At 37.2% G+C, this 72,089-nt stretch overlaps 1 protein-coding gene across 1 annotated transcript; it reads left to right on the forward strand.

The window, feature by feature from the left end:
• Nucleotides 1-23,833: 23,833 nt before the first annotated feature.
• On the forward strand, nucleotides 23,834-24,401 carry LOC100337691 (small ribosomal subunit protein uS11). The gene has a single exon (XM_008256464.4). The coding sequence runs from the start codon at nucleotides 23,834-23,836 to the stop codon at nucleotides 24,338-24,340; it is 507 nt and encodes a 168-aa protein (XP_008254686.4). The 3' UTR covers nucleotides 24,341-24,401.
• The last annotated feature ends 47,688 nt before the right edge of the window (nucleotides 24,402-72,089 follow it).

The raw sequence follows: 72,089 nt of genomic DNA on the forward strand, positions 1-72,089 counted from the left end.
TTTCTCAAAGATTTTCAGCCTGACATTTGAAGAACAGAGTAATGATGTATATTTTTCAAGATTTCAATGCTGGTGGGGCCAGTATATTGTTCATCTGAAAAGTAGCAGAGTGCTTTATTGAAATAGTCACTGTTAGTAAATACATCCTGGAATATTTCCAACAAAAAATGAAGTTTTGAGTTAGGAAAATGTTTAATTCAGATAAATAGCTGTGCTGTTTTACAACGTTAAAGATGCATGATACGTAAGTGTAGTTTGAGATACTCTATAAAATATGAAAATCTGCTCATTATTCAAAAATATATTTAAATCATAACTGGCTAAAGACATGCAAATAAAGAAACAATCAGTTCACATGAGTCAGCTAATAATCATCTGTCTGTTTCTATGTGTCCAACTAGAGAAGTTGGGAACCAAATGAAAGCAGGATCTAAGAAAGCTGATTGTGCCCAACAGGATGAACAATCAGGGAACAGAAAACTTTCAGAGGACAGTGTATTCCTGATGTCCAATTAAGATCATCCCTCTAAATGTGTTTCTCCAACTGTGAATTTTTCCATAAGCTATTATGATCTCAACATTGAGATTTTTCATATCTTCTCAGCATAAACATCATGTAAGCCATATTTCAGATTCTGGATGGCAGATTTTCAAGTTGGGGTTGCCCAATCTGTAAGTGGTGAATAATTGAATGTGGAGGTTGACAGAGAAGTTGCAGAGAATGGCTTCAGATTCCTGACTTGGATGATGGCGCAGGTAGAAATGTTAACAGAAGAGAGTTTGCATATAGTGAATGATGAGGAAAGACTTCCAGAACAAGCCCCAATTTATTCACACTGCCTCTGATTGCTGATATGATGCCAGATGTGGAAAATGGCACATGATGAAATTTGTTTCATGCACAAAATTATTTAAAAATATTGTGCAAAAGTACATTCAGAGTATATGTATGAGATATATGTGAACATCCAAGACATACCCAAGATGTCTTATTCTGAATATGCAAATATTTCAAAATACTTTTAAAAAAATCAAAATCTGAGACACTCCCAGCATTGTAACTAAGTTAATGAGCCTGTATTAGCACCTTCAACTGCATCATCACTTTCATTCGTTTCCTCATCCAGAAGCTTCTGTTCTACCTAGTGGACTGTATCGGAAGCTTCTCTATTAGAGCAAGATGAACTCTTTTATCCATCCTTTTCCAACAATCCTTTGGTAAGCAAATCTGATCATATTGATTCCTTGTTTAAAGAATTTGCTGGCTCTTTTGCTCCACAAGCTAACATAAACTTTCTTTAGTTTTCCGTTTAAGGACACTGACATCTAGCCCAATCTGTAACTTTCACCTTGCCTCCCATCACTACCAATAGACTCAACCACACTCCTAAGGAAGTCCATATTTATCAGGATTTAGGATTTTTGTGACGTTTCCTCTGACATGAACATTCCTTCTTTTTTCTCTGCCTGGCAAAGCTTCCTTGGCCTCATTATCCTTTTCAAATATTGGTACCTTTTGAGGGTTTTTCTTGATCTCATTTGAGAAATGCTTTACAGTGAGAGGGGTAAAGGAGGCATGGAAAAAGCCCTTCATGGGAAAATTTTTCATGGGGAAAAATTTTAGAATCTTGGCAATTGTAAAGGAGAGAAAAAGTGTTGGTGATTTCTATTAGAAAACACTGAACCTACCTACAAAGGTAGATTTTTGAAGTTTATTAACTACATACTTTTTTTTTTTTTGACAGGCAGAGTGGACAGTGAGAGAGAGAGAGACAGAGAGAAAGGTCTTCCTTCAGTTGGTTCACCCCCCAAATGGCCACCGCGGCCAGCGCACTGTGGCCGGTGCACTGCGCTGATCCGAAGCCCGGACCCAGGTGCTTCTCCTGGTCTCCCATGGGGTGCAAGGCCCAAGGACCTGGGCCATAGCAGAGAGCTGGCCTGGAAGAGGGGCAACCGGGACAGAATCCGGTCCCCCGACCGGGACTAGAACCCAAGGTACCGGCGCCGTAGGCGGAGGATTAGCCTATTGAGCTGTGGCGCCGGCCCTAACTACATACTTTTTAAGATGTTTAGATTCAAAACTAGTCTACTTCAACTATGTACCTACCCCTCCACTGCAGTGGTTTGGTACACAGCAGATGCTTTAACACCTAGGTATTACATATATATTTGAAAAAATATGTTAAATAGCTATCTAATTCCTTGATAGAATTCCAAATGAATTACTGGAATTTAAGCCAAAGTCATTGAAATTCTTATTAATGCTTTTTCTTTACCAATTGTGGTCTTGAAGTTAATCAGAATCAATATTTTTTTCTGAATAATTATCCAAATAATACTTGAATACACATAGCTGAATCATAAGGTTCTGCCTCTGTGTTAGAGTAGGGCTCAGTATTTTTACTTAAAAATGTCATATCTGGCAAAGAAAAAATATATTTTATAGAAGAGTTCTTAAGAGGAGAGGAGACCTGGAGCTCTATTTTTTAACTCAAATATTTCGTCTACTCAGTACTGGGCAATTCCTATCCAATATCATTTTATTGGTCTTTCTTGTTACTCAAAGGCCCCCAAACATGTATGCCTTTGCAGTCAACCCTCCTTGTGCTGACACTTTTAGCACCTTGAAGTTGGGTGATGTCAAATATCCCATTTTAAGTCTTTTATGCTTTCATTATTTTTTATTGAGGATAGTTTAACCATCCTGTTACCCCTAATTTTCTATTTACATATCAGTCAGTTAATATAATCCTCATAATGCAACAGTATATGAAGATGGTTTTCAGTCAAAAGTTCTTCCCTAGATATCAGGATGAATTTGTAATATTTAAGGAAATATGAATATATATTATCTTCCTCTTTTCTTTTCAAACATAATATAGGAATTTAAAACATACTAGTTTAATGTGAATAAAGAATCAATATTTGATTTTTCCATTCCAAACTCTTTAGCTTTTGAAGCTTGAATATATATATATATATATATATACACACACAATATATATATTGTGTGTATATATATATATGTATATATATATATATATATACTTACTGTAACTATTAGAAAGTTCATGCTTCTCAGTCCTATTAAAGAAGGTCAATTATAAGCTAACAGAGAGGAGAGCAGTGAATCTTATTTTTTGCATGTTTTCAATATTGTTTCTTCTAAAAAAGATGTCTCAATTGAAGGATAGTCATAAGAAACAAAAGTGTCAGAGTTTGAACATGTATCTTTGAGAAGTAACTCTAAGGATTTTTCTTAAAAGGATTAAACTTGTGTATTATATACAGTCATAATCATTTCCTTCCATATACTTGTCAAAAGCTTTTTGCTGCTTTCTTTTTCTAAGGAAGAGTATTTTATAAGTTCCCATTAGAGTTTGCCAAATTGGGCTGAAGTGTGGTTGGCTTAGAAGAAATCGTAAAGACTCTAATTCAGCTCTGAAGCACATTTGAAGCAGATCTATGGGTTTTCTATTTGAATTAAGCCTCTTCATTGACCAATTCCAGCCAAAGATCACATCTTTTTCGCACTCTTCATCTCTACAGTGCAAATTTCCATGATAATAATTCTTCATTCTTAGAAAGTGGAGGGAACCAGCTTGCTTGTCACTTGGAAAATGCCCAATTATAAGACTATCTAGAAACCACTGCCCTCCTTCATTCCTAATCTTGTGTAGTTTGACAATGGCTCAGCATCAAGAAGGAAGTCATTTTAAGTCAGTATCAGCCTATGTTATGTAATGATTTCACTACACAATGGTTTACCTCTCTGATTTAGTCAGTTTGGTTTATTTTTATGTAGAACCAATTAAAATTAGTAAGCCTTGAAAACTGTGTCGTTCAGCATAGGACATTATCTCTTCAGAATATTATATTTCCTATGAACATATATGCTTTTGATCTTTTCTCCCCCTCTGGGTCTTAATTTTTTATTAATATTATACTCGGAAGAGTTAAGTTAAATACACAGACAGCTGATAATCTTACTGCCAAGTACTTTTTAAAAAGAATTTTATGTGTTTATTTTCATTTTATTTGAAAGATAAAGAAAGTGAGAGAGATGCAGATACAGAGGCAGAGTGAGATCTCTTACCCACTGGTTCACTCCCCAAATGCCCACAACAGCTGGAACTGAACCAGAAAAGGAACATGGTCATTCATCCAGGCCTCTCGTGTGGATTGCAGCGACCCGACTATCTGAGCCATCACCCCATCACCTGAATCCTCCCAGGGTATGCACTAGCAGAAATTTAGATTGGAAGCAGAATGACTGGCACTCCACTGACGCTTCAATCAGGCATTCCACTATGGGCTATTGGCATTCTAAATGGTGTCTTAACCACTGTGCCAAACACACTCCCCCTGAATGGTGTTGTGCTTCAGTGATCACCCTGTTTCTACTCTCTTTATCCAGGATAAACAGTACAACAAGGAAAAGAAAGCTTGTGTTGAGAGCTCTCTGTCTGGCAAGCACTGTGTTATGTGCTTTATATAGATCATTCATTTTTGAGAAAAAATTCTTATTTCTTGTTTTACATATGATGGAAAAAAAAGATGATGATAGATTATACTCACCCAAGGTGACAGAAATACCAAATGGTGATTTTAAAGTGTATGCATTTTTTCACTTGGCCATGAAAAACTATTTACACGTACGAACCTTTTTCTTCATAGAGCATTGCCTGAAGATATCATGCTTTTAAGTTCTAAGATACTGTATATTCTCCAATAAAAGTAGAAAAAGCATTTCTGAGTGTCTACTCTGTAGCCAGCATGATCCTGATTATATTACAATCAGTTAGGCAAATGCACTCCAATTACATGTTTTAGTCCATGTAACCTCGTTAGTCATTTTGATATCCTATGCTTTAACCATTGAGTCCTCAGACATATCCAAGACAGGAATTTTTCTCATCATTTTAGAGGTGAGGAAACTGATTGGAGATGCTAATTAAGTAACACAATTTCATTGTGCAGGTAAGTGGCAATGTCTGAGTTTACACTTAGATGTTAATCTCCACTGGAGCCCATGTTCTTTCTTTAATCCTAAGTGTTCTCAGAACAATTGAAGTCCATGCCCTCTCCTGGATGTGAATGAATATGATCCTCTTGCATGCTCCCAACAGAGCAAAAATTATTCATTGCATTGTTTTAAAATTTTCACCAGACATCCATCTGGATGTGAAAAGCTTATATTATATGTCTTTTTACTCTATGGACTCTTTCCTTTACCATAGATCCTGTGTCTGCAATACCAGTGAGTTTGAATGTTTCATGGGCAAGATTCTGTCTCTCACAAAGGCAACCTGAGCCTTAGTTTGAAGTTCTCTTTGTGCTTTAAGCTGAAGACAGTTCTTCTCTATCTGGGAAGACCATTCTCACCAATGCAGGCTGCACTAGGAATGTGGAAATCTGCGGCAATGGAGGAGCATGGAGAGACTCACTTAGGTAGCATAGGTGGTAGACAGTCCTAGGAAATGATAAATGAATACAGGTTCAACACATCTGTCTCACACCCAGGTTGAAGTCTCTAGAAATATTTCATCTCTTGGACTAAAATAGAGGAAGAAGTCAATGGTGTGAGGCAGTGAGAAATCAATGCAGAAGAGGGAGAGGCAATAGGGAAGTCTATCTCAAGTGCATGCAATGAAAAATTGCATTCTCTGTTGAAAGTTTACAAACAACAATCCACCTGATTTTAAGCCAGTCTGCATTTTATTCACCCTATACGAGCTACTCTATACAGTAGGAATGATAGGAAATCTCGCCACCACAACAGACCACTGCTATTCTTTACTTGCAAAGCTACTGGAGATGCAAACTTGCCTTTTCTTGAACACTGTTTCAAACACTATTCAAACCAAAGCTTTTCCACTGGCTTAGAGTGAAGGAGCCTCGCCTAGAATTTAATGAGCACTTCCTGTATGTATTTACTATGGTCTCCTTTGGACACCATATATCACTTAGATTATGCAAATATGTCTGGTACCAAACAGTCTGTGGTTAAAGGGACCTTAATGGTAATAAGCCACCCTCACTCCTCAAACTCATTGCCCCTTACAGTCACCTGGCACTTTATAGTACAGCTGTACTTTCATATTCATTATGTCATTTTGTCCTCACCACATCCCTGGTGACTCAGAAGTGCTATGAAGTTGATACAGCAACCAAGCAGGACACATGCAGGATAATCAGTAATTCTTTTCCCACATTTACCATTTGAACAAGCTCTTTGGGAGATGGTTCCTTTCTAGCCTCTGAATGAAACCTAAAGCATTTGCACGGATTTCTTTGTCACTCATAGATTTAAAGAAATCCAATTACTTTTAGTCATACCACAGTTTCACTTATGTGACATTCAATGTCATGAAAAAAATTTTTTCTCAAGTTAAGGCAGGAAATCAGTACTGGAAAAGGTGAAAATTGCTCATGTCTTCTCTGTTTCTCAACCTAGAGTTTACTCAGTTAGTTGGCTTGTGTCATCCATATTGTTTAAGAAAAAGAGTTAAGGAAGCAGAAAAGCTATATAGCTGATCGGTATCCACTTGGTGTTGGTTTTCCTTTGGCTACAGCTAATGCTGAAAATGTATTCTTTCTTCATAGAGCACTTTCACAGGCGATTTAGTCAAGGTTTTCCTGAGAAATAGACCAAAAGAATATATAGAGATAAATAACTATTTTTATGAGGATTGGCTCACAACAATTATGAAGGCTCAGAAGTCCAAAGATCTGCCGTCTTCAACTTAGAGAACCAGGAAAGCTAGTGAAATAACTCAGTCTTAGACTGTGAATTGGGGCAGGGGGATTAGGGGTTTTTGTGTAAACCCCATAGTTCAAAGGCCTAAGATCCAAGAATCCCAATGTCTAAGAACAAGAGAAATACAGATCTCTCTGCAAGAAGAGATAATTTGCTCTTATGCCTTGATTTTCAATTCAGGTCCTCAAAATAAGATGATGCCTGCCCACATAAAGGGGAAATCTTTTTTACTAGGTCCTCTGGTTCAAATGTTAAATTGTTTCTGGAAATATCTTATAGACATGTCCAAAAACAATGTGTTACTTATGTGGATATCCCTTAGCCTGGTCAAGTCGGCATGAAAAGTTAATAATCATACTCTTTAATTTGGGAAATTACCATCTGTGATTCATTTGAAGTAGATGAATACTTCAACTCCAGTTGGATGCATATCATTCCTCTCTTGTGTTAGTTATCCAGTGTATACACAGAAACATTTTCTACTCACTTGGGGAGTGAACCAGAAGATGGAAGATCTTTCTCTCTGACTCTCCCTCTCTCTGTCTGTCATACTACTTCTCAAAAAAATAAATAAATTTTGGCAAAAACTAAAAGCTACTTTCTTTGGTATGTTTATTTTGTAGTCCGCACTTTACTGAATTAGTTTATCAATTCTAACAGCTTTCTGGTGGAATGTTTAGATTTTTCCATGTATGTCATCATGTCTTCTTCAAACATGGATAATTTCACCTCCTCTTTTCCAATTTTGATGTTCAGTCTTTCTCTTGCTAAAACTTTCAGTACCATATTGAATAAGAGCAGTGAAAATAGACCTCCTTCTCTTGTTCCAGATATGAGGGGAAAGCTAGGTGTATAGATGATGGATCACAGATCTATTAGATTTAGATTAGATTTTTTAGAGTCACTGCATTATGGGTATTTAATTGACCACTTAATAAGGCTTTCTGAAATGGCTGATTTGTGGATGGAAACATACACTAAAAACAATCTACCAATTTGATGTTTTGCTATTCTCTTTTCAAAGTTGCCATAAAAAACGGCCATGGATTGTTTGCCCTGGACCTCATATTTTCGCTAGTGAGTGACCCATTCAATAAAGCCTTGTACTGAAACAAAACCAGCCAAGATAAAGCAGGATATGTAGGACTTTTTTTTTTTTTTGACAGGCAGAGTGGACAGTGAGAGAGAGAGACAGAGAGAAAGGTCTTCCTTTTGCTGTAGGACTCTTAAGACAAGATCCTCTTCTGTCTTCTTTAACAGAATGTTTTAAATACTTCCCAAGTTCTTGGATTTTTTACCTTATTGAGACAAGAAGAGAAAGAAAAAGAAAGGAAAAAGACTTTCTTTGGAAAAGCAAAGTTTAATTAAAAGAAATTGTAATAAAAAGAAATAAGCACAAAAACTAGAAAGTATAAAATGCAAATGCATTTTCTCATGCACATAGCTTTCTACTACTGTAGCATATTAAAATTAGTATTCAGATCTATGGGATAGAGATTCTATTATTAAAGCAACTGAAGAGTTTTAATATTATAAATATGTATGACTTTGTGAAACTGTAAGAAATATATTCTGCTCAAAGTTCTACTAATGCTGAATATTTTAATGAAACCTAATGCATTTTATACAAGTGGTATAAATTATCCACTTTAAAATTAGATAAAAACTATTTGAGAAATAATTATGAGTATGTGTTCATTAGATTGGAGTTGGAGGACTTCTGGATAAGGGCATTGGGTCAAATTCTTCATCTGCCTCCAGGCACTCAATTCCATGATAAAGCTCTAAGCATATTATGGCAATTGAATCTCAATATTTAGAGTATTCTAATTCATTTCCACTCCTCCTTCACAAAACTGAGTCATTCATAGATAGTACCTAAAAGAAGTATGAACTTGTTTTCCTTCTACTTGGCAAGTGATCAGCGCTAGTTTTCTACTAGGCTATAGGATTCACTTGATGCTCATACAGATATGATTTTGTCCTTGCTTTTAAGTCAATCAGAACAATCTCTTTCTCTTACCTACCAACAAGGCTTCTATGAATTGCCTGCAAATTGCCAGTAATTAATCTGCTGAGATCTTACACTAAACTGTTTACTATAAGCACAATTGCACACATACATACACACACACAGTCCAATTTATCTTTTGAATGATTTTTTCTTTCTCAGTCTATTTTTGTATACCTACTGTAGCTTCTCTTTGTCAAATTTTGATGCCAATGTTTGTGAAGGATGATCTCTATATACTGAAACAATATATATTTAATATAGGAAGAAGTGTGTAATTTTAATATATTTCCACCTAAGTAGATATCCATGACCTATCTATCTTTCTATCTATCTGTTATATTCTTTTATAAAGACATCTTTCTTCTTTTTCTTAAGTCTTACCTTTGGATTCCTTCTTTTTTTTTTTTATTTGACAGGTAGAGTCATAAACAGTGAGAGAGAGAGACAGAGAGAAAGGTATTCCTTCCGTTGGTTCATCCCCCAAATGGCCGCCACGGCTGGAACTGTGCCGATCCGAAGCCAGCAGCCAGGTGCTTCTCCTGGTCTCCCATGCGGGTGCAAGGGCCCAAGCACTTGGGCCATCTTCCACTGCCCTCTCGGGACACAGCAGAGAGCTGGATTGGAAGAGGAGCAACCAGGACAGAATCCGGTGCCCCGACTGGGACTAGAACCTGGGGTGCTGGCGCCGCAGGTGGAGGATTAGCCTAGTGAGCCGCAGTGCCAGCCAGAAGTATTTGTCTTTTTCTATCATCCAAGTGGCAAGTGTAATGATAGTAAATGGTATAATACTGTGTTTGTATAGTGCTTTATTGTTGGCAACATGCATTCACATACATGATCTGTTTACTCCTCATAACAGACTTGCACAGAATGCTTCTTTATTCCCATTTTTTAGCTAGGAAAGCTAAGGTTCAGATGGTTTAGAGTTGGTGCAAGATATTCCTTTAGCGGGTGGCAAAGAAGATCTTTTGACATAAAACAATAACCTTAGTTATAGTTGAAATATTTTAACTGTGTTTTATGAATTTACAATGTAATTGTGTATTATGTAATCTTAGTACTTGTCAACAGTCTCTCTTTTATCTCATTGTTCTTTGGGAACATTAGGCACATATTCTCCCATTTTCCATCTCCATCCGTGTTTTTCAGTCTCTTTTCTTGGGTTACTGGATATCATTAGAAGTTACCTGTATTTCACATAATTTTAATATCTTAGTACTATTGCAAAGAAATTAGTTGATAAGAATGTCTTATTTTCAATTCCAGTGAATATGTTTAGTTACACATTTCATTCTAATTTAAATAGAAAAATTTATGCAATAACCTAATGAAAATGTGCACAAAACTGCTGCAAAAATTCTATTGACAGCTGCAATGATTCAACTATTCAGCTAACTTTTGTTTCTTTCTCAACTATGTCTTATAAAAGACGTCAAGATCTCTTGTAGTCCAAGTATGCTGCTCACTAAATTTAAACATCACCCCGTAAATCATAAAGATCTCAAAGGAAATCCAGGTTGCTAAAGAGACATAAATTTCCTTTATTTCAACCATTTCAGCAATAATCAGGTTCACACTTGAGCAATGGCCTATTCAAGAGAAAAGAGATGTGATGAAAGATCATATGATTTGACAATGAGGTGCTAAGAGCTTCCAGTTACTTTTGTGGTATGTTCTCTATTGCTATAAAGATCCTGTCCAGACCTCGGAATCAGCTGCATGTTCAAGCTGCAGCCTACGGAAAGCAAATTCTATGCCTGGCCTAACCATGTGGTTGTTAAAAACAGAGCTGAGAACTGTCTCAGAAATCCATGGCTTTACTACTTAAAGAGAAGTTGTTCATTTTAGAAAAAACTTCTTGGAGGTACAGCCTAACTCTTCAAAATAGAGTCTTCAACCACGGGAATTTAGAAGAAGATAAGACTTTTGGGCTTTATTACAGACCCATTTAATATGAATCTCTAAAGACATGAAGGATATGAAGAATAGAATGTGAAATTTTAACAAGGCCTCCAGTTGATTCTGAGCACTTTGAAGTTTGAGAAACAATCGTCTAGATCAGCCTTCATTTTAGAAAGAAGAAATCAGAGAATCATGTTCCTGGAAAAAATTCTTTCCCAAAGGAATATATACATAAACACAATCTGAGGGGCACAGTTCATCCAGTTTTATTCAAATGAATAAATGTTGTTTTCTCTTCTTTTATACCTTCCAGACTGAGCAAGAGAAATTAATTAAAAATTAAATGTCACAGTTCAAGGAGCTAGATTTCATTTGTTTATTATTCTGAAATTATTATTCATGGTTTCATAGACTTTTAGAGTTCCATATAAAACAAATCATAAAAAATTTTCAGCAAAATTCTATGAAGTTTTTACTATTGAGACACAAATTAGAATTCCTCAATTTCTCAATAATTTATGTGTAAATAACTTGTGTATGTACAAAGCTCAAAAGGCTGAGGAATGCAAGCCAAATGTATACAGAGGTAAGAGGCTACTTTTATAAGCTGTGTGCTTTTCTTTTAGAAACTGTTGCCAGTTGGTCCAGGCCCTTTAAATGAAGACCTGAAATAAGACTGAAAATTAAAAGGCAACAGGATCCAATATATAAGTAGGATAGTCATCCCATAGAGCAGACATTTGAAGTGAGTTCAGGTGTATTGAGATTTACTTGGACAGCAAGACTGCAATTGGATTGGGGTGATACCACCCTAGTAAAGGGCAGATAGATAGATAGATAGATAGAACATAGAGTTCCAAGATTTCTGATTGGTTGCTAGAGTGCAAACTTTTGCTACCAGAGTGATCTATATGTCTATTTCTATCACTCTATTCTATCATAATTATTAGGCCTTGAAAACTCAGATTCACATGAATGTGGCACTTGGGCAATCATAGATATATCCTAGTGTTTTGAAAGTAGACATATCAAGATGGCAGTATATGGAAAGGTGATTTATTGTCACTACTATCATCTACGCTAGTTCCTTGAGTGACCAAATTCCAGTTTGCTTGTATTCAAACTGACTTCTCCCTATTTGACTTTGTGCTACTGTATCTACAATAATTCATGAATACATGTGTAACCGCAATTGGTACAACTGAATATGAGAAACAATGACTTGATCAGCCCTTGTGCTGACTGTCGATGAACAAGTTACTGCTTTATTCCTTTTAGTATTTTTTTTTGTTTTATTTAATACCATTGATTGAACTCTTTAATTAACACACAATTTCAGTTAAATGTTTGTATTTAACTGAAAAGTGATCCCCGTTAAATATAAGAGTGGGAATAAGAGAGGAAGGAGATGTACAGTTCAGCATATGCTCAATTAGACTTACCACTATTGGTAGAGTTAGAAACGTGCCAGGGGATTCCAATTCAATCCCATCAAGGTGGCGTGTACCAATGCCATCTCACTAGTCCAAGTGATCAGTTTCAGTTCATAACTGATCATACTGATAGGATTAAGAGTCAAAGATATCACATAGACAAGACTAGTGTCTGCTAATACTAACTGATAGAATTAAAAAGGAGAGAGGGATCTGCAGGATACACAGCAGACTCATAGAATGGCAGATGTCCTAAATAGCACTCTGGCTTCAGAATCAGCCCTTAAGGCATTCGGATCCGGCTGAGGAGCCCATGAGAGTATTTTAGGCATGGAAAGCCAAGACACTCTGGCAAAAAAAAAAAAAAAAAAAAAAAAAAAAAAAACAAAAAAAAAAACAACACCACACAAAAAACACAACAACAATAAAACACAACACCTAAATGAAAGATCTCTGCGAGTGAGATCCCAGTGGAAAGAATGGGCCATCAAAGAATGAGGTTCCTTTCTCTGAAGAGAGGAGAGAACTTCCACTTTGACTATGACCTTGTCTAAATAAGATCGGATTTGGCGAACTCAAGAGGCTTCCATAGCCTTGGCAACTCATGACAAGTACGTTGGGTGATTACTGACGCCATAAATAAGAGTGTCAATTGTTCAATCAACAACAGGAGTCACTGTGCACTTACTCCCCATGTAGGATCTCTGTCCTTAATGTGTTGTTCAATGTGAATTAACAGTATAACTAGTACTCAAATAGTACTTTATACTTTGCGTTTCTGTGTGGGTGCAAACTGTTGAAATCTTTACTTAATATATACTAAATTGATCTTCTGTATATAAAGATAATTGAAAATGAAACTTGATGTGAATGGGATGGGAGAGGGAGTGGGAGATGGGATGGTTTTGGGTGGGAGGGAGGTTATAGGGGGGAAAAGCCGCTATAATCCAAAAGTTGTACTTTGGAAATTTATATTTATTAAATAAAAGTTAAAAAAATCTTTTGTGTCTCACCAAATGTTCCTCTGTGAAAATCTTTGGTTGTGTTTTATGTTGTAAAAGATGAGAATTCATATTTACATAAGAGCTTGAATGGAACAATTCTAAGTTTTAACATCAAGGAAACAAATCCATGTGAAACACTTTCAAAGAGGCTTTCTTCAGATACAAGTAGATGAAATAACTTATTATTAGATATAGACAACTAAAAACATAGATACTGAGAAGTTGAACTTTTATGGTCTTACTTGATGAAGACATGCATGGAGAATGTATTACAAAAAATTGCATGAAAAAGAACACCTAGTGTGAAGAGTTCTGTTAAACTTTGGCTTGCCATTTTCCATCATTTTTTTTAAATCATGGTTAAAAACTTTCTATATTGAATTTTATACACTAACAATAAAGCATATTTTTCCTGAATTTATTTTTATGATTGTCTTGATTTTTTAAGAATTTCTGAATCTATTTTTCACTTCTGGGATGCATTATTTAAGAACATGGAACAGAATGCCAGGATGAAATTCTTTTGCTCTTCATAAGAACAGGAAACTCAGGTACTAAGACTAAGAAACCATGGTCAAAATGTTTTTCTCTTGTTTTTCCATTATTGGAACATGGCCAAGACCAGAAGCAGCAATGTTGAAATGCTGTGAAAAAGAATATTTCTTCTATATTGTTAGCATCGTTGAGAGCAAAAAATGCATGGATGTTTGAGAATCTGTCTAAAAGACCCTTGGGCACAAATTAATGGACCCAAGAGACTGAACTACACAGGGAATCAGAGTTCAAGTTGCCCTCTATACCCACCCCAGATTTATGTCATAACAAATTATTTACATGGTATGCTTTCTTTTGCACTACAAGATGCCTTTTTATTGTATTTTTTCTTCCTCTGGGCTGTGGAGCTATAACATTCTCAATAATTTACACTCTCAGGATGGGCATTTGGTCTACAGTGGTGCTACAAATTGGAAAGCTAGAATTGAGATCTCTTTACTTATAAAAAGAGAACAAATTTCATGTATTTCATATATACAATTTTAAGCACATAAAGAAATTTCTCAATGATCCTACCATCCTCATTTCTTACTTTATTTTTCCCTTTTAATTTTTAATAACATACTTTTAATTTACTTTATAGTCACAGATTTAATCCTCCACCTAATAAAGAATTCAACAAGTAGAAAGTAGAAAGACTACTGTTCCTTAGGTGTAGAGGCAAGGGTTATAAATAATAATAAAATCTCAAGATGTTAGATTCACACATATACATGTACTTTTTTATAAGCTATCACAAATCAGAGAAAACAAACTCTCTTATGAATGCCAATAGTCTCTTAGTGGAGTCTTTCAATCAAGTCCAAATATATTTTTCAGGTTTTGTCACCATATGACTATATCCTGGGAAACATGATAATCCTATGAACAACACCTGTCATACATGTTGCTACAGCAGAAACCTTTTAGGTCTACAGATACAATGAGGAAATACCAAAATTTTGATGTTGTCTTCCTTGAGAAATAAGTTTCTTCATGAGTATAAAAAAGCAGGTCATTGTGGAAGGATACAGATAAACTCTCTGAATGTGACCCATGCCACTTTATTTGATTTTCTAAAGACTCTGTGTCATATACTGTCCTATGATACACCTTTTTTTTTTCTTTTTTTTGTAATTGATTTTTTTTAACTTTTATTTAATGAATATAAATTTCCAAAGTACGGCTTATGGATTACAATGGCTTCCCCCCCATAACATCCCTCACACCCGCAACCCTCCCCTTTCCCACTCCCTCTCCCCTTCCATTCACATCAAGATTCATTTTCATTTCTCTTTATATACAGAAGATCAGTTTAGCATACATTAAGTAAAGATTTCAACAGTTTGCTCTCACACAAACATAAAGTGAAAAATAATAGATGATTTTTTAAATGATGATGCAATCAGATCAGATCAGACCTATTGTCATGTTTAATCCCAGTGAGAGTCAAGTTGGGAATTGATAATTTCTTCTTTTTTTTTTTTTTTACAGAAGATCAGTTTAGTATACATTAAGTAAAGATTTCAACAGTTTGCACCCCCTTAGAAACACAAAGTGAAATATACTGTTTGAGTACTCATTATAGCATTAAGTCTCAATGTACAGCACATTAAGGACAGCGATCCTACATGAGGAGTAAGTGCAAGTGACTCCTGTTGTTGACTTTACAAATTGACACTCCTGTTTATGGCATCAGTAATCTCCCTATGCACCAGTCATGAGTTTCCAAGGCTATGGAAGCCCCTTGAGTTCTCCAACTCTTATCTTGTTTAGACAAGGTCCTAGTCAAAGTGGAGGTTCTCTCCTCCCTTCAGAGAAAGGTACCTCCTTCTTTGAAGAACTGTTCTTTCCACTGGGATCTCACAGAGATCTTTCATTTAGGGTGTTTTTTTTTTTTTTTTTTTTTTTTTTTTGCCAGAGTGTCTTGGCTTTCCATGCCAGAAATACTCTCATGGGCTTTTCAGCCAGATCAGAATGCATTTAGGGCTGATTCTGAGGCCAGAGTGCTATTTAGGACATCCGCCATTCTATGAGTTTGCTGAGTATCTCGCTTCCCATGTTGGATCACTCTCCCCTTTATTTATTCTATCGGTTATTATTAGCAGGTACTAGACTGTTTGTGTGCTCCTTTGACTCTTAGTCCTTTCATTATGATCAATTGTGAACTGAAATTGATCACTTGGAATAGTGAGATGGCATTGGTACATGCCACCTTGATGGGATTGAACTAGAATCCCCTGGTATGTTTCCAACTCTACCAATTGGGGCAAGTCAGCCCGAGCATGTCCCAAATTGTACATCTCTTCCCTCTCTTATCCCCACTCTTATGTTTAACACATTTCAGTTAAATTCAGTTAAATTTCAGCACTTAAGAATAACTATGTATTAATTACAGAATTAAACCAGTCATATTAAGTAGAACACACAAAAAAAAAACTACTAAGAGGGATAATGTATTAAGTTGTTCATTAACAGTCAGGGCTATGCTGATCAAGTCACCGTTTCTCATAGTGTCGATTTCACTTCAACAGGTTTCCTTTTTGGTGTTCAGTCAGTTGTTACCGATCAGGGAGAACATATGGTATTTGTCCCTTTGGGACTGGCTTATTTCACTCAGCATGATGTGTTCCAGATTCCTCCATTTTGTTGCAAATGACTGGATTTCGTTGTTTCTTACTGCGGTATAGTATTCTAAAGAGTACATATCCCATAATTTCTTTATCCAGTCTACCGTTGATGGGCATTTAGGTCGGTTCCAGGTCATGGCTATTGTGAATTGTGCTGCAATAAACATTACTGTGCAGACCGCTTTTTTGTTTGCCAATTTCATTTCCTTTGGGTAAATTCCAAGGAGTGGGATGGCTGGGTCGAACTGTAGGGTTATATTCAGGTTTCTGAGGAATCTCCAGACTGACTTCCATAGTGGCTTGACCAGTTTGCATTCCCACCAACAGTGGGTTAGTGTCCCTTTTTCCCCACATCCTCGCCAGCATCTGTTGTTGGTAGATTTCTGCATGTGAGCCATTCTAACCGGGGTGAGGTGAAACCTCATTGTGGTTTTGATTTGCATTTCCCGGATTGCTAGTGAACATGAACATTTTTTCATGTGCCTGTTGGCCATTTGGATTTCCTCTTTTGAAAAATGTCTATTGAGGTCCTTGGCCCATCTCTTAAGTGGGTAAATGTTACAAATATAGTCCATTAAAGTGTTTCAAAAACAATTATTTAAGTGACTCTTCTATTTTTTTATAAATATTAAATTTTCAGATTTCAGTTGTCCAATCTAGTTTTTTTTTTAAACTTTTATTTAATGAATATAAATTTCCAAAGTACAGCTTATGGATTACAATGGCTTCCCCCCATAACGTCCCTCCCACCTGCAACCCTCCCCTTTCCCACTCCCTCTCCCCTTCCATTCACATCAAGATTCATTTTCATTTCTCTTTATATACAGAAGATCAGTTTAGCATACATTAAGTAAAGATTTCAACAGTTTGCACCCACACAGAAACATAAAGTGAAAAATACTGTTTGAGTACTAGTTATAGCATTAAATCTCAATGTACAACACACTAAGGCCAAAGATCCTACATGAGGAGTAAGTGCACAGTGACTCCTGTTGTTGACTTAACAAATTGACACTCTTGTTTATGGCCTCAGTAATCACCCTAGGCTCTTGTCATGAGTTGCCAAGGCTATGGAAGCCTTTTGAGTTCACCACCTCTGATCATATTTAGACAAGGCCATGGTCAAAGTGGAAGTTCTCTCCTCCCTTCAGAGAAAGGTACCTCCTTCTTTGATGACCCGTTCTTTCCACTGGGATCTCACTCGCGGAGATCTTTCATTTAGTTCCCCCCCCACCAAGTGTCTTAGCTTTCCATGCCTGAAATACTCTCTGGCTTTTCAGCCAGATCCGCATGCCTTACGGGATGATTCTGAGGCCAGAGTGCTCTTTAGGACATCTGCCATTCTATGGGTCTGCTGTGTATCTCACTTCCCATGTTGGATCATTCTCTCCCTTTTTAATTCTATCAGCTAGTATTTGCAGACACTATTCTTGTTTATGTGATCCCTTTGGTTCTTAGTCCTATCATTATGATCAATTGTGAACAGAAATTGATCACTGGGACTAGTGAGATGGCATTGGTACATGCCACCTTGATGGGATTGAATTGGAATCCCCTGGTCTGTTTCTAACTCTACCATTTGAGGTAAGTCAGCTTGAGCATGTCCTGAATTGCACATCTCTTCCCTCTCGTATTCCCACTTTTTTATTTAACAGTGATCACTTTTCAGTTAAGTTTCAGCACTTAAGAAGAATTGTGTATTGATTACAGTATTCAACCAAAATTATTAAGTAGAACAAACAAAAAAAATACTAAGAGGGATAACATATCAAGTTGCTCATCAACAGCCATCTAACAAGGAAATATTTTTTCCAGATATCATTTCCTTGCATTGGTTTTTGTTTTGCTTTCTTGGGAAAAAAGACTGTCCTACTGAATGATCTGAGACATCATGTGGAAAAAACAGTTGTTTATGATTTTGATATAGTTTTTAAAGTTTCAAATTTAAATATTTGAAATGCTGTATTAAATCAAACTATTTTGGCTTCTTTATTTCAGGATTTCCCTGAGATGTTGGTGGTGAGTGTGTGGTATGCACTACAAAATGAATAAAATTTGTGAATATAGAAGCATTTTTTGAACTCAGACTTTTTTTTACTGGAAGTATTTCATAGTATTTTTCTCCTACAAAATATATTGTTGCCCTCTCTTAAGGTTTCTTAAAAGTTTTGTTCCTCCATAGCATCTTGTGATTCCCAGATTGGAATATCCAAAAATCTCACTATAAATTGAGGATATTTCAAAATCATTTTTTGGGCATCGCCATCTGCACCAGAGCTTGTATTTTATGTCATCTAAAGCACAGTGTAATACAGAGAATCATGGTAATATTTACATTGCCTTGGCTCTACCATGATCTCATTTAAATTTCTCTTATATAAGGTTAATGTAAATATCTCTACCATATCCATGTAAGAAGACAGGAAATTTGTCCAAAGTCATAGCTAATAGGCAACAGGGCAAGGGAATGAACTCAGATGCTCTGCTTTTGTGGTTTGTATTATTTCCACAGTATCATTTATGTTTGAATATGTTCTATAAAACACACATGCCTACACACAAGTTGCTTGTCTTCACTGGATTTGATTATTTTAAGGAGGTAAGAAGTCTAAAATATTTTAATGAAAATGATATTATGAAAAAATAATGCATCCCAGACATGTTACAGTTACTTAGTAATTTGCCTTGCCTTCATGTAACATATTTCTAGGAGAGTAGTTTATTTGCTAATGAAATATAACTATCTTGTGGTAAATAGAGCAACAGGTCAACAACACATACAGTATCATAACATGATTGTTGACAAGGTGTGAGAAAAATAAACATGCTATATAAACTACAAAATGTCAGATAGAATTAAAACAGCTCTGACAAAAATATTATATGTCTTGGGGCATAGCCAAACTATACATTTTTCACTGATAAACTTGACATAGCTTTCCCGAAGTCAGTACATTTCCATAACTGGATAATTTAAAGTTGTGTGGCAGGCTCATTGCGTAAGGCCATGATTTCTTTGATATTAAAACACAGAAAAAGTAATTTATAGACAAATATTTCTTATAATCTTAACTAAAAATATTAGCAAAATATCAAAAAATCAAGCAAATTAGGTGAACTCGAGGGGCTTCCATAGCCTAGACAGCTCATGGCAAGAGCCTCGGGTGATTACTGACGTCATAAATAAGAGTACCAATTGTTCAATCAACAACAGGAGTCACTGGGTACATGCTCCCCATGTAGGATCTCTGTCCTTAATGTGTTTTGTTTTGAGAGTTAAGGATAACACTACTAGTCGAACAATACCCAATACCTTGTGTGTCTGTATGAGTGCAGTCCGTTGAAATCCATGCTTAGTATATATTAAGTTGATCTTCTGAATATAAAGATAATTGAAAATGAAACTCGATGAAGGGCGGGATGGGAGAGGGAGTGGCAGAGGGGAGGGCCGCGGGAGGGAGGGAGGTTGGCGGGGGGGGGAGTCACAACAAAACAAAAGGTGCACTTTGTAAATTCACATTTATTAAATAAAAAAAATCTTTCAAAGAAAGATCAGTGATTGCTGTTAAATATAAGAGTGGGAATAAGAGAGGGAAGAGATGTGCAATTCGGGACATGCTCAAGCTGACTTACCTCAAATGGTAGAGTTAGAAACAGACCAGGGGATTCCAATTCAATCCCATCAAGGTGGCATGTACCAATGCCATCTCACTAGTCCCAGTGATCAATTTCTGTTCACAATTGATCATAATGATAGGACTAAGAACCAAAGGGATCACATAAACAAGACTAGTGTCTGCAAATACTAGTTGATAGAATAAAAAAGGGAGAGAACGATCCAACATGGGAAGTGAGATACACAGCAGACCCATAGAATGGCAGATGTCCTAAAGAGCACTCTGGCCTCAGAATCATCCCGTAAGGCATGCGGATCCGGCTGAAAAGCCCATGAGAGTATTTCAGGCATGGAAAGCCAAGACACTCTGGGGAAAAAAAAAAAAAAAAAAAAAACCTAAATGAAAGATCTCCGCGAGTGAGATCCCAGTGGAAAGAACGGGTCATCAAAGAAGGAGGTACCTTTCTCTGAAGGGAGGAGAGAACTTCCACTTTGACCATGGCCTTGTCTAAATATGATCAGAGGTGGTGAACTCAAAAGGCTTCCATAGCCTTGGCAACTCATGACAAGAGCCTAGGGTGATTACTGAGGCCATAAACAAGAGTGTCAATTTGTTAAGTCAACAACAGGAGTCACTGTGCACTTACTCCTCATGTAGGATCTTTGGCCTTAGTGTGTTGTACATTGAGATTTAATGCTATAACTAGTACTCAAACAGTATTTTTCACTTTATGTTTCTGTGTGGGTGCAAACTGTTGAAATCTTTACTTAATGTATGCTAAACTGATCTTCTGTATATAAAGAGAAATGAAAATGAATCTTGATGTGAATGGGAAGGGAGAGGGAGTGGGAAAGGGGAGGGTTGTGGGTGGGAGGGACGTTATGGGGGGGAAGCCATTGTAATCCATAAGCTGTACTTTGGAAATTTATATTCATTATATAAAAGTTAAAAAAAATAAAAAAAAAAAACAACAACAAAAAAAGAAAGATCAGGGAGAGACTTATTCCAGGTATACAAGGATGATACAAAAGCAATGTATCATCCTTGTATAACTTGAAAAGAAATCAGTATAGTCCAACATTTCAATAAACTTAAAGAACAATTAATATATGCATGAAGCAGCTGATGCAAAACATTGGTGAAATACAATATTCATTTTTATAAAAATCAACATAGTAGAAATTTCTGAAATTAGAAACTAAAAAGCTGAAGTTATTATTACTGTATACATACTTACAGTAGACACATAGAAACTGAAGTAAAAATAGTAATATTTATATGTTCTCCAAAGAAAGCAAAATACTTCTAACCAAATTTGGCCAAACTTATATAGAATCTCTATGTGGAAAACTGAAAAATGCCAACAAAAAAAATCAAAGAGGACTGAAATTGAGAAGAAATGTGCTTAACAATTAGGTAAATTAGGTAATTCAAAATCAATAGTCTCCTAAGTTATTTTTAGATTTAATAGAATTCCTCTCAAAATTCCAGGAAATATTATTACAGACATTCATACATTTATTCTACAGATTATATGGAAAAGCAAAGCTCCTAGAATAGCTTAAATATTTTTAAAAATCAAAGAATAAGTGAAACTCAATGTCTATTACATTTTAAGTCTTATTATATAGCTAAGAATCAAGAAAGTCACATTAGCAGAGAAATAGACACATTGATCACTAGATCCAAATAGAGAATCCATAAACACATTTGTGTGTCAAAAGTGTTTATGGAAAATGGAATTAAAGGAAAACTTTATTTTGGTACAAAGCATAGTTTTAGAGAAATATAGAATAAGCCTAATTATTTTGGAATATAGAACTATGTAAATAGTTTTTCAACTTGACAATGGAATTTTGATACATAAAAGAAAATTTTAGTAAGTTGTATTTCATAAAATGAAAAACTTTGCTTTATTAAAAGAATAAAAAGGTAAGATAAACCATTGAGTGTCTATATTGGGTAACAATATTTACAAAGTATGTATGTGAAAAAAGTCTTATCTTTAAAGTAAAGAACAAGAAGTAAATTTGGATAGACACTTCACTGAAGAGGACATGATGATGGAAAATAAGCACACAAGAATTTGTTCAACATAAGTAGCCACTGGAAAATTACAATTAAAATTAAAATGAGAGTTTAGATGAATTGATAAGCATATCTAGTGATAGTGATATCAGAACAGCTAAAACAAAAACTGGAAATAACATATTTTGAACATTTATCTTAGAGAAAAGAAAACTTAGTTTACCCAAGTCTTTACATAAATGTTTATAGCAGTGTCTTTTGTGATAGCCAAAAACCATATGCCCAAATGCCTTTAACTGGGTAAAGGATTATGGGCAGTGTTGGATATACACATCACAGACATTACTTAGCAATAAAAATGAACAGAGATTATTGATTTATGCAACCATCTGGATGAACTGCAAAGAATTAGGTTGACTGTAAAAGCTTGTCTCCCCCTCTTCTCTGAAAGGAGGAGAGAACATTCACTTTGCTTATGGCCGTGTCCAAATACCGACGGAATCTATGATCACAAAAGTCTTCCATAGCCTAGGCAGCTCATGATAAGAACCTTGGATGATCACCGACGTCATAAAAAAAAGAGTGTTAATTGTTAAAGGAACCACGGTAGTCACTGCGCACTTGCTCCCCAGATAGGACCTATGTCCCTATTGAATTGTAATATGAGAATCAGCTTCGGCCAGTGCCATGGCTCCATAGGCTAATCCAGGACAGATTCTGTCCTGGTTGCCCTTCTTCCAGGCCAGCTCTCTGCTATGGCCCGGGAGTGCAGTGGAGGATGGCCCAAGTCCTTGGGCCCTGCATCTGCATGGAAGACCAAGAGAAGCACCTGGCTCCTGGATTCGGATCCGTGTGATGCACCGGTTGCAGCGCGCTGGCCGTGGCGGCAGTTGGAAGGTGAACCAACGGCAAAAAGGAAGACCTTTCTCTCTGTCTCTCTCTCTCTCTCACTGTCCACTCTGCCTGTCAAAAAAAAAAAAATAATAATAATAAAATTAAGAAGAAGAATTGGCTTCAAATTCTCTCCCCAAACTCTACTCTATATGTTGTATGTGGGTGTGGGGGCAAATTGTTGAAGTCTATGATTAGCATAGAGTTGGACCTCTGTGTACTAAAAATGATCCTTAATGAAGAAGGAGATGGGGGAGGGAATGGGAGGTGGGATGGGAGGGGCGGAGGTATGGGGGAAAGAACTACTATATTCCTAAAGTTGTATCTATGTAAAAATGCATTCATTAAATAAAATTTTTTAAATAAACTTACTGAAAGTTGTAAATCTTTTCCAGTAACCTCCAAATGTGAAAAAGTTAAAGAAAATGTAGAACTTAAAATTTTGACTTTTCCCTTTGCATTTATGTAACATAAGTTTTTAGAAAGCCAGAGTTGCGGCACAGCATGTTGAGTGACTGTTTGTGTTGCCAGTATCCCATATGAGTGCTTGTTTGAGTCCCTGCTGCTCCAGCTCTGATTCAGCTCCCTGCTAAAATGCTGGGAAGGCAGCAAATGATGGTCCAAGTGTTTGGGCCCCTGCAACTGTATGATAGACCTGTATGGAGTTCCAGGCTGCAACCTGGCCTAGTCCTGGCTATTGTAGCCATCTGAGAAGTGAATCAGAGGATGGGAGATCTTGCTCCCCTCTTTCACTCTGTAACTTTCCCTTTCAAATACAAAAAAAAAACAAACAAACAAACAAAAAAAAACAAAAAAAAAACTTGTCTCCAGAAGTTATGCACAATGCTATTGTATTTATATAATATTTCTGAAATTGACACACAAGAAACAAAAACAGTGGTTTCTAGTAATTAGAATGTAGGAGGAGATGGTGAGTGTGATCATAAAGTGACAGCAAGGGATACTTGAGGGGGAGATTGAACAGTTGTGGATTGTGATTGTGGTTACACAGATTTAAAAATGAAAGCCAGGGCTCTTTCCGGTAGCGGAGTCCGGCGAAGACGCGCAGCAATGGCACCTCGCAAGGGGAAGGAAAAGAAGGAGGAACAGGTCATCAGCCTTGGGCCACAGGTGGCTGAGGGGGAGAATGTCTTTGGTGTCTGCCACATCTTCGCGTCCTTCAATGACACCTTCGTCCACGTCACTGATCTTTCTGGCAAGGAAACTATCTGCCGAGTGACCGGTGGCATGAAGGTGAAGGCCGACCGAGATGAGTCCTCGCCATACGCTGCCATGTTGGCTGCCCAGGATGTAGCTCAGAGGTGCAAGGAGCTGGGCATCACCGCCCTCCACATCAAGCTCCGGGCCACAGGAGGAAATAGGACAAAGACCCCTGGACCTGGGGCCCAGTCGGCTCTCAGAGCCCTTGCCCGCTCGGGTATGAAAATCGGGCGAATTGAGGATGTCACCCCCATCCCCTCCGACAGCACCCGCAGGAAGGGGGGTCGCCGTGGTCGCCGCCTGTGAACAGGACTCCCCAGATTGTTTTCTGTTAATAAATTGCCATCGTGTCAAAAAAAAAAAAAAATGAAAGCCAGGAACATCTTCTAACTCCATATGTTTAGGAATAATTTTGTGAAAATAGGGCAATAAGAAGGAAGTTGCTATAGAATATTATGATTAAATACAATCTACCTATCAAGAAATAAAAACTATGTAATCTGAAGAAATAATACTAAGTCTCTAAAAATGACCTGGGTAAAGTTAAGATTACGTGGATTTCAAAAAAAAAGAGAGAAGAAATTACATAATTACATCAACACAAAATCTAGAAAAATATTGGAACATCTTTATAATTTTTGGGCAGGAAAACGTTTGTCAATATGATTTCAACAGAGACAATATCAAGAAAAAATTATTTACTAAAAGTATGAACATCATTGTATGATATTTAAATGATGAAGGATAAGCTAGGAAAATATTTTTGCTATACATACAATGAAAAGGGATAATTTGGTAAATTAAAAAAATTAAAGTAAAAGACAAAAATTAAAGGAAAAATAAGAAGAGACTGTAAACAAATAACTATGAGAAAGAAATGACTGACACACATGGTGAGGATGACTCGGCGATTAACTTTATTTCTATCTTTCCAGCTCAGCAAACAAGAAATTAAAAGGACACACAAGAAATGAGGATGCAATTGAGCAGACAAGTCCACACATCCTCTCTTATTCCTCAGTGGGGCTGGCTTGTGAGTCCAACAGTTAAGTTAGCCTGCATGGAGAAAAAATCTACAAATCCAGGGTGGCTCAGAGCTTCAGGTTTGTAGATTTGACACCATTTGATTGGAAGAGGCCTCTTCCCATCTTAGTGATTCGTATATTTTCTCCTAAGATTGCAGACTTCGTTACTCGTATTTCCAAGTCATGGGATCTAGAACTGTTCATGCCGCCTCACAACACACAAAAAAGATCATAATCTTCCTTCAAAGGAAAGAAAGGAAAAGGGAAAGAGCTGAGAGAGAGAAATGTTTAAAACTGAGAATCGGTGAGTGTAGATTGAAAGGACACAATTACTGAGGAGAGGAAGCCAATAGGATCAGTTTTAGAGGGGATGACATTTAACATTACTTAAGCCCTGAGGTCATGGAAAGTAGTAAAGGTCAGGAAATCTGCTACCACCTTTTTGTGTTCTCAGCGAAGGCTTATTGCATAGAGTCCTCCCTTCCCTGCATAGCTTAGAGAAGACTGACAGATGAGCCCCATGTTTACCAACGACAAGGTGACAGACAACCCTCCAATTGCGAAGTTCTGTCTTAGCAAAGATTAGCTGACCGGTTTGTCCTCACTGATCGATCTGGACAAAGGTGCCCATGCCCATTAACTTAATTTGATAAAGCCTTAGTGAGATTGGGCTCCTTATACACTGCCTCATGCATCACCATCCCCACCTCTCCCTTAGGGTCCTCTCCAAAGAATCGCCTGACTTAACACATTCCTTCACCTCACACCACATGCTCAGACTGATTCTTAACTGCCTGGTGTACTTCTCCCTGCGAAAACTCAAGCACTTTTCTGCCAAACCTTTGAGATGATTGCAGATCTTAAAATGGTGGTGTTCTATTGCCACAATCCCCCTACCTCTGTTGAGATAGTTTCTTTGTACAAAGCTTTCCTGTGCCTACATTTGATTTTGTTTTTAATCAACACAGGGAAATTTAGCACTGTCTAGAAAAATTCAAAATTGGTACACACTTTTATTCAGTAACTTCTCCTTTTCATTGTGTTTATGAAAATACTCACTCAAGCATGAAAAAAAGTCCAAAAAATTCATTTTTGTCTTACTTAAAATTGTAAAAATGAGCATAAAAGAAAACATTTAAAACTTAGAAACAGTAAAGCCACTGCCTGCAGTGCTTGAAACCCATATGGTCACAGGTTCGAGTCCCCGCAGCTCCACTTCAGATCCAGCTATTTCCTATGGCCTGGGAAAGCAGTGAAAAATGGCCCAAGTGCTTGGGTCTCTGCACCTGCATGAGAGACCCAAAAGAAGCTCCTGGTCCTGGTCCTTGCTTAGGATCGGCCCAGCTCCTGCCACTGGGGCCATTTGGGGAGTGAAGCAGTAGATGGAAAACCTCTCTGCCTCTGCCTCTCTGTAATTCTGCCTTTCAAAGGAATAAATAAATCTTTTAATAAAAAACTTAAAAACAATAGTTACCAACAGTGTGTTCTGATATAAATCATGTTATGCAAAAATTAGAATACAATAATTATAAAAATAAAATATTATATTTCTGATTATCTTTGAGTAGTAAAATTACCATGAGTTAATATTAAGAGATAGGAAATACATGTAATAACACAGTATGATTCTATTTGTCGATATTTGTGTGTGTGTATCAACATATAAAATATGCATATAATCCTATAGATGTACCCATATGTATCTACAGATCTGTAGATATGCAGGTATCTATACAGCTACATATATGCATACATATTTATACACATGTGCTTATGTGTGTATATATACATATCTATCTTTCAGTGTACAATATATATTCAGAGAAAGAGGGAGGGAGGGAGGGAGAAAGAAAGAGAGTTAGAAAGAGAGAGGCTGGTGCCAGGGCTCACTAGGCTAATCCTCTGCCTGAGGCGCCAGCGCTCCCTGTTCTAGTCCCGGTTGGGGTGCCGGTTCTGACTTGGTTGCTCCTCTTCCAGTCCAGCTCTCTGCTGTGGCCCGGGAAGGCAGTGGAGGATGGCCCAAGTCCTTGGGCCCTGCACCCGCATGGGAGACCAGGAGGAAGCACCTAGCTCCTGGCTTTGGATTGGGCAGTGTGCTGGCCGTAGTGGCCATTTGGGGGGTGAACCTTTGGGGGGTGAAACAACTGAAGGAAGACCTTTCTCTTTGTCTCTCTCACTAACTCTGCTTGTCAAAAATAAATAAATAAATAAAATTTAAAAAAGAGAGTAAGAGAGAGAGAATGTATATATGTATATCTGTAAGAATGTTTTTCTGGAATTATATAATCCAATAACAGCTACTAACTCAGAATATTACTTGGGAAAAGGCAGAGGTGCTTAATGCCTTTCTTTATGTGCTTCTCTTTCACCTTTCCGGATATTTTACAATACTTACACATATGCATGTGTGTGTGTGTGTGTGTGTGTGTGTGTAAATTTTTATTTTAAAACTTATGTAGAAATCTACATTTTTCTGTGTAAAGTTTTATTTATTTTTAAAGGTTATTTTTTATTTATTTGAAAGGGAGAATGACAGACAGGGAAGACATGGGAGAGGTGGGGGAGAGAGATCTTTCAGCTGCTATTTCCACAAATCCTCCCAACACTGGGACTGGGAGAGGTTGAAGTCAGGAACCAGGAACTCCATCCAAGTATCCTACGCGAGTAAAGGGAAACCGAGTGCTTGGATCCTCTTCTGTTGTCTCTCACCCACAGTAACAACAATCTAGTGTGCAAGCAGGGAGCAGCCAAGATTTGAACCAGAGCTCTGATATTGGGGTGCAAGCACCTCAAGCTAACTTAATCTGCTGTAAATACCTGCTCTGTGCATAGAGTTTTATGGATTTTAGTACATGTGCATTTATGTAATCCTCGAGGCAATCTGGATAGGGAACGGTTTCATCATCCTAAAATGTCCCTTTACAGTCACATTTGTCACACTTGACAATGCCCGGTCTGTTCTCTGTTACTGTTGTTTTGATATAACATATTGTAACTTTTTTCTTTCAGCATAGAACCATGAGATTCAAGCGATATTGCTGGCATCAGAATTGTGTTACTTTTTTGTGAAATTATTTTCATTGTTTGGACCCATCATAATTTATCTACATATCATTGAAGGACATTTCATCTATTTTTGGAAATATATCTATATCTGTATATCTAATTATACAGATATGGTTATAAGATTTCATTTTTCTAGGTAAATGCTGAAGAAGAAACTACTACACCACACTTAAAGAGTACATTTAAGTCTATGAGAATTTGTCTAACAATTTTCCAAAGTGACTGTATACCATGATCAACTTCTTACAATAAAAATATAATTAATATATCATGAGATGTGAGGCCATTAATATTGTTGAGACTTGTGTTTCTGAAGGTTGTTCATGTCCTAGGGGACTCGGAATTCTGAGCATTTGAGATATTTAATTCTGGACACAGAAACACTGGTAGAAAGGCAGGAAGATAAGTTACAAATTTACAAGATAGTGCTTGAGTTGTTGAGATTCTCTGGATTCTCTATTGAAAAACAAGCTTGCATTCTAGCGATTTGGGACAAGTAGGGAGAACTGACTTGGAACTCTCTTCCCTACAGTTAAGTAACAGTAACAAGGACAGAAACTTAGAAGCCAAAACTGAGCTTGGTAAGGGCAAGTTTATTGTCAACACATTCTGTATTGTAGCAGGATCTGGGGTGGGGATGTGAAGACTTCAATCCAGTATGTAAAGAGCAGGAATAGGAGTAGCCTAGCTGCTTTTCTCTACCTGGAGTCAGGCAGGACGTGGGAACGCAATCCTTGAACCAGATTTCCTTATCCATATACTAGTTATAGGCTTTTATTTGCTTTTTATTTCCCACCAGAGCAACTTTCTCAATTTTACCGCCGATACTTATTCAAGTTTTAGATGCCCTTTCTTTCAGGCAAGGAGACCGTAGTGTCTTTCTGAGCAGAAGTCGTTCATTCACCTACTCAAAGTTATTTCCATAGTACCTCACTTGTTTCCAGTAAGCAATGGGAAACAAAACAAAGACCTTGATCATAAGGGGTATAAATCCAATAACTAAAGAGAGACAAAAACATTCCATGCAGCTATAGATGCTAGGTAGGGGATAAATAGAGTGATATGATAGAGAGGATCAAATGTCTCTTGTCAATTGAGTGATCAGAAAATATTGTTGTAAAAGTGATTGACTGAGTTGAAATTTGAATGACCAGAAAGAGAAGCAGCTATAGGAAGGTTGGTATTAAAACAGCCAAGGCAAGAATAGATGATGCAGAGACCATAAGCCAGACATGAGCTTGCCAGGACTAGACAGACCACTGTGGGTAACAGGATGGACAAATAGGTGAAGAATGTAAAAGCTGAATCCATTAACACGTGACAAGCCAGGGTCAAATCTCTTTGTTGCCTGCAAAGTGAGTTGGGAATTTTAAAGATTTGAAGTAGAGGAATTGCATGTTTGGACCATATTTGCTCAAGATCACTTTGGATGTCCTGTGGGGAAAGAATAGGAGGCAGAGGCACCAGCATGGAAGATATTCCCATGTTCTGGGAATAGTTACTGGGGATATGAGCTAGGTGATAGTAGCAAAGAAGGAAAGACATAGAAAAAATTGGAATGTAGTGGAGTTAGAAATTTGTGGGTTATTTTCTCTTTTGTTCCTATGTAGGAATCCTGTAACTTATGTGTTAATTTTACTTTCATGTGTGTCTGCTAAAACTTGAGAGAGAACAGAGATTTGGATTAATTATTGTGATTAGTACCATATGTTGGGGAAAATGAGACCTATCTGTAAGTTTTTCAGTGGTAATTGAATTAAAGATTATCACAGCCTCCCAATAAATGTATAAAAGCCACAAATGGGACAAGCAGCAAAAGTTCCACTCTTAAATACCTTAAGAAAAGGTCTGGGGCCGGCACTGTGGCGTAGTGGGTAAAGCCGCTGCCTGCAGTGCCGGCATCCCATATGGGCGCTGGTTTGAGTCGTGGCTGTCCCACTTCAAATCCAGCTCTCTCCTATGGCCTAGGAAAACAGTAGTAGATGGCCCAGTCCTTTGGGCCTTGCATTCACGTCGGAGACCGGAAAGATGCTCCTGTCTCCTGGCCTCGGATCGTCTCAGTTCTGGCCATTGCAGCCATTTGGAGAGTGAATCAGCAGTTGGAAGACCTCTCTCTCTCTGCCTCACCTTCTTACTCTGTCTAACTCTGACTTTCAAATAAAGAAATATATCTTAAAAAAAAAGTTCCGATTTATTAGGCATGAGTGTTATTATGGTATAAAAAGAAAAACTCAATTTAAAAATGTTGTACAATCAACATATGTACCAATAACAAACTTTTTGTAAAAAGTTTTCTTTAACCTGGGCATTACATGCCATATTTCTTAGCCCCACATGGATGGTTATCATAATTTGAACACTACAATTCCCAATGATCCTAGGAGCTATTATGCTTATTATCTTAGGTTCATTCTTTTGGGATTTTAGGGAGAATGCAACAATTAAAAATGAGGATGGGGGTAATAATGTAATATTGTAACAACGGTGACATGGTAAATGTTTTTTGGATATACTTTTCTCACCAATAAATTGGGAAGATTTATGTTTATCAATATCAGTTATTATGAGAAAGAGCACAGTATATGGATGATCACGCAGTCTGCATAGCATGCAGCATATACTCAACCAATGTTGGCGATTCTTTATTATTTGGCTTTGTAACACCTCTTCAGACATAGGGGTCCCCAAGAGGTGAATTGCAGAGAGAAGGAAAAATCTAATCCAGAAATGGAGAGTAGATAGAAGCTATGGAGGGCACTGAGAATTTTTAGCCTGGTATAATAAGAATCCTTAGGGCTCAACATTGTAATTGGCACAAACAAGAATACATAAATGAAGTGCAGACAGAAGGTATAAAGAATTTTGAATTGCAGGCCTTTTCATGACAGTGTGCTCTACCTGGTCCATAGCATCCGAGTCTGATTAGCAGGGAAGTGGGCTGTGAATCATGGCTGGTATTTCCAGCACAAAGATATTGCTGAGATACCAGATCCTGCATCTAGAAAGCATGATTTAGCTTTTACAAAAAAAAAAAAAATCTCCCATTTTTTCGTCTTGTCACATAATGAAGCTTGAGGGTGCTGGCTATTCAAGGTTGCTTAGGAACCATGAAAGGACAGTCAGTGCATGAGGTGGGATCGCAGAGTTCCCTGCTGAGAGGAAGATAGCGACCGAAAAAACAAGGTTAGGTGGTGGATACTAACTCTGAGACATGGCCAGGTGGTCTTCCTACTTGAAACTTCCAATTTAGGAGCCTGGAAAGTCTCCCGGGAGGAAAGGCATTACAGAAGCAATCCCACTGGGACGCTCTTTTATCACTGTTTCCCCATGTTCCAGAGAAGGGAGGGTTGCCGTTTTGTTACAGGCTTGGAGACTCTCCTTCGCTTCACTGTTATGGGCTGACATGTACCAATTTTCTTTGGAGCTTTGGAAGAAGAGATCCCTTTAGGAACATGGTTGTTGTATTCTTTCCCACTCCTGCACACATTTTTACAGGAGAAAAGTAATCTAGTTTCAATTATAATCAAATTTCAGGAGTGTGCATTGATTTATTCTTCCTTTAGCCACTGGAAGTCTAGTCGGGATAAAATTCTTCAAGTAAACCATCACAACTGCTGTGTCATCTTTCTCAGATTAATTTTAGCATGGCTAGAATAATTGCATTTGCTTTCCTCTTCACTACCTTTTTCAGCTTAACAAAAAGACCAGATGTTACTAAATTGTGATCTTCTTTATAGTACAAGGCTGTGGTCTCCAGGGTTTTAGGTTCATATGCACAGTCTCTCCACAGTCACATACCCAGGGAATGGGGTTGTGTTTGGGGTTAGTAAATCCGAAGACATTAATTTTATTTAGCATTTCCTCAGCAATAGTTCTGCATTTACTAATGGCACCTTAGATCCCTTGGGGTAGTCACACATTAAACCAGAAATGCACAGGTTGTCACAGTGGTAAATGAGAGAGAAGATTTTTAACTCCTGAGTAACCACCACATTTTTATGGGGAGAAATAATGTAAGTTTCAAAATTGGATTTCATATAATCTGGAAACAAAGACAATTTATTTTTTTCACCAACACACCAGGATTCTCAAACTTAAAAAAAAAGTTCACTCTCTTTTGTTTGTTAGGAAATTCTTCAGTCAGAATTAGGAAATACATATGTAAGAAACTGGCATTTTTCTTGTAAGATAACTGGACCCCAAATAAATGCCAGTGGCTACATCTATGGCAATCCCAATACAGATTTTATTCTCAATTAGAATTCTAACAGGTAGAAAAGAGACAATGCTTTTTAGATTTGGAAAATACATTTAATAATCTATCAATCTATCAAGTGTTTCTCATATAGACAATATTGGGCCCTAGAGAGGACACAAAAGCTTAAGGAAGTCAGAGTTACACAAAAACAGGTGGAGTTAGGGATACCGGAACCAAAAGGCGTCAGTTTAAATCTTCTGTCTGCTTTATATGATCTCAGTGACTCTGGGCAAATTATTGAGCTTTTCCCAGCTCAGATCATCATTTACAAAATGGCCATAATCAGGTATAACTCACTGAGTGGTTGTCTGGGTGGTAAATGAAAAAAGTTTCACAGATTTACCTTCTAACCTATAGTTTTTTTTTTTAAATTATGTGAAGGAAATGGTAGGTTTTATTTTGTTTATACAACGTACCAGGCACTTTTTCTGAGAGTGTTGCATCTCCATATCTGCACCGTATTTTCTGAAGTGTTTTTTTTTTTTTTTTTTTTTTTTCTCTTAAAAGTGAGGAAAGTGAGACGCAGAGTGGTTAAATGTATGCCCAAGGTCACAGTAAGTGTATCATAGTCAAAACTAGATTACTGTGGTAGGAGAAAGTGCTGAAAAACACCACTAGTTTTTCATCCATGCAGGACAGACTTAAGGTTGCTTGCTCAGGAAATCAATTGGTCACCACTGTGTCACAGAGCAAAAAAAAACAAAAACAAAAACAAAAAACAAAAAAACAAAAACAAAAGCAAAAAAAAAATGCCTGAACAGGGCCATTTAAACATTAATTCCAAACAAGTTTCTTATTCAGTGAGTCTCCATTTACCATGTTTGCTGTTTCAATGACGTCTGTACACATGACATGCCCTTGGTGTGTGTCGGTGCGTGTGTGTGTGTATTTATAATTAAAAATGTTCTCAAAAGGGCACAATACCACTGTCCCCGGTTCTTTCCCTTTGCCGCCTATCAGAGGGCATTTGGCAATTTGGTATGTTGTTTTCATAGCCTAGTGCACAGGGCTGCTCGTGGCTCCTAATGGGCCGGTGAAGCTGCTCAATAGCTTGTGATGCACAGGAGGAATTATTTGGTTAAAAAATATGACCTTGTCTAAACAAGATAAGAGTCGGTGAACTCAAAAGGCTTCCATAGCCTTGGAAACTCATGACTGGTGCATAGGGAGATTACTGATGCCATAAACAGGAGTGTCAATTTGTAAAGTCAACAACAGGAGTCACTGTGCACTTACTCCTCATGTAGGAACTGATGCCATAAACAGGAGTGTCAATTTGTAAAGTCAACAACAGGAGTCACTGTGCACTTACTCCTCATGTAGGATCTCTGTCCTTAATGTGCTGTACATTGAGACTTAATGCTATAATGAGTACTCAAACAGTATATTTCACTTTGTGTTTCTATGGGGGTGCAAACTGTTGAAATCTTTACTTAATGTATACTAAACTGATCTTCTGTAAAAAAAAAAAAAAAAAAAAAAAAAAAGAAGAAATTATCAATTCCCAACTTGACTCTCACTGGGATTAAACATGACAATAGGTCTGATCTGATTTCATCATCATTTAAAAAATCATCTATTATTTTTCACTTTATGTTTGTGTGGGAGCAAACTGTTGAAATAATGTATGCTAAATTCATCTTCTGTAGATAAAGAGAATCAAAAATGAATCCTCATGTAAATGGAAGGGGAGAGGGAGTGGGAAAGGGGAGGGATGCGGGTGGGAGAGACGATATGGGGGGGAAGCCATTGTAATCCATAAGCTGTACTTTGGAAATTTATATTCATTAAATAAAAGTTAAAAAAAATTAGTGCTTTAATCAGAATAGTATTGCTTTAATTTCAAAACACTTTGATATGAATTATCTTATTGATCACCACAAAATCATTGTGAGGTAGGTGCTGCTCAAACTTACAGATGATAAAATTGATTGGGACTTGAAAGGGAAAAGTGACTTTGCTAAGGTCATATCACAAAAGGGTGAAGAGGTGAGGGCATAAAAGTTCACCATCAGCCTCCTCACATCCTACTTCCTGTTTTTTACCTTGAAATCTCCTTGTGGGCAGAGAAGTCTGCTCCAGTTTCCTCCTCAATCCCAGCATGGTGCCTCCCACCTGCCAGAACTTCAAAAAAAGGTGTTAGCTGACTAAACATAAAGGGCATCAAAGAAAAATTAATGTACTAGCTCATCCTTTTTAAATAAATAATGATTGTCAACATGGACCCTTAAGTAAGATCTCTCTGTAAATTCGACATGCATTTTCCGTTTCCTACAAATAAATGCTTTATAAATACATACATACATACATAAATAAATAAATAAATAATTTCTGTCTTCAGAACTTAAATAGCAGCATAAGTCAAAGTCTGAAAGCCTGGAACTTCCATCTAGCAACAGTATGTAGCCACTAAGTAGCCACAGATCCCTTAGCTAACACATTCATGTATATTTAGGCAGAGGAGACAAGAGGAAGAATTGATGTTTTGGTTGACAGCATATTTCAAAGGCAGGTAAAGGACAAATTGGAAACAGACCTGGGGGCAATATATGAAAAAAGAAAAAAAAATGGAAAAACAAAGCTCAACAGAAAATAGTAACATGTATGGCTCTCTGCCCAGATTCCTGTTCCAAAACTAATTTATTAGGGTAGTATGTTAACACTACACAATAGCAGGGCTGGTTTGGCTTTATATTTAGCTCTAGAAGCAATTAAAAACAGAAAGGAAAAGAACACTTAGACTGCACTTGATGGACACATCTCAAGATGTTCAACACATTTGTTGAGCAGACAGTAGAACTTATCCACCTGCAAATCTTGAAATGTTCTCCAAAGTTGATTGAAATTTTATAAAGCTAAAGCAATCAGTTAATTTGGTCAATTCAGTGGGAAGAAAAAAAAAAGCATACTTATTTGGCAATATGTCAAAACATGTTCTGACAGGGAAGAAACACAAACTAGGAAACTGATGATTTGGCTGAAATTTTCACTTTTTAATTGGCACTTCTGTTCTGAGGCAGGCTATTTGTTTTTTTATTTTTAGCACTCTACCTTCTTCCGTGTTTATAACCTATTTTATGTTCATCTTTTATCTCACAAAGGTTCTAGCAGAAACTAACCCTATTTTTATCAGTTCTGTATCCATTTTTTTACCTTGTATCTAAGCTTACATTGCATGTTTTCTAAAAATTGAGGATAAAATTAACTGTGAAAATTTGCTGTGAGTGCCCAATTTAACATTGAAATACTGAATGGACAGGGGGAACAGATTAAAGAGCAGCGTGAGAAATCATAAATCCAGTTTTTGTTTAATTTCAACTTTAGTGTTTTACTTTCTCAATATTTACAAAACTTTCTACATCAAAATACTTTGTAACATAAATACATAATTATACATATTTATATATTTATAATTATTTCATATATAAACTTAATGCCTCTCTGACATTAAGTAAATGATAATCTACCCTTTCCCTCTTAGTCTTGCCTTATATGATCTGGTAATATAACAAATGTCCAGATAGTTTGAATTTTTATTTATTCTATTTATTTGAGAGGCAGAGAAATAGCATGGAAAGGACAGCAGAGAGAGAGAGAGAGAGAGAGAGAAAGAGAGAGAGAATCTCTCATCTGCTAGTTCACTCTCCAAATCCCCAAATGACCACAGGTGTGAGCCAGGCCAAAGCAAGGAGCCCAGAAGTCCAACGTGGTCTCCCACATGAGTTGCAGGCACCCAAGTGCTTGGACCACCTTCTGCTGTCTTCCCAGTTGCATTAGCATGAAGCTGGATCAGAAGTGGAGCAGCTACGACTCAAACTGGCACTCTGAGAAGTAAGAATTGCAAGTGGCAGTTTAACCTGCTGCACTGCAATTTCATCCCCCAAACTTATAGTCCAAGTTTTTACTCAGTTACATGTATAACTGTATTTTAAAAAAGACATAAGACTATTTTTGAGAGCATAGGGATAGAGGAAATATTTCCCCAATTATTTGATCTGAAAAGATCAGAGTGATTACTCTTATCCTACCATGTTGAGAGTTGCATTAGCAATGACACAATCCTGCCTTCATATGTAGTAAGGAGACAAAACCATCTGATGTGTCTCATAGCAGTCCTAGTTCACACGCCATCCTCTTCCAACTTGCCTCACTACAGTTGACTGGAACATCAGTTCTTTTCCACACGCATCAGGCCAGCAGCCTTGTGTTGCTTCACTGCTGAGGAGCAGGGTGTCAACACCTCCTGGGCAATGACCTTGTCCTGTGACAGGCTGTACAGGCTCTGTGATACTAGGAAGCAGCAGCAGCAGGCCAACCAAGCTCAAAGCCATCCAGAATAGCGTAATTCATTTTGATGACACAGTCAAGATGACTTGCAGACTAAGAGAAACAGCTTTATCTTGAAGGACGTTCTTTCTATAAACATTTTGTAGGATTACACTCTCTGTACTTATTCACATACATGAGACAAAAAACAAGTTGTCTTCTCATGGTGAGTTTTGAACAAAAATACACCTATCTGAGATGTTTTTTATTTACTCTAATTTATTTAGAAGATTTTTTTAACTTGCGAACTGTCATTCCTCCAAATATTATGTGTTTCTTGGTAAGGGACAGAGTTGTAGGCTGCTTTGGAGACCTATGAATAATTAGGACATGTTTACTGGAGTAAAATACAGACACATCCTGTGCTTTAAATTTAACGTAATCATCAAGGTAATGATATTGGGAGGCAAAGCTTTTGGGAAGTAAGAAGATCATGAATGGGATTAGTGTCCTCATAGGAGAGGACCCAGAAAGCTGCCTTTTCCTTTCTACTAAGCTAGAACAGAGGTAGAAAATAGCATCCGTGCATCAGAAGGAAGGTGCTCACCAGACAGTGACTCAGTTACCTTGAACTTGAACTTCCCCGTCTCCAGAGCTGTGTCTATAAGCTACCCAGTTTATGCTATCTTGGTATAGCAGCCTGGAACTGACTGAGACATAGTTATACTTTCCATTGACAGCTATAAAGAGATCAAGAATTGAGGAAAAAATGAGAGGAAAACAATTTTGCATAAGTAAAAAAAAAAACAGGATATAAACTTAAGAAAGTAAGAACCATACCAATTATGCTATGATCTACTTTTGGTTTTATTTCCTCTCTTTTGTTTTCAAAGTATACAATATTCTTTAGGTTTTTTTTTTAGGATTCTTATATTTCTCTTCTAAAATTTCTATGTAAAAGATTTTCTCCCCCACCTCCTTCGTTCTCATTCCCTTACTCCTTTCCTCCCTTCCTTTCTTTTTTCTTTCTTCCTTTAAAAACAGTATTTAAGGAACTTTTAAATGTATATTTGATTGGAAAATAAAGCAAATTGCTTTGCATTAGCTTTGAGACTTGAACAGAAAATAAAACACTATATTGAGTGTCTTGAGTTTAAAGATGTAAAAACCTAGACTTGAGCTTATCAACTTTCACTTCAATGATAACAGCTACAAAATGAAAGTATAACCGTCCTTTTTCAGCTTAAGAAGGCTCTGCTCTGTTACAGGATCCAAAGCCAGGAGCCAGGTGCTTCTCCTGGTCTCCCATGCGGGTGCAGGGCCCAAGCATTTGGGCCATCCTCCACTGCCTTCCCGGGCCACAGCAGAGAGCTGGACTGGAAGAGGAGCAACCGGGACAGAACCGGCGCCCCAGCTGGGACTAGAACCCGGTGTGCCAGCGCCACAGGCAGAGGATTAGCAAAGTAAGCCGCGGCGGCGGCCACATAGTGCCTTAATATCCTTGTCTAAATCCTACCCACCAGGCTGGACACTCCACTCCTGACCCTTCTACAATCTGAAAATTGCTTCCCTGGCACATCTTTGCCATCTTTAGTATGCCGGACACATTCTCTCAAAACAACTAGTTCCCTGCCTGTTTTCAGAGTGCCACCATTTGGGAAAAAAAAAATCTATGATTCAAGTTGGCAATTTTAAAATTAATAAAAAATTGTTTCAAGTTTATGCAAAGTTCTTACTTTTAAGTGTTTTGATATTAAATGCTTGAAGCATCCAATGATGTCAACTGAAAAGATGGATGGGGACATGTGTATGGTCCTGCAGGTAAAAGACTATGCCTTAATTTGACAAAGTGACTTTAAATTAGGTCCTAGTCTCAGTTGGTGCCCCATTATTTCGTTCCATTAATGTGGTTTTAGAAAAAACTTTCAACCCTTGTGGAATCTTCCACAGCCATTGGATTGTCCCCTTAACAGAAAATGAGAGAAGGAAAATATCCATAAGAGCAATGATCTTGACCTTATACTACGCTGATCGAGAACTCTGCTCTAAGTCAATGACTGTACAACTTACCAGAATAAGCCAAGGACTTGGTGTTGTGGAATGCTGTCTTCAGAATCAAGGTCATGGATGACGAGAGAATGAGAGAAGCAACCACTCATAACGAGCTCTAGAATTAAGGTTGACCACATTTCACTGACACAAGCCACAGAAAACATGCAATTACTGTAGAAGTTGTTTAATATCAGAAATTATGAAGAAGTATTCAGTCGTGACTCTTTTCTTCATTACACCATCTGCTTCTAATTTTTAGCCCTATCAACTTAATAAAGAGCTTTGTTCATTAAAGATACTTTGATCACTGTGCTTTTTTTAAAAGAGAAAATAGACATTTTAATGGTATGAACAATCAGTTTCCATAGATTCAAATTATTCAGTACACTTTTTCTGCCATATTAAACAGACAAAAATTGTATTGAGAAGGCAGAGGTCCATTTTAGAAAGCTTTAACTATCAATATATTTGGCCTAACATAGAATTAAAATCGAACACATTTGTAGTTGTAATAATATTTAATGAATTGGCTATTTTGTCATCACTTGACTGAAGAGTTAATTTATTTGTTGCGGAGGGAGTTAGGACACAACATGATTAATTAGCTTAATGTATGTGTGCTAAATGCAAATACAGAGACAGCAGTGCCAAATTATGCATGCTTCATGTTCACTGGGATTGAGCAGGAAAATGCGGTCTGGAAGCACACAGATTTCCACTGAGTCCTTTCTTCACTCTCAAGGGACTAATTCTCATATCAACCCCCACAATATTTTATTTTTATCATTGAAACAGGGAAAAAAGCTGGAAAATTTTTCTGAATTTTAATCAAGTTGCCTAAAGACATTTCCTCACAGCCCATATTAAAAATATTAATATTAGAGCAACCTTTAAATAAAATGTACAGTATATTTAAATACTGTTAATAGTGTCATTGTAATAACCATTATTCCCTTATATTAAAACCAGCAACAACAATACTATATATGTTTAGGGGAAAAATTCCACTTCTCGTAATTGAGGTGACTCAAAAGGAGGACATTCTTTGGTGACATTTGAGAAAATAGTATTTCACATGTTCTACACTTTAAATCACATAATTGAAGTAATTGGAAAGAAGTGTTCAAGTTGGGAGCATAGCAGGAACACAACACCGTGTTTTTCTAGGAACTAAGGTGCATTTTGGGTTGAGGGTTGATATACTAACAAAAGTAGAGCCTATTAATTCTAATTCTAATGTGTTTTAAGGTCTGACTCTACTCTGGTGTGTTATACCGCAATTCTGGATTTATTACCACTACATAATTGTAATTAGAGTCATTTTGTACTATTACCTTTGCTTTCAGTCTCCCCTTTCCTCTTTTCCTTTCTCTTAAAACTTCCCTCAGAAGCATTAAAGCAAGAGAGCTAATAAAAAAAAAAAAAAGACTGGTTGCTGTAACACAGATGCCCTCTGACAGGTCTGAAAGCCTGAGTCACACATATACCATTGGACTCAGTGCCTTTTCTGATATGCAATGGCTATGACAATTTGTCCTGAGTTACCTTGAACTAGAAAATTTTAAACATATATTAGTTTACCAATGTACCAAAGGAGTGAAGAATGCAATTCTTTGTCTCATGAGTGTTATGCTTATGGGACCCCGTTTTTTAAAAAAGAAATTCTGCCCTGATATCTAAGAGAGCTATCTACAAATAATTTATAAATATCTATCAGTCAAGAGGTGTAGAGTCAAATGGAAAAGCTTATGATGGTCTCTGCCAAACATTCTCAAATGCAAAGCATGGGAGTCTTCCTGTAATGTCATAATTATCAGCTGGAAGCCCTCCATACAAAATGTAAAAATAACATGTGCCATCTGGTAATTGGTTTTCCCAGAAAATACATATGCAAAAGGGAATCAAGAGCAACAACAAAATCGAAAATCCAGTGCACAGGAATGCTGTGCGACGGCCAGAGTTTTAATAAGCCACTTGCTGTGAAGCCAGTTTTACAATCCCGTAGCATGATAATATAAAGCTTCGCATGGTATATACACAAGCATAATGCACCATTATATGTATAGACATGGGCAAAGTGATTGCACTTAACACTGGGGCTTCCTATACAGAGAGGTATCAATCTTAGGAGATCTTACCTGTAGTTAAATAATGCTAATGAAAGTGAGTTTAACACACCATGGCATTTGACCACAACTGAGTCTTATTCCCAGAGGTTTATTTTTCACAAATGAGTGTATATTTACATGCTCTTCTGTCATTAAGAAGTGAATGTCTCTTTTCTCTATAGCATAAATTTTCATTATACTATTAAATGTAAAAACATGTCCATTGGTGTGAGACTGCTCAATTCTGTATTAAAATCATTGCATCAATACTGATATATGTTGTGTAATTTCTTTGACATAAAGGGTTGGCTCAATCTTTTAATAACCTTGTCCTTTGCTTCTTTTGTTTTTTAGTTTAGACTTTTACGAAAGATTTTACTTCCTTCCATGGCAAGCAAGAAGGAACCTTAGCAAAGGAAAACGTATGGGTAGCTCCAAATTCATCATTGGTCTCATCTGACATAAAACTTCGTAATTTACGGTATTCTGAGCACTAGCAATATTGGACCATAGCTTAATGTATCTTCCTTTACAATCTCTCAAAACTCCTTTTGGTTATACTTCAGGTGAATTCCATTGAAATTCTTTTGGGGAACAAGTGGATTAAATATGACTTGCCAATAGATGCCTTATAAAATGCAAAATTGGTCTTCTCTTTCCCTGTTCCATCTTCCTGACAGAATAATCACTGATGTTTGTCTTCACTGAAGGATTCAAGGCCTTTCATCTCAACATCACATGTTCAGGGTTTGATACTAAAAGAATCAAAGGGAACTAGGCCATTAGGGCACATATATAACAGCTAAGGATTCTCAGGATGCTGAATGATCTCCAGCAGTGCGCTCCGATTTACATTCTGCTATAAGATAGACAAGTATAAAATATCGAATATTGAAATAAATTCTTGAGTCAAACTTGCAGTATTTTAAATTACCTGGTGTATCGTTAAAACAAATCCAGGGGCTAGCATTAGGGTCATGCTAAGTCACCGCTAGGGATGCCCACATTCCATATTGGAGTGCCTCATTTGAAACCTGCTATTCTGCTTCTGATCCACCTTCCTTTTAATGTTGGTGCTGCATCATCTGGCAGCAGAAGAATGGATTAAGAATTGGGACTGAATGCAGGCTCCTGGGTTCAGTGTGATTTAGCAAGCTCTAGCTCTGTCTCTTGCAGTCATTCATGGAGTGAACCAAAATATAGGAGATATCTCTGTATTTTTTTTTCTCTCTCTCTCCCCCCCTTTGCTTTTCAAATAAAATTAACATAAGTAATACTTTTAAAAAAATCCAATTTTTTGTTATTTCATGTAACCAGGACATGATCAAAAATGAGTGTGTTCTCAGTGTGGTATGTATGAGGCTAGATTTAAAGGAATGGTGACTGTGCAACATGTAACCCAAATGTTAGTTTGGAGAGAGGTCAGGACAGCTGATTTTATGTTTTGAGAAACTAAAGAAATAAGAGGAAAAATCACTTGCTCATTGGTGTGGGGTAATGTATTTTGCAACTTAGTAGCTATGAATGGTGAAACTCTATCCCTACTATTCATGAGGAAGAAGGCATAAGAATTTAGATTATGGTATGTCTTTTAAGAATGTGTCCTCTGGGGGAAAACAATGCCTGGATGTGAATCCTGTCTTCAGAATTTAGGCTATGTCATCTTTGAAAAATCGTTTAGCATCCCTCTGTGTTCAGTTTCATCTTTGAAATGGGGGATATAAGAAAAACCTTGATTAGTTGTTGGGAGTTATGTGTAGACTTCTTAGAAAGGTGTCCAACAATTAGCAGAACCCAAGGAAAACTACTACCATCATTATCCAATCACACAATGAAGTGCTAAGGGCCTAAAATGAGTAAATACAGTAAAAATGAATGGAGTAAAAATACTTTTTAAAATCCATTAAAATTCCTAAGAAGCACAGTGTATGAGTTCCCAGATATATAATTCTGCATACAAATAGGTCCTTGTGTATAGAAATTTTTGTATATGGAGTGTCTAACTTTACTGTATTTTCAGTTCTATTAAAGATAAAGGGGGAAAAAAGTAAACACCATTATATCTTCAATACAGAGTTGGCCTAAGTACCACGCATAAATGATGTTAATCCACTGTTTTTAGAAGTTAATTAACTTAAGAATTAAAAAAAAAAAAAAACCTACAATGTCTTTCATTAAGTGACTGGCATGTAGAAGGGGTTAATGATATGCTGATCAGTATTCATAGAATCCTCATTATTACTTGTGTTTGGTTATGCTACTGGTGAACAACTTCTTCTTAGGTGAATTATCAATGAAAGATCAGGTCCCAGCACCTATTGTCTTTAAGGAAGCACCCTGTTCTGCTCTCCTGCCCAGGCACTAATCACCTCCCCTTGTCCCAAACAATTTGGGAGTAACCTAAGGAAAGAACATGAAGTTAAGCTCAACAGAGACTTCTGTGCTGCAATGGGAATTATTATATTCATGCAAATGAGAAAATGTTGATGGTCAATTTTGAGACAAGAAAAGAGAGATTCTTGTTTCAACATGTTACCACAGTGCCTTATCTGAGCTTATGATTAAGAGTCCTCAAAGCCACATTTTTGTTGTGAATAAGGCAGGAAGCAATAGCTTCTTTTTGCCTGTTGAAAGTGGTCTTATTGCACCAATGGAAATGTACTTGCCCCATTTGATATAGGCAAGTGAAAGTAACCCAATTTTTGGGTAGCTTATGGTTGGCCCAATGAGCACCCTACATTTCCTGAGATTATATTTTTTAATTCAAAAGAAATTTCACTATTACTGAATTTACTAAATTAGATAAACTTCCCCAAGATTTATCATGCTTTTCTATTTTCTAAATGCTTTAATGGATACAAATTGTTTTCTTTTCAAATTCAACACAGAGTATACCAAATTCAATATTTGTTTCTTGATCAGTACACAAATGGTAGATGACGAGGATGATTATCACCCAGCCAGTTCTATGAATTTCACCCAAGTCTTCACAGAGGCAAACACATTTCTCCACAGCACTGCAGGCAGCAAAATAGGAACATGGCCACATGGCTGAGCTGTAGGTAAAATGAGGGAACTTGTTCTTATAAAGTGGGAAACACTCCTGGATAGTATTCAATTATTTTATGTATCTCACACTGTTTTGTTTTTTGGTAGGAAATTATTCTGGTTCATCTGCTTAGCAACAGCAAAAAGTCCAACCAGTGGAAGGGAAAGGAAATAAAATTTGAAATTTTCAGCTTTCTCAAGCCATAGGAAATACTGCCAAAACAGGCTGTACCGTACTCATGTTGTCTTCTCAGAATAAGATAATTTAACTAAGATCTGTAGATAATAAAATGAATGTACCAAATTATCAATTTCATTTTATAAATGTTAAATTCTGTTTTAGAAGAGGAGACTTCAAAAATATTTTTCAGAGTTCATTTTTTTTTATATTTTTTAAAGATTTTATTTATTTGAGAGGTAGAGTTACAGACAGTGAGAGGAAGAGACAAAGAAAGGTCTTCCTTCCATTGGTTCACTCCCTAGATGGCCGCACTGCCGGAGCTGCTGTGCAGATCCAAACACAGGAGCCAGGTGCTGTTTCCCGGTCTCCCACATGGGAGAAGGGCCCAAAGACTTGGGCCATCTTCTACTGCTTTCCCAGGCCACAGCAGAGAGCTGGATCGGAAGAGGAGCAACCGGGACTAGAACCACCTGGGATACTGGCGCCACAGGTGGAGGATTAACCTACTGTGCCACGGAGCCTGCACCAGAGTTCATTGCTTTTTAAAAGACAAAATTGCTGACAATTTTGTTGTAATAATACAGTGATTCTGATATTGTGTGCTGAATCTTCATTTATGTTATAAAATGAATGAACCAAAATAGATGGTAATGGAGAATTGGGAGCTATGTGAAAACAAAATCATTTTACATGACAGGACATTGGAGGACATTGCAAGGGCTGCTGGTCAAGAGCTGCTTTGTTGAAGAAAAACTTCCCTTAGGCCTTTAACCTCTTTTCATTGCACACTGAAAGAACAGTGTGGGCTGCTGACATACTTTGTATTCTTTGTTTTTATGTCCCCCCAGAAGTGGGAACTTTTTTGACATAATAATTTTTCCTCCTAAATTCATTAAATTTTGTTTTTCATGGAATGTATGATGGCTTTCTGTGGCATAAGATTTTGTCTTCATAAAGTTAATTAATTTTTTTTCATGGAGTATATTTGAATTCTAATCTTCCATTTTTGACACAAGGATACCAATTAGGTATCATAATGATTTTCAACAGGAAGGTTAAATTTCTTATTATCAATATATTTTGGTATCCTTACTTTTGACCTAAGAGTGATTACAGGAACCATAGGAATGATTTAAAAAAAAAAAATGGATATAGTTACTGAATAGTTACGGTAGCATTAGCACTGTGGATATACTAACATAATCTTTTAATTTTGTTCCTCAAACAGAAAAAAAGTATTTTATTTAATTTCTCTCTTTCTGCTAAAGTATTATATGCACTGTCAAGATATTTAATATATTCAATTTTGGAAATAATTGAAATGTTCTAGTCTCCATTTATTATAAACTAACAAATAAGTCAGAATATTGAACTACATAAACTTAATAGAAGGGAAAAGCTCAAGAATATGCATACTACTTTTTAAAATTGATTTAAAGCAAGATATATGAAGATGTTTTATTGGTTTACTTAAGGATCAGTATTTTTTTTAAGATTTATTTTATTTATTTGAAAGTCAGAGTTACACAGAGAAGGAGAGGCAGAGAGAAAGAAAGGTCTTCCACCTGCTGGTTCACTCTCCAAATGGTCGTAATGGCCAGAGCTGTGCCGATCCGAAGCCAGGATCCAGGAGCTTCCTCCGGGTCTTCTCACACAGGTGCAGGAGCCCAAGGACGTGGGCCATCTTCTACTACTTTCCTGGGTCACAGCAGAGAGCTGGATTGGAAATGGAGCTGCCGGGACTGGAACCAGCACCCATATGGGATGCTGGCACTACAGACGGCTACTTTACCCGATATGCCACAGCACCGGACCCAAAAATCAATATTTTAACTTAACCAAACTGAATGAATCTGAGAATGGAGTATTGGGTAGAATTGTACGCACTAGGAGTCACACATTAAATTTCTACAAGCATAAAAAGAATATAAATAAATAGAAGAAACTGTCACATAAAACAGCAGAATTTTGGAATCTTTTAAGTGCATCATAAATATGACTGCATATAAATACAAGCTTTTTTAAAAAGGCAATTTAGAAAGCCTGATTAGTATGTGTAATCAAGTGACTCATGCTATTTTTAGGGATGGGATGGAAAAGGACATCACTTCTTAATACTGCTCCTTCTTTCTAATCTCACCAAGCATCTGAAGATGCTGCCTTTACAGTCATTGAAATATGCCACAGATTGATGTTCCATTGGCCATTTCTTTCTATTTAAACAACAGATGGAATGTTGGGATTGAAACCAGACGTGGGCATTCTGTTTTCGTATGACAGTGCCTAGTATTTATTTATAAAATATAAAAGCAAAGCATCCTGGTAAGCTACTTGCAGACACCATCATTATTCAATTAAATCACCATGAGGGGCTGGTGGGTCAGACAGAGAAGCAAAAGGTGTGGGGTACAATACTTGAGCAGTTACAAACAAGACAAAATATACTGCCATTCAATATACCATCCTAGAGAATAAATGTGTCTACAGTTAACTTACTAAATGCTGTTATTTTCCTGAGTGAAGTATCACATAATTATAAAATAATATCTTTAAAAAAGAATAGCCAGGACTAGCTTTGTGGAGTAGTAGGTCATGTCTCCCACATGGGTGCCGGTTCATTACCCGGCTGCTCCACTTCTGATTCAGCTCCCTGCTAACACACCTGGGAACACAGTTGAAGTTGGACCAAGCAATTGGGCCTCTGAACCCACATAGCAGACCTAGAGGAAGTTCTGAGCTCCTGGCTTTGGCCTGTTCCAGCTCTGGACTTTGCAGCCATTTGAAGAATGAACTAGCAGATGGAAGGTCTCTCTTTGTCTCTCTTCCCCTCTGTGTCATAGTAACTTATGGAAAAATTACTATTATTTAAAATTATTTGATAAGAAGAGAGGCAAGGCATGAGGGAAGGAAGATGGAGAGAAGGTGGTTGTGGGGCAGAGAGAGAGAGATAGAGAAGACAACAGAGAATTCTTGTTTACTGTTTCACTCTCCAAAGGCTTGTGGGTGTTGGGGATGAGGAGACCAAACCAGTTGTTGGGAATTCAATTCAGATTTCCCACGTTGGTGACAGGGACTTCAGTACTTGAGTCATTGTCAGCTGCCTCCTGGGGTGCACACTAATAGAACACTGGAATAGAAAGTGGAGCAGGTTTGGAACACAGGCACTGTGATATGGGATGCAGAGTTTCATCAGGTGTCTTAACTGCAAGGCCAAATGCTTGCCCTAGGAAAAATATTTTTTTACATACCTCTGTATAAATTCTAGAAATAATGCATTCAAGCACCCATTCTGACATAACATAGTGCTAAATGACACAGTAGAATACTGAGAGGGTTTTCTCTGATCTTCTTGTAATCATGGGTGTGTACAAAGTTTAACACAGAGGGGGCCTAGGTTACGTCAATGAGTCATCAATAGATTGAGGCAGCCAAGGCCCACTAGGGGGTGAAAGCATAGTCTCTAGCACGTGCTGGCTTAGTCAACAGAAGAGGACAGGAGGGTACAGTCCATTAAAGTGTTCAGTTTCTGATCCTGACCCACCTCGTTGGTTGGTAGCAAATACATACTACTTAATATTCTGGTGATGGGAGATAATACCTCATATATTCAAATGTTTTCTGTTTTAAAAGATTTTCGATTTTACATCTAAAAAGATCAAGGTAAAAATCAGCCAAGATAGAAAAAGAAGTATGGCATCCCATATGGGCGCTAGGTTCTAGTCCTGGTTGCTCCTCTTGCAGTCCAGCTTTCTGCTGTGGCCCGGGAAGGCAGTGGAGGATGGCCCCAGTGCTTGGGCCCCTGCAACTGCATGGGAGACCAGGAAGTAGGACCTGGCTCCTGGGCTTTGGATCAGCACAGTGCTGGCTGTAGCGGCCATTTGGGGAGTGAACCAATGGAAGGAAGACCTTTCTCTCTGTCTTTCTCTCACTGTCTATAACTCTACCTGTCAAATTAAAAAAAAAAAAAAAAGGAAGAAATACCCTGATGAGAAAAGAGTGAAAAGTTATGGCCTTACCTATCAAAATGAAAGTTACAGAGTTACCAGACAAAATAATAGAGTACCTGGAAATTAGAAACAGATAAACAAGGAAGCATTTTCTAAAAAATATGACTCCTCTAGTGCATGAGACTTAGTGATCCTGAGGTCATTCTCAGGGTTTACGTAAGATGCAAATTTAATGTCATATCCTGTGTTTTTATATGTTAAATCTAGACAACCAAATTGTCTTTGAAATTACAAAAAGATTTTTAACAATACCTCAAGTTTCACCTCCTATATATCCCACCAAGAACAATATACAACAATGCCAGGAAGAGTTTTAGAACGATTTCATAGGGAAATATTTCCACATGGCTAAAGATGGAGAAAGAAGTTACATATATCAAGTTATCACCTGTTTGGCCCCATTAAACATTGTCAGTGATATGCTTAGCTTACTTAATGAATAAATATTTCATTGTCATTTCTATACTTCCAATTTTATTTTAAGTGTAATATGACAAAAAAAAAAAACACAAAAAAACACTCATTTTCCTCAATTTAGTAGTATGTAAGATTGCCTGATTTTCCAAATTTTTAAAAGATAATTCATTTCAAATTCGATGGATTTTGAGTTCTTAGGCTTTTCTGAAGACCTAACTTTTATTTAAGTTGAACTCAAGTACATTTCAATTTTACCCAATAACAGAAATAAGTGGAATCTCTCTCACTACGATTTGCTCATTTTGGTCTCACAGAAGACACTTTCCCTTGATCTGTAATAGAAACATATGGTGAACCTTCTGTTTTATTTTTGCAATCCCCTGGATAGCTTTTCACTGTCATGTTCACATAGTGAAGGACATGCAGAATTTGCCCATCTGGGGGCAGAATCCTGCCTTCTGCCCCAAACCACTTATTGCATCCAGGCTCTCAACCCCAATACTTCCAGCAACCAAGGCCAATTCTGACAACAGGATTGTCTTAGATATGTAATATATGACATGAAATTTTTAATTAATTTGGAAAACCCAAGTAGATTATTTTGTTAGAGCTGCTATGATAAAGTAACACAGGCTAAGTGGCTTACACAGTAAGTTTTCTTTCTTTAAGATTTTTATTCATTTATTTTAGAGGAAGAGACACATAGAGAGAGAAAGATCAGAGAGGCAAGCTCTCCCTCCATTAGTTCACTCCTCAAATGTCTGCAATGACTGAAGCTGGGGTAATCCGTAGCCAGGAGCCAGGAGCCAGGAGCTTCCTGTGGGTCTCCCCCATGGGTGTTGGGGCCCAAGGATTTGGGCCATCTTCCACTGCTTTCCCAGATGCGTTAGCAGAGAACTGGATAGGAAATGGAGCAGCTGGGTCTTGAACCAGTGCCCATACGGGATGGCAGCATTGCAGGCAGAGACAGCCTGCTGTGCCACAGCACTGGCCCCAGTAAGTTTATTTTCTTACAGTTCTGGAGGTTGGAAGTCAGAGATCAAGCTCTCTACAGAGTTAAGTCCTACTGAGAGCCACGAGGGAAGATCTGTTCCTAGATTTTCTCCTGTATTTGTGGATGGCTCTCTCCTCCCTGAGTCTTCACATGACTTTCTTCTGCACATGTTTGTGTCCAAGTTTCCTCTTCTTTTGAATATCCTGGTCAGGTTATGCTGGATTTGAGCCCACTATCAAGACCTGATTGAACCTTAATTATCTCTTTAAAAACCTTATCCTCTAATATGATTGCATTTTAATATAGTAAAATTTGGGACCTCAACCTATGAATTTTTATGAGGACACAATTAACTCTTATATATACAATTTATAAAATTATTTCAGGGTAATGGAGCAAGAGAAATAAAGGATTTAAAATTGAAGGCTAAATCCTGATGAGTTAAAGACAAACAGGCAGAACAACTCAGATAAACAAGGACACAGAGAGAACCATATGTTTGATTGGTGGCAGAGAGTAACAGAATCATTATTGTTTGCTCGTATCTCCTTCCATTCTTCTGCAGATTATACCTCATATTAAAATCTAATCTCCCTAGACATCTGTCTCTTGAGCTGGAGTGCTGTTTTCTCCTGCTGGTGTCTTAACACTGCTTCCGCTTCTTCCTGAATTTTGGAAAACATGCAATTATCAGGGGCACTGAAAATTTTCCAATTTTTCTGAGATATGTCTAGGTCTCTTCTAAGAATGCATGGGTCACTCAGCATTCTTCTCTGTATTTATGATGGTAATTCCAACTCAATTTGTCATTTCTGAGCCAATGGAAAATTAGTTCATCTCTCTCCCTCTCTCTCTCTTTTAGGTTTTATCCAATACCATATTCTCCACTGTAAAATTCACTGAGTTTGTCAGCATTGTTATGAAGAATATATTTTGCATTGGGAAAATATCTGTGCTGTATTCAAAGTTTAAAAGTATGGCCCATACTGTTAGGAACTGGAATATATTGTTTTCGTAGCTGTAGAATTTTAAAGGATAGTTAAAATTCTGAATAAACTGCTGCTAAGCGTAAGATAATCTTCTATAAGATAGATGCTCTGTGGTTTTTACAATTTTTTCCTGGCATACTCCGTGTAGGCACACTTAAGTGAACACATGAGAATATGTTTAGAAAACCAGTTCTGCTGAAAGGGCACCTGGTAAGATGAAAAGATGTTCTAAGTAACGTGTTGTAGACTACAAAGTGTTGAATTAAGAAATGCCATTCAAAGCAGCCTGCTATAAAAATGAAAAACCATTCAGGCAAATTTGTAGTTCTTTAAAATTAAAGGGAGAATCGCCTTCTTTTTAGTACCACACATGCATTTACACGCACATATTTCTAAGAAAGTATTGGTCCAGTTTTCCTATAGTCCTACCTACCCTGATTTAAAAAAAAAAAATCTGAAAATAAAGTCAGTTTTTATAGAATCAGACTTGCATATTTACTTCCATCAGACATCTTAAAATAGAGCCTTGTCTTTAGGTAGTGCATGTATTTTTTAAAGGTAGCATCTTCTTAGCATCTATATAAAGAGAAGACTGATTAACAGCAAACCCTGTCATGTAGCAAAATGTAAGTTATGTCAAGATAAAGTTGTAATTATTTTTAAACCTTTTCTGTCTTAATTAACATTTATTATTAATGATTAAAAAGTAGCATAAAGCAACTAACTATATCAATATACAAATATTGCCACAGATATTTGACTAGTTTTTAAAATTAAGTTATTTCATCTTTTCCCAACATATAAATAATACTTACTCTGTAGGAAAAAAAATCTAGATAATGCATGGATAAGAAGAGAAAAATCATTCAATTTCATTGCTCAAAAATAAAAATTTCAACATATGTATTCACTGGTGAAAACTATAATTTTAGGAATAGTATTGCCAAAATGCTTTGTAGATCTGTTGCTGTTGCAATAAAAAAAAAAAATAAATAGAAGAAGTTAGGTCTACAAATAAGAAACAACTATTAGCAAATTAGCTTTTTGTTTTTTTTTAATTATGAAAAATAATTATGGGGTTAGCTAATAATGTGAGCTGAGATGACAAATTTGTTAAATGAAATATTAAGAGTGTTGCTGTGTTTGCCTGTAAAATTACATTGGCCCACGGAATTCAAGTAGAGACTCATTTACTGGTAGGTAGAATTAATTAGGGAGGTCCAGAGAAAACTCAACTTTAATTAAGTAACAGTAATCAGTGCAGAGGTAATCACTGAACTATTAATTTTCAGAGTCCAGTTCTTCTTGCTAAACTTAGCCACAGGTTATGGGAATCAGAATACTAGTTAAGGAAAATAAATCATACCTTTGAAAAAACAGGTCATGAAAGAACTGGAGTCAGATTATGAGGTGTTTGCAGCAGGGGAAGAGCCAACACATGGGGAGAAAGTTGAAGGCATAGGATAATAGAAAGAACTTCCTCATCCATGTCTGGCATCACAACACCTCTTGACCGCTGTGGAGAAAGGCTGGAGGGCCTTACTGACTTCCTATTTTGTGTTGTCTCCTACTCTGCTAGACTCTCACTCACAGGGCTTCTGCAGAGCGTTATCTGTACAAGCCTTGCAGGCCTTATGTTCTCACAGCTCTATACTGATGGGAATAACTCTTCAACACAGTTCAATTGCCTGCCTCAACATAAATTTCTATACAATAAACAGAGTCATCCCCAGGATAACATTATAGTTTATTTTGTTTTGTCTTTTCTACCTTTCTTCTTCTATCACTGTATAGCACAGATTAAAAACAAGACAAAACAAACAAACAAAAAAAACCAAAAATATCCTAAGTGCTCTTAGGGTGACATTGACCAAATGTATTACTGTATTTTCATTTAATAGAGAAGATGCAGGTTTGTGTTAAAAGCTTGTGGAATATAAGAACCTGAGAGAGGACTATAACTAAGATGCCAAGTGACAGAATAAAACTTGATTCAGATTTGCAGAAGAGAAATATTCAGGTATTAGGGAAGTTATGAGAGAGTTTAAACTATTCCCAGGTCTTTTTTCTGGGATTCTATTTCTTTATAAAACGATCCATTTCTATAAGTCATTCTATTAGCAGAGAAGAGTAGAGCTGTATAGGTTTTTTTTTTCCCCTCAAGATCCAGTATTATTTGTTTCCTCTGTGATATTCCAAGACCAGCAGTTGGCAAACTACAGGCTGTGCACTGGCTGTGGGTTTTTTTTTTCTATCGAAGGAAGTATATGATAAACCATAGAATTCTATATAAAATATCCCATAAGTTTCATCACATAAGTATTTATATAAAGCATTTTCACTTCTGTTCATTTTAAAATCATTTCAAAATTTCATTATTCTTTGACATATGATTTGTTTGGAACTGAGAGCATATTTCCGAATACATTGCACTTTCTAAGTTTTTAAAAATTTTTTTTATTATGAAGAGAACAGATTTTGTGTATTTCATAACTACAATTCTTTGAAAATTATCATACTTCCCTCTCTCCTTCTTTCCCTGCCTCAATCCCCCTCCTTACATCTTTTCTTTTTTTTCTTTAATTTTTGTGAAAACACAATTTCAGTCCACACTATAATCACAGGCTTAATGCACCACCAATCATAATATTCAACAAGTAAAAAATTAGAAAGAGCACAGCTCCACAAGACTATAAACAAGAGCTAAAAATAACAATACAATTTAAAGATGTTCATTTCTCCTATGCATCTTTTGCATTCTGGATTAACTACTACAGATCAGATAAAACATGTAGAATTTTTCTTTTGAGAATGGCTTACTTCACTAAGCAAAGTATTTTCCAGTTGCATCCACTTCTCTGTAAAGGACAGGATTGCATTCTTTCTCACAGCTGAGTAGTACTACATAATGTACATATACCATATTTTATTTATCCAGTCATCCATTGATGGGCATCTGGGTTGTTTCCATAACTTTTGTGAATTGACCTGCAATACACACAGGGATACAGATAAATCTTTCATATGCTTATTTAATTTCATTTGGGTAAATTTCCAAGAGTAATATGTCTAGGTCATGTGGTAGATCAATTTTCAGATTTCTAAGAATCTTTGTACTGTCTTCCATAATGGACGCACTAGTTTACACTCCAAAAAATAGAGTATTTGTGTGCATTTTTCACCACATGCTTGCCAGGATTTATTATTTTTTGATTTGGGACGTTAACCGTTCCAACTAGGGTGAGGTGAAACTTTATTTGTATTTCCCTGATGGCTAATGATCCTGAGAATTTTTTCATATGTCTGTTGGCCACTTGACTTTAATCATTTGAAAAATGCCTATTCATGTCTTTGTCCCTTTCTTTATTGTTTATTTTATTGTTTATCTTCTTAAGCCCTTTATATATTCTCGATATCAATCCTCTATCAATTGCATGTTACAAATATTTTCTCCCATTCTTTCAGTTGCCTCTTCACTTTGTTGTTCATTTGCAATGCAGAAACTTCTTAGCTTGGTGTAATCCCATAATTTTTTCTTTGATTGCTTGTGTTTCTGGGATCTTTCCCAAGAACTCTTTGCCTATGTCAATGACTTGCAGAGTTTCTCCAATGCTTTCCCCTAGTTTTTGATAGCATCTGAGCATAGATTTAGGTTCATGATCCATTGTAAGTTGATTTTTGCATAAGGTGTGAGGCATGGGTCTTGTTTCATACTTCTGCAAGCAGAGATCCAATTTTCTTGGGACCATTGGTTGAAGAGAGTTCCTTTTCTCAGGGATTGAGTTAAACTCATTTATCAAAGATTAGTTGGTTGTAGCTGAGTGGTTTAATTTCTAGGGTTTCTATTCTGTTCCATTGGTCTATATGAGTATTTTTATGCCAGTACCAACCTGTTTTAAATATAAACGCCTGATGGTATGTCCTAAAATCTGGTGTTATGATGCCTCAAGCTTTGTTTCTGTTGTTTAAAATTGTTTTAGCTATTAGGGGTCTCTTGTGTTTCCAAATGAATTATAACATTGTTTTTTCTAGGTCTGAGAATAATGTTAATAGTATTTTTTTTCCTTTTTTTTTTTTTTTATTTTGACAGGCAGTGTGGACAATGAGAGAGAGAGACAGAGAGAAAGGTCTTTCTTTTGCCATGGCCGGCGCATTGCAGCCAGCGCACCGCGGCCAGCGCACCACACTGATCCGAAGGCAGGAGCCAGGTGCTTCTCCTGGTCTCCCATGGGGTGCAGGGCCCAAGCACTTGGGCCATCCTCCACTGCACTCCCTGGCCACAGCAGAGAGCTGGCCTGGAAGAGGGGCAACCGGGACAGAATCTGGTGCCCCGACCAGGTCTAGAACCCTGTGTGCCAGCGCCGCAAGGCGGAGGATTAGCCTAGTGAGTCACGGCGCTGGCCAATAGTATTTTGATTGGAGTTAATTGAATCTGTAAATTTTGATGATATTGATTCTTCCAATCCACAAACATGGAAAATTTTCCACTTTTTTGTATATTCTTATATTTCTTTTTAAATGTTGCATAAATTTCACTTTAGAGATCTTTCAAATCCTTGTTATCTTTATTTAAAGGTACTTTTTTGGGTAACTTTTGTGAATGGTACTGCTCTTGCAAGTTCTTTCTCAGCCAAAGCAATGTCTGCGTATACAGGCTATTGATTTTTGTGTGTTGATTTTATATCATGCAACTCTACCAAACTCTCTTAAATGTTAGAATGATCTCTTAGTGGGGTCTTTTGGTTCCCCTATATATAGGATCATGTCATATGCAAGCAGGGATAATTTGACTTCCTCCTTTCCAATATGCATTCCTTTGATTTCTTTTTCTTGACTAAGGATTCTGGCTAAAAATCCAAGAACAATGCTAAATAGCAATGATGAAAATGGGCATCCTTGTCTTGTTCCAGATCTTAGTGGAAATGCTTCCAGCTTTTCCCCATTCAATATGATGTTGGCTGTGGGTTTCTGATAAATTGTCTTGATTGTATTGAAAGGATATTATATTTTATCAAATGCTTTCTCTTCATCTATTCAGATAATCATATGGTTTAGATGTTTCACACTTATTGATTTATGTATATTGAATCATCCCTGCATATCAGGGGTAAATCCCATTTGGTTCCAGCAGATGATCTTTCTGATGTGTTTTTACATTCAATTAGCTAGTGTTTTGTTGTGTATTTTTGCATTTATTTTCATCTGTGATATTAGTCTACAGTTCTCTTTGTTGTACATTTTTCCGATTTTGGAATTAATGTGATGCTGGCCTCATCAAATGTGTCTGAGAGGATTGCCTCCCTTCAATTGTTTTGAATAGTTTAAGAGGAATTGGTATTCATTCTTCTTTAAAAGCTTGGAGAGCTCAGCAGTGAAGCCATACAGCCCTAGAATTTTGTTTGTTGTGAGGGTCCTTATTACTGATTAAATCTCTGTGTTGGTTTTGGTCTATTTATGCTTTCTAGGTTTTCATGACAAGATTTTGGGATATTCCATGTGTACAGAAATCCATCCATTTCTTCTAGATTTTCCAATTTGTTATCAAATAGCTATTTGTAGTAATTCTTGATTGTTATTTTTATTTCTGTGGTGCCTGTTGTTACAGCTCATTTTTCATCTGTGATTTTGTTAATTTGTGTCTTCCCCCTCTTCTTTTTTTAGTTAAGCCAATGGTTTATTAATTTTGCTTATTTTTTTCAAAAAACTGATCTTTATTTCATGGATCTTTTGTATTTTCTATTCTTTGTTTTCAATTTTGTTTATTTCTTCTCTAATGTTTATTATTTCTTTTCTGCTGCTACTTTGGGTTTGGTTTTTTCTTGTTCTTCTGGATTCTTGAAATACATTATTAGATAATATATTTGTTGTCTTTCTAATTTCTTGATGTAAGTATTAATTGCTATAAAATTTTCTCTTAACACAGCTTTTGTTATATCCCATAAATTTTGATATGTTGTGTTGTCAGTTTTATACATTTCAAGGAATTCTTTGATTTAATTCTGATTTTTTCTACTATTCACTGCTCCTTAGGAGCATGCTGTTCAGCCTCCATGTGTTTGTATATTTTTTAGAGATTGTTTTTTTTTTTTTTTAATGGTGTCAGTAATCTCCCTAGGCTCTAGTCATGAGTTGCCAAGTTTGGAAGCCTTTGAGTTTGCCGACTCTGATCATATTTAGACAAGGCCATGGTCAGAGAAAGGTACTCTCGTCTTTGATGGCCCCATTCTTTCCACTGGGATCTCACTCACAGAGATCTTTCATTTAGGTTTTTTGGAGACTCTTAAGTTGTTAATTTCCAACTTCATTCCTATGTCATCAGAAAAGATACATGATATGATATCAATTTTTTTTATAATTTGTAGACTTTCCTTATGGCCTAGCTTATGGTCTATTCTAGAGAAAGTTCGATACATCAGTGAAAAGCTTGTGTATTCTGCAGCTGTGGGATGAAATGCTTTCTAAATAACAATTAGGCCCAATTAGTCCATAGTTTAGATTAACTCTGTTGTTTCTTTGTTATTATTTTTTTTTTTTGGCTGGTTTATCTCTCCATTGATGACAGTGCGGAGTTGAAACCTCCAATTCTTATTGCATTTATCATATGTCTCCCTTTGGATCCCTTTAGATTTCATTTAAGCAGCTAGGCACCCTAGAAGGGTACATATACATTTCCTATAGTTACAACTTTCTGTTCAATCGATCTCTTACTCATTGCATATGTCCTTCTTGGTATCTCTCTCTCTCTCTCTTTAAAGATTTTATTTATTTATTCGAGGGGTAGAGTTACAGACACAGTAAGGAAGAGACAGAGAGAAAGGTCTTACATCTGCTAGTTCACTCCCTAAATGGTTGCAACGACTGGAGCTAAACCAATCTGAAGCCAGGTCTCTCACATGGGTACAAGGGCCCAAACACTTCGGTCACTTTCCACTGCTTTCCCAGGCCGTAGATAGAGAGCTGAATCAGCAGAGGAGCAGCTGGGACTCAAATCAGCACTGATAAGGAATATTGGCACCAGGGGCAGATGTTTAGACCAAGTGCCACAGCACCATGCCCTTCTTGGTCTCTTTTAACAGCTTTTGTGATAAAGTCTATTTTTCTGCTCTTAGGATGGCTTCTCCTGCTTGCTATGGCTTACTATTAGCATGGAATATTTATTTTCATTCCTGCACTCACAATATGTGTCTATCTTTGTTGGAGAAGTGTGTTTCTTGTAGGCAGCAGATAGATGGGTCTCTTTAAATCCATTGAGCAAGTCTTCATTTTCTAATTTGAGAATTTAGGCCGTTTACATTCAAAGTTATATTTGTTAAATAACAACTTGGTCCAGTTGTTTTCCATAAATATTCCTTTTGTTTGTTTTAGATTTAATTTGTATTTTTTTGCCTCTGCATTCTTTAATGTTGCTGACTTTCTATTTCTTTGTGTAGTGCTCCTTAAGTATCAGTTGTAGGGCTCGATAAGTGCTGAAAAATTCTTTCAATTTTTGTTTGTTGCAGAAGGTCTTTACTTCATCTTAATTCCTAAATGAGAGCTTTGCAAAGTACAGTATTCTGGGTTGACAGTTTTTTTTTTAATTTTTTTTTTAGGACTTGGACTATGTGTTTCCATTCTTTTTTTTCCCAGAGAAACCTTTTATTTAAGAAATCAAACTGCTTACATTTCATAAGTACAATTTCAGGAATATAGTGATTTTCCCACCATGCCAGCCCTCCCACCCTCACTCCCACTCCTCCTCCTCCTCCCTCTCTTATTCTCACTCTTTTTCTTTTAACTAGGTCTATTTTCAGTTAACATTATACACATATGAGTAACTCTATTTTAAATAAAGAGTTCAACAAATAGTAAGAAAAAAAACTATTCCTCTATAGTCAAGACAAAAGTTGTTCAGAGTCATTGCTTCTCGAAGTGTTAATTACACTTGCTTTTTACTCTCTTAGTTTTCATGGATCAGAGAGAACACATGGTATTTGTCCCTTTGAGCTTGGCTTATTTCACTAAATATGATGTTTTAATGTTTCATCAATTTTGTTGACTAGATTTCATTTTGTTTGTTTGCTTTTACTGCTGTATAATATTCCATGGGGTATATATCCCATAATTTCTTTATCCAGTGTTCAGTTCATGAGCATTTGGGTTGTCTCCATGTCTTAGCTATTGTAAACTGAACTGAAACAAACATGGTGGTAATTCTTTCATGTTCTGATTCCATTTTCCTTGGGAAAATTCCCTGGAATGGGAACTTGAGGCTTTCCTGTAATTCTGTGTTAATCGCATTTTGGGATTTTTTTTTTTTTTGTATTTTTGTGTACTGTGAGTAGTATTATAGTATATAGCTATATCATAAGCTATCTCTCTCTCTGTTAATGGATATTTTTACTCTGACACTACATACATGTATACATTATAATATATATAACACAAACCAAATATATTTATAAACACAAGCCATTGAGTCTCTCCCACTCATTATCTAACTCTTTTAAATAAAGCTTTCACAAATCAGTGCAATTGCTTTTAATACACTTATTTACAACACAAACATGAAACATATATACACATATGCATGCATATATATATATATACATATATATCAACTTTTGCTAGTGAGTTTTCTGTTCTATCTCCTTTTCTTTCAGACATTACACCATAAGCATATCTCTGTGTGATTGTGTAGTCGTCATAGTTGCTAGCTTTATAAGTGGTTTATATTCCTTTAAATGGATGCACTCTAATTTACTTTTATTGTTTAGATTAATGCAACATAGGAGCCAGCACTGTGGAGAAGTAGAGTAAGCCTCTGCTGGAGGCGCTGTATCCCTTTCGGGCTCCAGTTTTTGTCCCAGTGGCTCCACTTCTGATCCAGGTCTCTTCTTTTTTTTTCCCTTTTTTAAAGATTTATTCATTTATTTGAAAAACAGAATTACAAAGAGGCAGAGACAGAGAGAGAGAGCGCGCGTGCGTGAGAGAGAGCCTCTCATCTGCTGGTTCACACTCCAAATGATCACAATGGCCCGAGCTGCACAATTCTGAAGCCAGGAGCCTTGAGCCTCTTCTGGGTCTCCCATGCTGGTGCAGGGGCCCAGGGACTCAGGTCATCCTCCACTGCCTTCCCATCTCAGAGCAGAGAGCTGTATCAGAAGTGGAGCAACCAAGACCTGAACTAGAGCTCAAGTGGGATGCTGGCATCACAGGTGGCGGCTTCACCCACTACCAGGTCACATCCAGGTCACATCCAGCTCTCTTATGGCCTGAGAAAGTGGTGAAAGATGGCCCAAGTGCTTGGGCCCTTGCACTTGCATGGGAGATCTGGAAGAAGTTCCTGGATCCTGGCTTTGGGTCTTCCCAAAAGTCATTTGGGGAGTGAACAAGCAGACAGGAGACCTTTCTCTCTGTCGGTCCCTATTTCTGTAACTCTCCTCTCAAGTAAGTAAATAAACCTTTAACAATATTAAATACAGAATAATTAGGAAAAAAGTGGAATAGAAAGTCAAACAGATTTGGCCAAAGTAGAGTTTTATTCAGGGATAGAAACAAGAAACACTGAGGATAACCATTAGGATATTGGATTTGGGAAGAGAAATAGATAAAATATTTAGAATATTTGTTGCCAGGAAGGATAATTCCTTCTTAGTCATCCCTTAAGGAAACATTCAGAAACAATATCTATGCTTCAGCAAAGTTTTTTAATAAAAGATGAGTGTCTTTAGGAAATAAAACAATACTTTCAGGAAATAGCTATATTTGGTTTACATTTAGACCCCCCATATTCATTATTTAACTTTTTAAATAAAACTTTCACAAATCAGTGCAATTACTTTTAATATTCTTATTTGTACTATAGGTAATAAAATAGTAAACAGTCTCTAAATTAAATATGAAGAATTGTAATAGAGCTGTTATAATCCTTCAGACAGGTAAATTAGAAATGACTTCAGCAAGAATAGTACAGGAATAAATAAATGGAGATAATAATCACTCTGGAATCCGATGGAGTGATATCCTTTTCACCTGTGCAATGTGTAGTATAATTGACATATGATGAAAAAGCGTCAGATTTTAAATATAATAGTAAATATGAATGAATAGATAATTGACACATAAAACTTTACAGTGTATATATTTTGAAAACTGTAGCTTAAAGAGAACAAATCATGAGTGAAACATGAATAAAATATTAATCATTTTCAATATCTCAATTCTAGAAAACCAGAAAAAATTTAAAATGTTTAGTAAGTGTTTGTAGTTATGCCTCCTTCTGACTGGTAAATTTTTTCTGAGGTCTGTAATGAACACAAGGCAGATGTCAAGAAAAATGATTTAATATTAGCAAGAGCAATCGATGTTGACCATAGGTGCAATTAAGACAGGAATCAGTTTGAAACGAACATAATGGGCTCTGCATGCCTGGGGATATTTTAAAAATAAGGAACCATCATTTTCTTGGGTGGGTAAAATCTAGTCTACCTAAATAGAAAGGAACACATTTGAGGATATTTGGAGGTTGTTGCTAGCTTTCAAACTCTATTTCTGGGATTAGATTAAAAAATAAAATAATATTTATGTTACTTCTTATTCAGCATTCAACCACCAAGTTCAGGGTAAGCATTCTCAGGATCAGTGAAGACAGATCGAATTTGCAAAGTGTATTTCCAGGGTCCAGTGTTGTGGCGTAGTGGGTTAACCTACCTTCTGCAATGCTTGCAGCACATATGGACAGGAGCTTGTCTACTAGCTGCTCCACTTCCATTCCAATTCCCTGGAAATGGCCTGGGAAAAGCGGTAGAAAACGGCCCAAGTGGTTGGCCCCTTGTTTCCCACATGGGAGACCCAAAAGAAGCTCCTGACTACTGGATATGACCTGGCCAAATCCTGGCCATATTGACCATCTGGGGAGTGAACCAGTGGATGGAAATTCATCTCTCCTTCTCTCTCTCTCTCTCTCTCTCTGACTCTAATTCTAACTCTAACTTTCAAATACATAAATAAATAAATATTTAAAATATATTTTCAAATGTCAGAACATTATATCAACTTACCAACTTCATTCCAATTCCTAACCAGAACCAGGGTTTTTCATTGAACATTGAGTATCATGAAGATGGTTACTAAACAGGTAAGATTCCAAGAGGATGGAATAAGGAAGGACATACTGCACTAGGCTAAAAGTAAATAGTAAAAAAAAAAAAAAAAGTGGAGGAAGTACATCCTCAAGCAAGAGTTAGAAAAATTGCAGTTGAAATTCTGAAGAGGGAAGAGGAACACCATAGATCTATATGGAAGGTGCAGACACACAGCATGAGCATGGACATAACACATGACCCCCAGCCGCCAGGAGCTACAGAAAGTGCCAGCTTTGGACAATGAGGTGAGGCCAGATTGCAGCAGCCCATGCCACAGGTGGAATAGCTAGAGGGAGAGCTTGGTGTGAGTCTGGCCTGAAGCCCTAAGGGGGAAAGAGTACTCCTTGATCTAGTGGAAAAAAGAGGCGTGCTTCTCTCTTACCATCAACCCCACATGATGCATAGCAACCGGCTGAGAGAGGGCAGGTGACAATTCAGGCATAAACAGCAGCTGCAGAAGCTTTGTGGACTCCCCCAGAAACTGGCTGGGAAAAGACATGATCTTGTTAGAGGCAGTAGTGGTGGCAGTTTGGGTGTGTGCAACTGGCAACTGACAGGGAAAAGGCAACAAGTGGGGTCTGCGGCCAGCTTCTCTTGTGCACATGTGTGATACAGAAATTCTACTAGACTGAAAAATCTGCATTCCTCACTGATTTTGCTGGAAGGACTTATAAGGGCCTGGGTACGCACATAGAACTGTGAGATGCCCCCAGCCTCTGTACATATCACAGGCTGTGGGGCTCAATCAGCCTAGCTGGAGCACCCATAGGCACTGGCTTCGGAAATGTCTGTGCCTCTCTGTGGACGGAACAGGCTAGTGAGGTGGAGCAGATCCTCTGTACACTGTTACTATGGGATTCTTGTTTACTGAGAATGTGTGAACTCTGTGACTGCATTAGAGGGGACATGGTGTAACTGGGCCTGTGGCCAATCACTGTGAGAGCTCCAAATTCTCAGAGCTCCATGATTTCCTGGTATGGGTCACTGCAGTGGTATACATACTCTCACTGAGGACTGCACAGATCCTTTGTGCAGTTCATATAGTAATGCAGATGAGTATTATACCCACTGTGAGTTAACACCCAGGCACTGACCACCTTGGAAGAGAGGAGGTGAAGGTGTGATTAGGCCAACAGAGGTGATTATGTCTTCCTATGTGCTGAAACGAGGAACTCTACCATGCCCAACTTGGGTGTCACCCTGGATACTTGCCCCGTCCTGGAACACTGACCACAGCTCCTTGGCCACACCCAGCACACACCTCTGGGTATTCACTGAAAGAGCAGACACTCTACTAAGCCACAGAGATAGAGTTCAAAGATAAAAGCCATCAGAGGAAAAAAGGTAACAAATATTTCCACCTAAAAATAAATGCAGAAATTCAAGAAACAAACATAAGAAAGATAACATGACCCTCCCTGAAGGAACACAGCACTTCAATATTAGACCATGAAGATGAAAAGGATGATGAAATATCTGAAATGGAATTCAAAAGGTTAATCATAGTATTATTCAGAAGCATTAAGAAGCAAATCCATACATGACATGAATGAAAATTTTTTCCATGAAATTGAGAATTTGAAGAGAAATCTAAATGAAACAGTAGAAATGAAGAATTTGATAGGTCAAATAAAAAATACAGTGTAAAGCCCTAACAACAGACTTGGTGAGGCAGAAGAAAGAATATCTGACTAGAAGACAAACCTTTGAAAAATTTTCAGTAAGACCAAAAGATAAAAAGAAAACTAAGAAATTAGAAAAATTAAAACAATGTTGGAGATTTATGGGGTACTATCAAATGACCCAACATATAGGTCTTAAGAGTTCCTATAGGTATGGAAAGAGAGAATGGATTAGAAGACCTATTCAGTGAAATAATTATAGGTAACTTCCCTAATTTGGAGAAAGAAAGGACTGTCCAAGTACACAATGTACACAGAACTTCTGAAAGACATGAACAGTAAAGACCTTTACCACAACACATTGCAGTCAAACTTTCAACAGTAAAACATAAAAAACATTTTTAAAATGTGCATGAGAGAAGCACCAGATTATTTTAGAGGATCTCCAATTAGAATCCCAGATGATTTCTCATCAGAAATCCTACAGGCTAAGAGAGATTGGAGAGACATAGTCTAATTTTTTTAACTTTTATTTAATGAATATAAATTTCCAAAGTACAGCTTATGGATTACAATGGCTTCCCCCTCCCCATAACTTACCTCCCACCCACAACCCTCCCATTTTCTGCTCCCTTTCCCCTTCCATTCACATCAAGATTCATTCTCAATTTTCTTTATATACAGAAGATCAGTTTAGCATACATTAAGTAAAGATTTCAACAGTTTGCACCCACATAGCAACACAAAGTGAAAAATACTGTTTGAGTACTAGTTATAGCATTAAATCACAATGTACAGCACATTAAGGACAGAGATCCTACATGAGGAGTAAGTGCACAGTGACTCCTCTTGTTAACTTAACAAATTGACACTCTTTTTTTATGGCATCAGTAATCACCCGAGGCTCTTGTCATGAGTTTCCAAAGCTATGGAAGCCTTTTGAGTTCACCGACTCTGATCATATTTAGACAAGGTCATAGTCAAAGTGGAAGTTCTCTCCTCCCTTCAGAGAAAGGTACCTCCTTCTTTGATGACCCATTCTTTCCACTGGGATCTCACTCGTGTTGATCTTTCATTTAGTTTTTTTTTTTTTTTTTCGCTCAGAGTGTCTTGGCTTTCCATGCCTGAAATACTCTCATCAGCTTTTTAGCCAGATCAGAATGCCTTAAGGGCTGATTCTGAGGCCAGAGTGCTGTTTAGGACATCTGCCATTCTATGAGTCTGCTGTGAATCTCACTTCCCATGTTGGATTGTTCTCTCCCTTTTTTATTCTATCAGCTAGTATTTGCAGACACTATTCTTGTTTATGTGATCCCTTTGGTTCTTAGTCCTATCATTATGATCAATTGTGAACAGAAATTGATCACTGGGACTAGTGAGATGGCATTGGTACATGCCACCTTGATGGGATTGAATTGGAATCCCCTGGTATGTTTATAACTCTACCGTTTGGGGCAAGTCAGCTTGAGCATGTCCCAAATTGTACATCTCTTCCCTCTCTTATTCCCACTCTTATATACTGTCAACCCAGAATACTGTAACTTGCAAATCTCTCATTTATCAATGATGGTGAAATAAAGGCCTTTTATAACAAAGTTGAAAGAATTTGGCAATACTTGTCCAGCTTTACAAAAGATGTTTAAGGATGTGCTACACAGAGAAACACAGAAAGATAGTCATCATTATGAAGTAATGTGGAGGCAGAAAATCTCTCAGTAAAAATACAAAATAAATCCAAAGCAAATAATAGGCATATTTATGGGAAATTGGCAGGGCTATGTCATTACTTATCAATAGTCACATTGAAAGTAAATGGCCTCACCGGGTATTAGTCCTGGTTGCTCCTCTTCCAGTCCAGCTCTCTGCTGTGGCCTGGGAGGGCAGCGGAGGATGGCCCAAGTGCTTGTGCACCTGCACCCATATGGAAGACAGGGAGGAAGTACCTGGCTCCTGGTTTTAGATCGGCTCAGTGCTGGCTGTAGTGGCCATTAGGGGAGTGAACCAATGGAAGGAAGACTTTCCTCTCTGTTTCTCTCTGTCTATAACTCTCTCTATGTCTCTCTCTCTCTCTCACTCACTGTTTAACTCTGCCTGGCATAAAAAAGTAATTGGCCTCAACTGTCCAGTTAAAAGATAGATACTGGCTGAGTGGATTGAAAAACAAGGCCTATCTATTTGCTGCCTACAAGAAACACACCTCACCAAAAAAGATACAGGCAGATTGAAAGTGAAGGGATGGAGAAAGATATTCCATACTAGCAGAAAGCAAAACATAGCAGGTGTAGCCATCCTAATATCAGACTAAATGGACACTAGCAGAAAAACTGTTAAAAGAGACAAAGAAGGGCACTATGTAATGATTAAGGGATCAGTGAGTAGTAAATTCTGAAGACAGAGATTAAGTTAAAGCAATTACAGTTTTTTTTTTTTTTTTTTACTAAAAACACTGGTGGAAATGCTTTGTTTAATAGTAAGATAATTTTTTAAAAAGAAATTGAACTGTAAAAACAAAAGTATATATGGGCTTTTAATAATATTAAGTAATAGCAAGTGAGTGTTATAATACAGTTATCTGAATCGATGTGTGTAATTCTTGGTTCGTACCAATATTTTTTACTCTGCAAATAAAGGCCCTGTTTCTACACGTGTTTTATATAGTTACATGATATAGGTAAGCACATATAAACTCTTGAGAAATAAAAACAAAATTAGTTTCACTAAACATGTACTTACCAAGTTAGCATAAAACAGAAAAAGATACTTAGAAAATTTTTTCTGACAATTGAAAGCCAGAGATCAATCATAGTAATTTTCAATTTTAGGATTCCAGATAAATTTCCGATGTTCTATTTATTTAAAAAAAAGACATTTAAACTGATGCCATGGAGATACACCCTTCAGTTGTAATTCTTCTATTTAAAGGATTCTTAATATTTTAGCAGTTGAGATACCTGGCTTAGCAAAAATATAACTGCAGATTTTTTGATTAATCTGACTTTGAAAAGCTAAACTGAGAATGGATCAGTATTTCCCAAAACCAGTGACACCCTTCTGTGATTCAGTTTTCCAACTGACAGGGAGTGACTATTGCAGATAATGTTTCTGCATTAAACCCATAAGAATTATTGTGAAAGCAAGCAGAACTCATGAGAGACCAGGGGGTTGGTGTGAAAGAACCCTTGCAGTGAAAGGAATCAAGGATTGTCTTTAGAACCCATGCTACCTGAGCAACCAGGTCAAAAAAACTTCCTCTAATGAAGATCCATCCATTACCACGACATGCAAGCTCTAGCTGTAGATCACTTTCATGGTCTCCAAAGAAGCTGAGCAGTTATCAGTAACATTCAAAAATCCACTGGAAAGTCATTCATTTCACTTTATGGTCCTAATTAGCCATTTGTATAGTTCTATAATTAAATATGTTCCTTTCTCATCAAGTTTTTCACTTTAGTAATGATACCACTGTGCCACAAACAGGCCCCATGCTGCTGGGTTTGGGACTTATTCATAGCATTTAATTGGTCACCCAGTGGTTAGCCAATAACCCCTTCTATGGGAAGCAACACTCTGAATGCTGTTAATGGGCTGGAGGCACAGTGATTGCCTCCTGGTACCCAGCAGTACTGGGAATAAAGCAATTTCCTCCACTGTGTTGTGTGCCCAATAGCTAATCCTCTCCACTCCTGAAATGCACACTATTTGGTTATAAGTATTTGTGCTGGCTTACTTACCGCTGGGTTGTTAATAGGCAGTGATTCTTCAATGCTCCTTCAGTGAAGTTACAGTCTGCTTGCTGACTGCTAATTAAAACAAGTTTGCTCTCTAAGACTGCGACTAAAAGGTAGCAAGGTCATCTTATTTAATGCAGTAACCTTTTATTTAACAATGTTGATACACTACTCATATGTGCACATTTTGTAAACTGACAAGTCTATTATTGATTGCTTCAAAAGAACCAAATAGAGCCACTGACTAGTCAGCCTTCCTTTGAAGTGAAATTGTTAAAAACCTCCAGTTCAAGACTGTTATGCACTGAGAATACAAGGCTTCCTGTATAGTTTTATTTACAGTATTTAGACTCCTGGAACAAAGAAAACAGTTGACTATATCTACTAAAATATTCCAATTCTTTAAAGGAATACTTGGGTCATTTCCCCATGTGTTTTGTTTTCATTACAGTTTAATGTATGAAAGAACAAATCAGAAACTCCAACTTAGAAAGTAAAACAATCAGTAGATGGCACCTCATAATCTCCTATTTCTATGTAAATAGACACAATGAAGTCTTAAAGATGGGATTATGTACAATAAACTAAAATAAAAAGTGTAGTGACCTGAATTAGGATCACTGAATTAGGTCCAATATTTTTGTCACATCTCATAGAGATTTGGAAAATAATCTAATTTGCTAAATGTTTCATGTGTGCTTTCCCTTCACATTCCTGGTATTTATCTCCTGTGATGACAAAGAGAGCAAAGTAGCATACTCCATAAGACCATGTGGTTGCTCTTGCTGCTTTAGACTGTTTTCAGAAGAGCCAAGAGGATCTTGAATTATTCAAGACTCAAGGTCCTCTTACTCAAGTTAAGTGTTATCTGTCTGTCAGCCATAAAAAAAAAAACTGGAAGCCAATTTAAAATTCTCTACTTACAATCAGAAAGAAAAAAGTATTTTAAAGACAAAATATTGCAACTGTGGAGGAAGCAATATTGTCTCCTGGGGCAAGATGACATCACAGTGTTTCTCTAATTTGTTAAGCAAAACGCATTTTAGAGAGTCTTAATATCAAAAATTTAAATGCCACTGGGAGTTGAGTGTCCTGTATTCTATGTGTTGTAAAATGTGTTCACAGGTAGTGGTTATGCATATAACAGTGCATACAGTTAACAAAGAAAAAATGTTTAAAAATTATTACTGGTTCTAAATTGGCTTATTTCCTTTTTGCTGCTGAAATATGGATAAACTAAATGTGTTTACCTTTGAGTCATGTAATAATTTTAAATGGCAACTGATTTTTGAGTATTGATTTTGTATTTCACAATTTTACTGATCCCTTTAATTATTCTAACCTCTGTGTGTGTGTGTTTGTGTGTGTGTATTGGTGTATTGTATATAGTTTTTATGGTTTTCTATATACGTTAGTGAGGTACATAAACAGATAAAACAAATCATTTTATTTTTCTTCCCTTTCTCTTTGCATGGCCTCTGTTTCTTTTTCTTGCTTAATTACTCTGTCTAGATCCTTCAGTATAGTGTTAAATAGGAATGTGAAAGTGATCATATTTGCCTTCATCCTGCTCCAAGGGAAAGAGCTTTCAGGTTTTCTGTATTGATTATTATAACTTATCATAAGTGGCCTTTATTATGTGAATGTAAATTGCTCTCTCCCTAGTTTGTCAAGGGGTCTTATCAAATGATGTTCTGTCAAATGCTTTTCTTGCATCTGTTGAGATGATTTTTAATTTTTCATTTTTCAGTGATGTGTATCCCATTTAGTGATCTGTATGTGTTGAACCACCCTTGCATTGCAGTGATGAATTTTACTGGCTCATGGTGTAAAATCACTTTAATGTGCTATTGAATTCACTGTGCTAATGTGAATAACTTTTGCAGTGTGTTCATCAGGGGTAGTTGCCTGTAGTTGTTTAGTTTTGTTTTGTTTTATGGCTTTGGTTTCATAGTAATGCTGGTCTCATAAAATGAATTTGACAGAATTCATAAGTGAATCACCTGGTCCACAGGCTTTTCTATGTTGGGAGGCTTTCGATTTCTGATTGGATTTTTTTTTTTTTTGACAGGCAGAGTGGACAGTGAGAGAGAGAGACAGAGAGAAAGGTCTTCCTTTGCCATTGGTTCACCCTCCAATGGCCGCCGCGGCCGGTGCCGGTGCGCTGCAGCCGGCGCACTGCACTGATCCGATGGCAGGAGCCAGGTGCTTCTCCTGGTCTCCCATGGGGTGAAGGGCCCAAGCACTTGGGCCATCCTCCACTGCACTCCCGGGCCACAGCAGAGAGCTGGCCTGGAAGAGGGGCAACCGGGACAGAATCCAGCGCCCCGACCGGGACTAGAACCCGGTGTGCCGGTGCCGCAAGGCGGAGGATTAGCCTAGTGAGCCGCGGTGCCAGGCCTGATTGGATCTTAATACATTTATTTGAATCTTTAGATTTTCTATTTCTTCATGATTCTATATGCTAATAACGAAGAGTCTGAAAAAAAGAACAAAGAAATAAATTTTACTTAGAATAACATGAAAAGCACAAAATACTTCAGAATAAGCTGAACCAAAAAGGTGAAACAATTGTGCATTGAAAACCTTAAAACAATGATGAAAGAATTAAGAAAGACACAATCATTTCAAAAGCATCTCATGTTCAGGGTTGCAATAACTTTGTTCTATTGTTAAACATATTGTTAAAATAGCCATGCTGTTGACATTGTTAGGAGATGGGGCCTTTTGGGGATTATTAAGTCATTGAGGGTTATGCCCTCATTAATGGAATTAGTGGTATAAAACACTCCTGAGGACTCCCCGCCATTTTATGTTATTGAGTACATAACAGAAAGATAGCTGACATATCCAGGAAGCAGATCCTCATCAGATATTAATTTGTCCAGTGCTTGATCTTGGAGGAGTCTCAGTCCCTAGAACTGTTAGAAATAAATGTGTATAGGCCAGCTCTGCGGCTCACTAGGCTAATCCTCCACTTGCGGTGCCAGCATCCCGGGTTCTAGTCCCGGTTTGGGCGCCGGATTCTGTCCCGGTTGCTCCTCTTCCAGTCCAGCTCTCTGCTGTGGCCCAGGAAGGCAGTGGAGGATGGCCCAGGTCCTTGGTCCTTGCACCCGCATGGGAGACCAGGAAGAAATACCTGGCTACTGGCTTCTGATTGGCGCAGCGCCAGCCATGGCAGCCATTTGGGGGGTGAACCAACGGAAGGAAGACCTGTCTCTCTGTCTCTCTGTCTCTCTGTCTCTCATTGTCTAACTCTGCCTGTCCAAAAAAAAGAAAGAAACAAATGTGTATAAAGCCAACTAGTCTATGAGGTTTTTGTTAAAGCAGCCTGAGTATACTGAGACAGTACTGGCTTAAAGGCAGACATAGAAGGGCTGGTGCCTTGGCGCAGTAGGTTAATCCTCTGCCTGTGGTGCCGGCATCCCATGTGGGCGCCGATTCTAGTCCTGGCTGCTCTGCTTCCATTCCAGCTCTCTGCTAAGGCCTGGGAAGGCAGGGGAAGATGACTCAAGTCCTTGGGCCCCTGTACCCACATGGGAGACCCAGAAGAAGCACCATATACATAGAATCATGCTTTACTATATATTTTTTATTTTAAATTGTTAAAAAGGATACTTAAAAAAGATTTTAGGTGAATTCTCCTCAAATTTGGGCTTAAAAACAAGGACTTGGAATTGTTCACTGGGTGCTTCTTCCTTCTACACAATTTTAGTTTAAAAATGCTATTTCGGTGTGTACTTTAAATGCAGACAAAAACGTTGTTTAAAGTCTAGGAAAATGAAGCAGGATTAGAATGATCTAGTTTGACATTTTCTTCTATTTCTTTTGCAATTGTGAAAAATAAACAGTATACAGCATTTAAAAAGATTATATTATATTCTAATATTCCATAGTTCATTAAAATATGGTACATAATTAAGTCATCAAATCTCAATTTAAAAATTTAAACTTGTTTGCTTTAATTGTAAGTTCATTGTGTGCCAATATAATAAACAACCTTAAAACATTTTTGGGATAATGTTTGCTGTAAAACAAATAATACAAAAAAAGTTTAATAGTAAAAGATAAAGAAAAGAGATTTTTAAACATTTAAAGTGAAGTATAATAAATGTCTTTAGTTCAGTAGCCAATGAATTATCTTTTTTATTAGATTCATTTTATTTATTTGAAAGTCAGAGTTACAGAGAGACAAGGAGAGACAAAGACAGATTTTTTTTTTCATCCACTATTTCACTCCTCAAAGGGCTGCACTGGAGCTTCTTCCTGGTCTCCTATGTGGGTAGCAGGGAACCAAGCATTGGGCTCTCTCTCACTACGTTCCCAGGCACATTAACAGGGAGCTGGATTGGAAAGGGAGTAGCTAGGACTTGAACTAGTGCCCACATGGAATGCTGGTGTTGCAGGTGGCAGTTTAATCAGCTGCACCAAAATGTTTTTTCCCAATGAGTTATCTTTGAAAGTCCTGTTTTATGAAACTTTCCTGACTATTCATTGAATTGTAGGATAAACAACATACAATTAGCTCAAATTAAATAAATGTCCACACATATACATATATACCCACAAGTCTTAACTGATAGTGAAGATTTATTGAGAATGAGGAAGAAACAGGCACAAAATTTTTATAATGTGCCGGCGCTGTGGCTTAATAGGCTAATCCTCCACCTGTGGCGCTGGCACACCAGGTTCTAGTCCCAGTCGGGGCTCTGGATTCTGTCCCGGTTGCCCCTCTTCCAGGCCAGCTCTCTGCTGTGGCCCGGGAAGGCAATGGAGGATGGCCCAAGTCCTTGGGCCCTGCACCCCATGGGAGACCAGGAGAAGCACCTGGCTCCCGCCATCGGATCAGCGCGGTGCGCTGGCCCCAACACACTGGCCCCAGCGCACTGTCCGAGGCGGCCTTTGGAGGGTGAACCAACGGCAAAGGAAGACCTTTCTCTCTGTCTCTCTCTCTCTCTCCCTGTCCACTCTGCCTGTCAAAAAAATTATAATGAAAATCTTTTTCTGCTATTAACAAATTATTAGGTATGCTATTTTCTCTTTGTGGCTTTCCTCGTTTGGAAAATATCAGTGTATCTATAAAATAGATAAACATTGTTTAATGCTTCCTAAAGTATTTTGAAAGATTATGAATGCAATAGTAACTAGAAGACAAAAGTATAGATTGAGCA

Source organism: Oryctolagus cuniculus, chromosome 1, assembly GCF_964237555.1.
Source record: "Oryctolagus cuniculus chromosome 1, mOryCun1.1, whole genome shotgun sequence".
NCBI classification, from domain to species: Eukaryota; Metazoa; Chordata; class Mammalia; order Lagomorpha; family Leporidae; genus Oryctolagus; species Oryctolagus cuniculus.

What these genes read in the sequence shown, in the direction of transcription:
- LOC100337691 (XM_008256464.4), top strand. Translation starts at nt 23,834, where the DNA reads ATGAAAGCCAGGGCTCTTTCCGGTAGCGGAGTCCGGCGAAGACGCGCA.